Genomic DNA, 72,089 nt, shown 5'->3' with positions numbered 1-72,089 from the left:
TAATTAATTTCAAATAATATAATAGCTTTTAGTCGTATTTGGTGATCAAATCTTAACAGTTTTAAATATTCTCCTGACGAAGGAAGGGATCTTCCGAAACCGGTAGAGTGAAAATAAAACTATCGTGGTCAAAAACAAATTTATGTGTTTTTATTATAAATCTTAACAGTCAGGTCTTTCTACGTAAATCCCTACCCTCTCTATTACCTTCAGCTGCACAATTGACTTAATCTCACTTACTCCAGACGGTTTGGAGCAGTTGGGACTCTTGTTCAGTAGATATTTAGATTAAAAAAAATTATTAAGTTTTATGCATTACACGTTCCTCTACAATAACGGATACCCTTTTCAATGAATGGGATGATATGGAGAAATACGTCTAAAGTTTCTCATGCGATTAAGTTGAGTTGGGAACTTGGGAGCTTTAGGACATTCTACTCCGATGGCTCGATCTCCAGCAGTAGAATTAAGTTCAATACCTACTTCAAAATATATCGGATTAATTGATTCATCTTTCTACTGTCTTCGATCTCCAATTCCGATTCAAAAAGTTTGATATCGAAGTTCTAGAGAGTTTCATTGTTCTGTTTGTATTCTCCATTCATATAGCATTCAGTTTCAGGTTCATTGTTTGTTTCTTGATCAGCATCTACACTGTGCCCCGATTTTTTTATAAATATTGAATTAAACCATAAACAGATTGTTTGGAACGTCATAGTAAACTTCCAAACGAAAGGCCGAAGTTGGAACTTATCGCGATGAGGACGGAGCTCAAAATTATAATTTGTTGCAAGTAGAGCGAAATGAAGGCGGCGTTATATTTTTTCCCAGAAAAGATCTTTTTTTAAACGTTATTTCAACTTTTTGCGCCCTCAGGCGACCTTAGCGGTAAAGTTGAAGTGTACCATAATACAAACAAATTTAAACAATCATTTTAAATCTGATTTTCCTTAAAGAGATCTCTAATTCATCGGTGTTTTAAATGTGCAATAAATTTCTTTTAATGGTTGTAAAAATAAATTCCATTTGGATTTTTAGTATTTGAAGCATGCTTTAATATTTATTAGTTAGAATATTTTAATTAGGCAAAAAAGCTTCCTATAATATATTTTTTTCTTTATTCATAAAAATATATTTAGGTACAGGTTTTTTACATGCTTTTCGACTACCACACTAGACACATGTCCGTATTATGGTAGTCGATAATATGGTATTAAACTGTACAATAAAATCTCACTCTCATTCAAAACTCACAACAGTACCTATTTTGATATTTAAAACTCAAATAAAAAACTGGATACAAAACATAGGGAGATCAGAAATAGTTTATATACTTACACCATATACAGACTGAAATTGATACCTCTCAACTGAACAAAAAAGAACACAAAGTAAAATGTTAATAGTCGTTTCAGAAAAAATACTATTTTTTAATAATCACTATTATTTAATATATTTATACTATCCATACTGCTAAATTTTAATAATATGTAAATGAAATCATTAGCACGGGAGATTCCAGCGAGGATATCATTATATCTCTTTTGTTACAAAAAAATAAGATAGTAAAACCCTTATTATTATTTTAAACAATTGAAAATTAAAATTTCACAAATAACCCAACTTTTTAATCATGCATTATATCAGTCTGCCCAAATACGACGTTACCAGCTCTTTTGCAGCCTTTTTAAAAGCATTTTTTCTAGTAAGAATTTAAATATGTGCTTGTACAGTCTTTGTTTAATTGTAATTAGAACGTAACTTAGCGGTTGGGGAGTGTTTTTTATTAGTAAGACTGTTATTCTTTACTTAATTGTACAACAATAAACTAATGTTATATACAGTCTTGTGATATCACTCTGATATTTCCTTGTAATAAAACATTGGTTTCGTGTTTCACATTTGCATACAATTTCCTGGAGCAATGCGTGTACATTACTGTACGTGAACATAAATATTATCATACTATGTCAGCATCTACACTATTTAGATCTCGACCAAGGGTTCCCAAACTGTGAGTACTTTGAGCGACCCCTTTGTGATTATCCATCTCTGTGATAAGAACTGTTAAATACCAATTAATCCCCAAGTAAATATAAATATAAAAAGTATATTTGGAATAATTTGATGAGAATGGTTGATACTTTGTTTATTTGATATTGCTTAGAAGAAACAATCAGAAATAATTGATTCAATTATTGACGGCCGGCATAGTCCAGTGGTAACGCATTGGACTGCCATTCCGAAGGTCGCGGGTTCGAACCCGGCGTGCGCAAATAAATTTTATTTGATTAATTTGTGTTATTTCACAATTAATTAATTAAAATAATTTATAGTATATTTGCGGCACGTTCCAGAGTGGAAGATACTACCAGTATCGCCCTGGTGTTAGACCACCATTCAGAATTGAAACGTTGCTCCAAATGGCTTTAGCCGTGTTTAGTGACTAGATCTGAATAGCCAGGTACTTCCCCACCTTCCTCTTTCCCTTCCCCACTTACCTTCAGCCTCACAACATCCCCCAATTGGGGATGCCATAGTCTCACTGGCTCCAGACGGGAGCAGTTGGGACTCTTGTGAGGTATTCACTATAAAAAAAATTAATGAATTGAGGAATTAAAATTTAAAAAAAATAAGTCATTCTTATTTTCGATAGTTTTTTACTTTGATAAAAAAAATTTTATAAAAGAAAACATTTCATTTTTAATCCCATGCTTTTGTGACGGGTCTATTTGAGAGTGTGAGTAAATAATATGTTACGACTCACTAGAATTGAGGAAGCTCTGTTCCAGACAAAGCAACATCCCAATCAGTGAATTTCCCCGCCAGCTGATTATTCCGGGCAAATGAAGCAATGCTCCCGACTGGGTTGGCTGTGCCATTCCCCAAATTGTCCGGGAAGTTTGATGGAGTATTGCGGCGCGCGCTCGCCCGAAACCAACCACCGCCCTCCCTCGCACCGGAACCCCGTTTAACTAACCGGAAAGAGTCGTTACTCCGGCTCCTTCTGCTCTTTCTGCTACCCTGATCCTGAGGAAGACGAATTACTCCAGACGGTTAATGTTATCTGACAAAACTAACCGATTAATGTTTACAGAGATAATTATATTATTGTTCTGAATTCTGTTACGAGTGATGATTCTTGGGATTGAGTGAACTCTGAGTATTAGGATTGAATTCAACCGGTCGGTTGCTGAGTTGACATCGCGTTTGGGTCCCACCCAGGCGTAGTGTGTTCAACTCTTCAGCTGGCTAAGTCCTCCATCACAACACAAGGAACATTTTCCGTTTAGTGTGGTGGTAGTAGGAGATTTTCAAATATTGTCGTATTTATTCGTAACCCAGAAACGTTTGTACGAACTATTTCTTTTGCCACTCGATTTATTTTCGACATATCCAAGTTTTGCAAAACATCTCGAGTAAAACGTTTATTTGAACTTTTTCAAAAATTCCGTATTACAGTTTTCATTGGTAGAAAGCTGATAAAATAAAATTTTCTTTACAAACGCCGGGCTGCCATAAATTAAATATGTATATCACATATTTACATACCAGCGTATTTGAAATTGAATTGCCCATATATCTAACGTGTTTTTAACTCATTTTAAATGGTTTTTATTCAATATGTTTCTAATCAAAGTGTAAATTCTCTTCCACGTGTCTTTTACATTATCAAATATAGTGTAAGTGGCAGTCTACATAAAATGTTTTATCGAAGTAAATAAAGCAATAATCGAGATTATTCTTTTTGATATAAACAGTGAACGTATCTTTCCAAAACAATAGCAGTAATATGTATTTGTATCTGTTATTATTAAGTAGGCCAAAAACAATATACAGAAATAGAAAATATTCAATGTTGGCCCAAATAAGTGCTAAGTAACTATAATTGTAAAATAACTAATACGAAGAGTTCAAATGTGTATGATTTTTTTATATCCTAAAAATAAGGAATAAACGGAAAAATATAGGTGAATTCACTAGCCATATAGAACTATAATCAGTTTGTATGTTTTATACTAAAATTAAGAATATTTTTTATGTCCGATACTACACAATTCTTCAACATACTTTGTTGCCTTGTTTTAAAAAATAAATATATTGTCTTGAAATATATAAATCACATCTTTTTGTTTTAAGCATTAGTAATCATTTTACTATAAAACAAAGGAAATTATAGTGTTTACAAGTAGGTATAGTTTGTTCGATTCTTCCCGTCGCTGTCCGACATTGTACGATAATGTTCTTAATTTGAAATGTGATTCTTGGGAAACATTGACGATTATTGAAGTGTAAATTTAGCTTGTCATATAGAATTGACCTATTCGCTAATTATTAATTTATGCGGCATTCATTAGTTATAAAAATAAAACAAACCCAAAAAAACGTACTTGATAAATGATCATGCTTATATTGTTAACTACAGAGCACACTTTAATGGATTCATGAAATTTTTTTACCGTTCTAGAAAATAATGTGATTTTTTCGTTTTATTATATACTGGCGGGCATTTTGTTACGTTATGAGCATCAGAAATTACAATTAAAACAAAATACGCAGTCGTAGATTATAGCGTTCAAACAAAAAGTTGCGAGAGAAACAAGGCAAACACGGTTTTTTCATATATTTTTTGAGGCGGAATAAATTTTAATAATATTTGTACTTTGAGTGATAAGTTAAAAGGCGAGTTTCAACACTAAGCTAAATGTTTTTTCTCATTTTTTACCTTTGCACTTTGAAACCAAGAACTATTATTATTTATGATTAAATGTGACGTTTTACTAATTAAATTTAAAACGACGCCGATCTCTGAATTCCAGAATGAAGATTAAAAATGTAAAGAATTTTCTTTACCCTCTTTACCTCCGGAACCAATTCTCTTCATTATCTTTACCTCATGAACCAATTCTCTCCATCCTCTTTAGCTTGTGCATCAATTTTCTGTATTCTCTTTACCCCGTGAACCAATTTTCTTCATCCTCTTTATTTCGTTAACCAATTCTTTTCACCCTCTTTATCTTGTGAACCAATTCTTTAACAAGACATTTTCAGGAGTCCTTTTCTTGCACTAATTTTGCCTCTGCTTTCCCAAATATCAGCCGAGGCAAAAAATTTCACGTCTTTTCTTCCCATTTGCAAGTAACTTCTGTTTTTCAGGTACGAAAAAACAAATCATGAGGTGAAGACAATCAACTTGTTAAACACAAGGGCCATATTATGCTTAAAAAATGAATCAAAATCAATTAAGCTTTATTAAATAGCATTTTTCTTTCACCTGAATACTTTAAAATATGGCACCAGGACCATTGACTTTATAGAAAAAAAAACATTTCACACCTTTTTTCTCTGGCAAAAACTTTACCTCTTCTGGATTTACAGTTAAACCTGAAAAATACCGCAGTTAAATCTAGGACACGATTTAAGCTTGTTTGTTTTGCTGTCGGCCGAGATTGTACAAAAAAATGAATCACCTGTTTTTTCAAAAACATTTCTTTCATTTCCAATTAACGGACTGTGGAAATTAGTGCGGGATTTTCACAGCTGGCTTTCTTCCTGGGGGCAAATTTTAACTGAAAAACTTTTCATGAAGAGTTATCGCCCGAGCTTGGCGCATTACTCCGCCAGCTTTGTTGAATCCAAGACAGGAAACCAATTAATGCGCTGTTTTATCATAAATGCAAAACGCAATGGTGTTAATATTCCAAGATGCAAATTCTTTAACACATTAAAACTAACTGTAGGTACTATCACCTTAACCAGAAACCAGGATGTTATTCATGATAGTACACATTTCCACCATTTAACTAGTTCTAAATTTCCGCAAGCCTATCTATCTATCTTCTATTCATATTTCTATTTATGTAAGACAAAAGTGTTTGTGCCAAGCGATGTGGATTTGATGTTTATACAAAATATTCGTTTTACCCTAAGATGAAATTATTCATACTTGACATTTGAAGCAAGAGTGAGCTGCTCCAAATGGATGCGCCGAGAAGGGTCGATGTAACTCGCTTCTGAAGGAGAAGCTGCACACATTTGCGGCAAAGGGTCAAAGCAATCCATGTGGTGACTAACCACCGACAGTACATTTGTTTTTCCCTTTTATAAATGCTTAGTAAAATACTTGAGGTGAACAATTTTCTCTCTGAAAAAAGGCAACTTCAGAAATCAAAAGCGTTATAATAATCCTAGGAATCATCATGGGTGATATCCGAAGGGCCGGTCCGTTTCTGGGAAGGCCCGAATAAAATAAATTTATTTCATACACTTTGTGTTGCTCTTATGTATGCTTATTTTTTTATTTGAGAATTGGGGGCGGCCAAAGTGGCATTGTACGCAAATGTGTACAAAGCTATTGACCCTTCGGCACCGGTGCACGGTAGGGAAACTTTGGTCACTTCTACGATTCGTTATTGTATTCAATAACTGTTTGTGGAATGATATGCTTACTTCTGTGTATTACTCTCAACATCCCTTACAACATCCTTTTTCACCCTTTCGTTCCATCAAAATGATCTTACAAAGTTTTATCGTTGTACCTAAATAGTGTTATTTTTCATGTTAAATTATCATTGATAAGGTGTTTAAATAGTAATATACGAAAGAAAATAGTAAAAATAAACTTGTTTAACCTTCAAAAGTCCATAGGTATCCATATAAATAAAATTTAGTTTCCAACCAATTATTTAGAACTTTGTAATTATTCAAAAAGATAGCTTCTAGAATATGGGAAAAAAATAGTGGCAAGATGATATTGTTAATTCTGAATTTGAAATACGAGATCAATAAAAATGACTTGTAATCATTTGATTATATGGTAGAGTGGTTAATGACGTTGTCCCGGTAAGAAAAAGCTCCAGGGTTCTATTCCCAGTAGTGAACGGAATATTTTTATTTATTTTTGTGTGTCTTGTTGTGTTTCATGTTTCTTTTGGATTTATTAGTATTATCTTCTTCTTAAAAGTAATATAAGACATTGTATTCAACACTGAGTGCATGTAAAGCCCTGAAAAAGTCATACAGTTCTAATATACATTTGTACATCTGTTTGCTAGGCGCTACGAGTTTTCAATACTTCTTGCTTGTTAAGAAATATCAATTTCCTTACATTCAGGTAGCTTTCAGACATTTCTTGATGACTGCTGAGAACAGAAGTTCGTATCAAGTTATATTTATTCAGAAAGTTTTGAATAACATGATGCAGGAACAGTTCGCTACTCACCACTGCAAGTAATCCAATTCCAAACTCCAGAAATTTATTTCTTAATGCTCTCAGGGATATTGGAAGGAAAGTGTATTATAATTTGATATTTTTGTAGTGTTCGTTTCATCTTTTTTTTGTATGTTTTTATTTATTTATAAAAAATTTTCATTTTTATATCTTGTAAAAACCTTTAGAAGAATTACTTGCATGCAGTAGCGGCTCATGACTTTCGGGTGTTCTATAGTGCTAATATTACAAAAAGGCATTATCGATGTTGTTGTGGCTGAATGTGATTTTTTTTTCGATGATTCGAATTTTTGTATGAAGATTTTCATACAAAAAATATAAAAATAGATTTTCACATACAAAAAAAAAAATTCATACGAAAAATAAAATTGTTTTCATACAAAGAATAGAATTTTTTTTTCGTTAATTTTAATTTTTGTATAAAGATTTTCATACAAAAAAATAGAAATAGAAAAAAAATAAAACATCGTTTTCAACCTACAATATTATCAATAATACCTGTAGGTAATACTAACACTGTAGAACACCGAAAATTCACGAGCTGCCACTGCTTGTATTTACAACTTATTTCAATGACATTTGGGCACACTAACTTCATCTAAAAATTATTCTTAATAGCATATAGACATAACCCACAAAAAGCTGCAAGGCTTTAAGCTTCTTTAACATCCGTCGATAGTTCATTGCATATCTCGAATCCTTTAAAAAGAGATTATTTTGGGTTCCCGAAAAATTTGTTTTCGGAAGTCAAAAATCTCCACAGCTTCTCGTGGGGTAGCCATGTACGAGTATTTCGAAATTATAATTTACATTCTAAAATATGTTTTTCGGTAGTATCTTATTTTTAAGCTAAAATATAAATAATAATTGAAAATTATACGCTGTCTCACGCTTAACATACCTATTTGTTTCTGCATATAAACTATCTTAGAATACCTACTACAATTTAATACTGCTCGCATGCCTTTATTTTGAATTACTTGTATTTTTTATGTGTGTTTGATTGCTCAAGAAAAGGATACTAGAGTAGTAATTTAAATGAGATGGTACGATTCTATTTTAAACTAAGTATTTAGATTATTTATTTTTGTTAAAGAAAGAAAAACATTCCCGGATTACGAATAACCTGACAATAGTTTAAAATCTCCTACTACCACTACAGTAAGCGGAAAATGTTGCTTGTATTGTGATGGAGGAATTAGCCAACCGAGGAATTGAACACGCTATGCCTGGGTCAGTCACCGACCGGTCAAATATAATTTATCTCTTATTCTTCTTTTAAAAAATACCCTAAGTAAATAATTCAAAGTTAAATTTGAGTTGATTGTCTATTATAATGTATGCCAAAGTATCTTATTTCCTCCACTTCCTCTATTTCTTCGTTGTCTATGATAATTTTAGTGAATCCGTTTAATTTTTTACCTAATATCATGTACCTATTTACTTTTTGTTACATTAAGTTTTAATTTTTTCACCTTTATCCACACAGATATTTGATTCAGGTCTTATAACAGGAAATAATAAAGTGTCATCTGAAAACAGTTTGAATAAACAATATGTTAAGTTACGGCACTATATTCTTAATATATAACATAAATAGCTAGGGCAACGCGAAAATTGCTGTCTAAATCCGCACTAAGGAGGTAATTTGATAATTGGTAATTTTTTTTAAGTAAGGTGGTATCGGCGGCGTAAATACGAACATTTTTCAAAGAAAAAGTATTATTTTTTAAAGTAGAATTTGGCGGATTACAGATTCAATGGCGTCGAATGATTTCCCCCGAGCATATTGGTTGGAGACAACATTCAGTCGACACTGCCTTCCTTCCCTTCCTTTACCCCCGGCCTTTAGGAACCCAACCCAACCAGATACAACACTGCTATTCAACACAATACTTCCTAAATGCTCCCCATATACTCTATTTAGAGGAGAAAACTTTTTCAAAGGAAAGTAATCTTGAATCTTTTATCCGAAATGCGAATTTGAGCGGCTTGGATTGGAGAATCGAGGGATGGAATTATTCTGTCAAATTTTCAGAAAAAATATAACCATTCATAGTATTTATCTAACTCTAAAATACGGCGAAACGCCCAGCGTTCCAGGTTCCGATCGTACCCTACACAAATTATCGTTTTTCAATTCAATTTCATTATGAATTTATTTTTACGCGATTTGGGGTAGCAACGAATCACAATTTATTTATTTATTTAACGCCCAGAGGGCTTTTACATGGTTGGTAGTATAATTTTAATTTGACAGATACTTCGAAACATAAAAAATAAGAATAAAATTACATTTGATAAAAGCTATGCAACAAGTCGTACAAACACAAGAAACAAAAACAGAAAATTACAACTATTTGTAGGTTTACATGATGTGTTTAGGAGTATTGTTGAAATAAATGTTTTAAATGATCCACAAAACTTGCCAAGTTGGTATTGAATATGTCAACATCACCCAAGTAATGATTTCCCATGGTGTGAAGTCGTTGTATCGGAGAGTGGGCAATGTAGTTACGCTTATGTGTGCTGCTGTAGAATATTGTATTTTGTCGTGTTGTTACTGTGGGTGTATGTATGTTTATAAGTTGTAGGAGTTCACAACAGTCGAATTTAAAGTTAAGTATTTTGAATAAGAACGTTAAATCGTTTATTTTATGTGAATAAATAATAATATTGAAGTTTTGACTAGTGATAACAACAGTACAAGTGGTGGGGTGCAGATCTGACGCTCGAATCAATACTACTGCAGAGAAAATAATTTTCGTTTTTAAACTTTTTTAGTATGTATATTATGATTTTTCTCCTAGTGATTTTGATTTGAAATATCTCGGAAATTGTTGTTAAAAGATTTAGATAGAAGGAAAAAGGCATTATCATAAATTAGCCTCCTTAAACTATGGCGTCATAAATCTAAGTAAGGAACATAACTATACTCTTCTTATATGGATCAAACACATCCCGAGTAAGGATGGAGTTAAAAAATAAATTTATAAACTAAAAAAATTTGTAATGAATTTAAACCGTGTATGAAAAAATACATTTTAATTTAATTTTATTTAAACTTTTATGTGAATACCGTACAGGTTTCATAATTGCTTCTAACCATCAGGAGCAAGTGAGTCTGCGACATCACCGATTGGGGTATATTGAAAAGGAAAGTGTAATGTTAAAATCTCTTCACCAAACACGGCTAAATTTAAGCAAACATTTCAAATTTAAATCGTGATCTTTCAACATGGCGGTACTGAGAAAATCTTCCGCTCTGGAACGTGCCGCAAATATATTATTTTTGATGAATTAATAGTGAAACAAAACAAATAAACTAAATTAAATTTACTTTCTCACGCCGGGATTTAAACCCGTAGTCCAGATTGTTATCCCTCAACCAAAGAGGTCATGGATTAAAAATTGTGAAAAGCCATTGCTACTTCCCAACAATTTAGATTTTAATTTATGTTCTATTTGAAGTTTTTAGCATATTTTGCAAGTGCTTATTTTAATCTTGTAAACGTTGTAACTTTAAAAGGCATCCTTTTTTAACAATATTTTATTTTCTATAAGTCCCAGCTTTGTTTTGCACATAATTTGCTCAAACATACCTAAAATGGATTTAAGTAACTAATTGCAGTTCAATCACAACTTAATCTCATTCAAATTATTTACGCCTTATAGTTAAAATCGATTTAGTAAACTTTGCTACAGATGGAACTGAATGAGTACTTTCGAATCAAAGGTAAATATTTGAACGAAGTTCTTGTTAATGGAAGAGAGAAGGAACACAGAATAATATTATTGTTGTATTTTTGATGACATTAAAATCTTATTATTCAGAATAATTTTATTTTCAAAAACAGTTCAAGGTGTAATCTTTTACCCTTTTCCCTTAGTAAAATATTTCATTGCGTAATGGAGTTCTATAAGTTTTGAGAAAAGTTTTTGAATTATTCCAAAATGCGAAGTTATACCGTTTAATTTAACAATTTTCGAGGATACAATGTTTGCAAATATAAACATGAAATATTTTGAAGTTCTTTTGTTTTAGTCCAAATATTTTATTTCTTCCTTATTCTATTCTGTTTATTAGTTTGAAAAAAAGCAATGAATGGTTTAAGGCCAAATTACACCTGCTGAGTGCTACTTATTGGAGAGTAGAGGTAGTCACACGTAGAAGAGATAATGAGCAAGTCAGTTCATTGAGATTAGTTTGGCGCAAAATTGTAGCTTAGACAGTATACGTCAGGTGTATACCACTTTTGAGTTCGTCGGCTGCAAGGCTTCTGCCAATGGTGCATCCCTCGTCATAATCTTCATCTACCGTCCTGGGTCGTGTGCACCGACTACTATTTTTTTAATGAATTCAAGTCTCTCCTAGAATGCACCTGCAACAAAAACTGTGAGGTTATTATTTTAGTAGATTTAAATATTCACTTTGAAATGAAAACTAATACCATATCCAAAAAAAACACCAAAATTTAGTGTGACTTTAGCTGCGAGCAGTGGGTGAGCTCGGCTACTCATGATGCAGGAGGTAGACTTAATGTTATAATTTATCGGGTCGTCTTCCCCCGAATAGCACACGTATTGGATTGGACGACATTGGATTGTCGGATCATCGTCTCGTCAAATCGATCCGTGTTTGCCTTCAATCCTCCAAAATTGGAGCTTAAATCCGTTTTCTCCGGAAATTTGGATTAAATTTGACTTTTAGACATTTTGAAAAAAATGCTCCTTTCACAGAGAAGGTCTTCCGCATTAGAAATTGCAGCAAATGGTTCGATGCTGAATGTCTCCAGAAGACGAGGGAAATGCGGAAATCGGAGTGGTTTTATTGACGAAATACGAATTAGTGGTTTGGATTGCCAAGCAAAATAGGTACAAGTAAGAAGGCACGCAGAAAAATTCTAACTTTTGGTGTGCGCAAATTAAGTCAGAAAAAGACCCTCGAAAACTGTAGCAAAATAAAAAGACTTTGTTTCGAAAGAGCAACATCAAGGTTTCCTTTCCAATTTCCAATTCCTTTCTTAAAACAGATAGTCTGGCAACATATTTTAGAAATAAAGTCAAATGAAGTCTTTCCCAAAAAAGCAGTGCGCTCAAGACCCCATAGCTACCTGGCTCTTATAACAATATCTTCTGGATATAGCGCCTGTAATTACCGGTATTATCCAGAATTCACTAGTAAATACACTTGTATCGGGCATACTTCTAAAATTAATTACTAATCCGATACTAAAGAGAAGAAAAATCTTGGCACTGACAATACGGATAATTACAGGCCAATATCTAACCTACCATTCCTATCAAAACTACTTGAGAAAATCGTTGCTTAACAATTGGTGGGTTACTTAAACTGCGCTGCTCTGTTTGCTAAAAATCAATCCGCTTATCGACGGTTTCATTCAACGGAAACTGTTCTTTTGCGCGTAATTTTAAAATCAGGTAAGTTGGGTTTGGTATCTGTTCTTGACATGAGTGCGGCATTTGCCAAGGTAGATCATCGTATTACTACATGTGCGTTAAATCGAATTTAGCGTTCGATGTGATATACTCCAATGGATGACGTCGTACCTATCTGGACGTGTAGCCTCAGTAACATTCAATAAATGTTCATCACCTGAAACTCCCATCGATTTTGGAGTTCCCCAGGGTTCTGTTCTGGATCCCATTCTATCATTCTCTATACAAATCGTCTTGAACAAATCGCTGGCTTTGAATCACAAGGCTACGCAGATGATCGTTTGATTTTCAATTTTTTGTTCCCGGGATGAAAAAAACGTCCTTAAAAATGAGGTGGTTAGCTTCATTAACACAGTTTCTTCTCATGTTGGATATCTGTCAATAAACTTTACACAGACAAATTTAAAAAAACTGTGAGTTCTGGTTTTTTTCATCTAAGGCAGATAAAATCAATCGGGAAATGCCTTCTCTCTGATGGAGCATAGTCACTCAAAAATTCGTTCGTCGTCTCACATATAATCTATTTTAATAGTGCGGTTAGTGTTTTAATGCTGCGGCGAGAATGATTTTTGATGAATCTTAGTATTGTCGAATAACCCCACTTCTAAGGATTCGCCTTCACTGGCTTCGATGCCCTGAAATAATAATTTAAGATCTGCTTTATGACTTTCAAAGCATTGCAAGGAATAAAGCCAGCATATATATCGGAACTATGTGTCCGACAAAACTTAAGCGATATACAGCTTACTCTAAGGTCAGCAAATCTAGATGTACGTAATCGTCTGATCGAACTTTGATAGCTCTTTTCGTGTAACTCGCCCGCTCATTTGGAATAAACTTCCCTCAGCTCTTACTAATATCCAGAGTTTGGCTGAATTTAAACAGGCTTTAAAACAAAATTATTTAAAAAATATTACCATTCAAAAATCATAACTTCTTTTCAATGTTTAATAATAAGCCATATTCTTAGGCTTCCGGTAATTGTTTGGTTTCGGTTTCTTCCTTATTGTTCCTTTTGAAGTTTAATGTTTGCTCGAAATTTTCTCGTTTCTGATCATAAACTGCCTCCTCTTTTATATTATGTTTTAGTTTTAATGTTCTTGTTTTGCACTACTGTTGTTTCTCTTATCATCGCTTTGTGTATACAGTACATTTTATGCCATGTTAGTTATTATTGTCCTTTGCTATAATAGCACTGTTATTGTTATTTTGGTTGTCTTGCCATCGCTCTGCATATACTGTACATTTTTTACTATATTTTTTGATCTGTAATAGGTAAGGCGCACTGTAGGAGTAATCTTGAGAACATTACAATTGGATGCTGAATTATTATTTTTAAGTTTGTGATAGTAAAACGCATTTGAAGTGAAATATCACGAAACTTCGCTATTTAAATTTTATGTTAGAATTATTACTATTTCTGTGCCGTTAATGTAGTTTCGTTATGGAGGAAAAATAGACAAACTAAGAGTTTTACAACAAACAGCAAAAGCTCCTAAAACATTCAAAATATAGATTATTTTTTTTCTTTCACTGCCTAACTCGGCTCGAACTGACCGAGTGGAGAGCGAGTGAAGCGCCTAGTTAAGAATGCAGACCGAGGGGGTACTTACTCGACCGAGTCATTGGGCCTTGCTTCTATCCTCTGTCTCTAACTATACTATCTCGGCCAAGCACCCGGAAGGTATAATTCAGGCATTAATGTTTACTATTTACAAGTTATAAATAATTCTGCAAAGTCCACCTCACTATAAAAATACGTAAAAAAATATACCTACCAAATATTTGTTGGAATATATTTAAATTAATCCTTATTTATGCATCCCGAATAGCATCGAGACATTTTTCCAGCAGCACCACAAACTCTGACGAAATAATGTCATAAACATCAATAGTGACAAAACGATCCATTGGAACAGCAAGGTTCCATTTACCACTTGTATGAAGCTGAGATATTCAGGTTCAAAGTTTGAATCCCGAATAAAATAGTGAAAGTTGACAATTGAAAAAGTGGATATGAAGAACGTGCTTATGGCAATTGAATTTTTTAATGTTTACGAACATTCTACGCCAATAAACGAAAAACACGTGGCATTTGTCAAAATAATTGCTAAAAAATACAGATACATCCTTGTTGCTCTGAATATTAGCTAAACTCAGAGCAACATGATCCCGACTGATTATTTTAACGTTTTATTTTTTACAAAATGCTATTTTTTTGCATAAAATGAAAGCTTTACGAAAATTCAATTAATAATAATACGGACATGTGTCTAGTGTGGTAGTCGAAAACCATGTAAAAAACTGTATAAAATTAAATTTTACGAATAAAGGAAAGAAAAAAAAAATCAAATTAATTACAAAAGGTACGTTCCACATATTCACCTTTTCAAACATGTTTTTTTTTCTCACGTTCACGCAATTGACAGATGAAACCTTCGTGACCCAAGGTAATGAGCTCGAAGTATCTACAACTCAAATGAAACCATGTTGCACTAAAAATATTTTTTCTATTGCAGATAGAACTCAGTTGCCCGTAAAATTTGCAAATGAAACTGTTGGGAAGTAAGAGCTTCATAGATGCATGCACAGATGGCAGTACATAGAGCTTGCGTGGAAGTCCGCAAGATGGAGCCAGTGGCCAGTAGTCGCCAGGGCCAGTGGGAAGGCTCCCAGAGAAACTTACTGTTTCAGATTCCAATTAGCCAGCTTCTAGTTAGGTCGACTATCAAGTCACCATTATAATACGTAGAGTATTAATAAATCCCTGATTAATCTAAAAGAACAATTTATTTATAAACTCCTTCCAAGACGAGTTAGAGACTTTGTTGGAAACTTTGTTGTTCTAAAAAATATATGTACAAAAAATAATTTTTAAAAAAGAATTAAGGTTATCGTATATTGCAATGAAACCTTTTTAATCTAAAAATAAATATAGGTATCTAGAAGTTTTTAATAGAACTTGGACAATGATATTTTAGAAAGGGTTTTGAAAAAAAAAATTGTGCAAAAGTTAATTATTATTGTCGCAATGTCAAATGGAACCTTCTTGTTTCCAAGACATTATCGATTAGTTGATATTATTTGTACCACTTTGAGGGGCACGCTGCAGTTGTAAGCTGCCCGCGCTCGGTGTGGTCTGCAAAATGAATACCTACCATCGACCATATTATATCGATGTCATCTCCAAGGCAGCCGCATAATGCATGGGACACGGTTCACCCACTAGTTCATAGTCTGTGCTTCTATTATGTTTAAAGCGGTATGGCTTATGAATGATGCTCATATTGAACAATTTCTAAATTTAATATTCGATAAAAGAATTATTATTTATATTACACCATTTTTATGAAAAGTCAGCCGAAAATACTTAAATCACCTAAAAAATATGACATATAATAATTGTATTTTTTAATGATTTATTTATTTAACTTATCTCTCTCTCTCCCCCCTGAATTGATCTCTTCCCCTCTTGAAACGATCATTTCCATATGAAATCGATATTATCCCCTATTGAATCAATATTTTCCCTTCTTGAATCTACTTTTTTCCCTCTTGAATCAATTTCTTCCCCTTAAGATTCAACTTATTCTCGTAAATCGATATCTTTCCACCTAGGATACACCTCTTCTCCTCTTTGATTAATTACTAATATCTATAATACTTTTTCCCCTCAAGAATCGTCCTTTTTCCTACTAGAATCGACTACATCAGCTCCAGTATTGACCTTTTCACCTCTGGTATCAGATTCCTCGCCTCTAGAATCTACCTTCTTTAACAGTTTTGCACTCCGTAGACGACATTAGCTGGAAAATGTCGTATAACAGTCAGCCATTAAGCCACTTCGCTTTATGTTTTCGATTTATTTAACAGAATATTACGTTTCAAATATTCCCTCGCGCACCGTTGGCGTTGTTTTTACGCGAGTTGTAGGACTTTCTGGGTTAATATCGAGTTACGACAACGTAAGTCTAGTTCAGTTTCGTAACTTTATCCCAAGCTTCAAGATTCCACCATTAAAACCTTATTAGCGCATATGTAAAGCTGCTTTTCCAGAAGTAAGTACGGCACGAGTAGGTGCACGTGTGAAAAAAACTATGCGTAGTTTTTCATAATTAGTTTTTATAGTTTGTCGTATTTGTAATGTCACATGAACTTTGCATTGGATAATAATCATTATTTTTGACTGAGCCCATCGAAGTCCTGATTAAGCTTTACAGTTTAGCATTTCGTCTGTTTATATAAAAATAAAGATAGTGGGCGTTTTAATGGTTTGGTAAAGATTATTTTTTCCGATGTAAAATTTTTGTGTTTATTTGGACTTTATTATTATTTTTGAAAATAATGGTACCTACCTGTCAGAAGAAAGTTTTTATGGACAAATTTTGTAATTCCTTAATTGAAAAAAAAGTTGGATACGTGTAAAATATCTAAATGGTTTAAACTAAATAGGTATGTATTTAAGTAACTTCTTACAAAACTAACGATTTTAAATGAAATTTTGGTTTTCACTTATTTAATAAGAGAATATTAGAAACATTCTAACAATTAATTAATTAATTAATTAATTTAATTCCTTGCCGAGTTCCATCAAGATGTGCCAAAACCTAAACTCGTATAAAATAAATGTCAAAAGCTGGGTAAAAAAGTATCTGGAAGTGAGAGAATTTTTTCTATAAGTTATACGAATATGATACCTATATATGATAATATGTTTCCATCTAAATTTAAAAAAAAAGTTTAACTTCTTTTATACTGTTTTTTTATTAAAATAACCAAATGTACTATATGATTTTTTTTTCTTTATTCTTATCTCTTTTTCATTTAAACCATAGATAATATAACCACCACTGTTTTGATTTTCACCTTATAATGCCCACGCACAGGCTTCGCCTTTGTGGGATTTTTTTGTTACTCCTTGTATTTTGTATAATTGTATATGTAACTGTATGTATCAAAAAAATTGACAATAAAAATAAAAAAAACAATAGTACACTTATTCACATAAGTGGGAGCTAATGTAAATAAAACACGAAGTTCTGATTCCAAACCTTATATTTGAAAACAAAGATATAGAAATCCTTTAGATAGATAAGTAATATGATGAAATCAAACAAAGATTGGTAAAATTATGAAGTAAGCTTTTACGAAAAGATTCGAAAATAATTATAGGCGATATATGAGGTGAGAACCAAATACTATAATCAGGTTAAGAGTTCGAAAAATTGAATGGTTCGTACGCACCACAGAAGCGTGTCCGTTATGCGTGCAAAATAAAGCGAGCAGTTACATCATTTGAGATTTTGATGGCCAGTTTTATCGTATTATCGTTCAAAATTATTATCGAGCATGCAAACTCGGCCATCCGGACAAACCGGCAATTGCCGAGCACTTAACGAAGTCCTGGGAAGACCCAAAACGCACCGTGCACGCCTAATTACGAAAGCAAATGAAATCCATAAAATAATCCATCCATATTAAAAGAGATGACCAGAATAAGCTTAATAATTTCTTGGAAATGTGTATTGATATTAAAACTAACCGAAAACCAATTGATTTAACTCGATTCCTCGGCTGGCTAAGTCCTCCATCACAACACAAGCAACATTTTCGGCTTCCTGTGGTGGTAGTAGGAGATTTTCAAACATTGTTGGGTTATTCGTGACCCGGGAATGTTTGTCTTTCTTTTTAATAAATAAAAATAAATAAACTTATTCATATACTAAAATACCAGCCCTAAAATAATTAACGCGCCTTAAACGTTATTACCACTACATATTTACCTTCAGGAGAAGCTTAATGCTAAATCACTATTTTTATTAATCTTTTATTTTATTTATTTTATTTTGTACATTATTTTTTACAATTTATGTTTTCCAGTAATGTAGGTGTACTGGACGGGAGTCCGCACAAGACTGTAGATTTAGGCGCCGGGTCCAAACCGTGTCTTCAACCGATGAGAATGCTCCTTTACGGCCGATGATGATGATTGTAGTTGATATTGTGATGAAATCTGCCTCCCGCACCCAGGCTTGGTGAATGGTGGGCACTGGGTGTGCTTTCGTCTCTGCTCGCTTCTGGTGTTGGCGGTTTTCCAAAGGAGGGCCGGCTGGTCTCGAAGAGGTAACACCAGAAGATCTTGGAGCAGAAGACTCGGCGAGGTGAGGCAGATGTTGGGCAGGAGTCACTTGTAGATAATAAAACGCTTGGTTTTGGTGGTAAAGATGAACTGATTTATTTTTAATTATGTGGCTGCTTATATTTAATTAGCCTGACTCGCGCCCGACATTGGGCTAGGAGCCCAAAAGTGGTGGGGGGTTGTACCCGCGCCAACAATGAGTTTATAGCCTCCGACAAACTGTTGCATATTCATTTTGTCGGCAGCAATGGTGATAGTGGTCGCTTAAATTTGCGAGTTAGAAAAGATTTTGAGCGCTTACATGAATGACAATTACATAGTTTAAAAGCATAATAGTTATGAGAATGTGTATCTTGACAACTAGATTTTTTGTTTGCCAAGATACGACAAAAAATAAGAAATGTTTGTAAAATAAATGTGTAAAAATGATCTCAAGCGATCAAATTTGTAAAACATGTTAAGTTAGTATTTTTCCGAGGTCCCCCGTAACATAGCGCTCAGAAAGAGATAAGATTCACTATGCTACGAGGTTCCTGGATTTTTGTACACGCAAAAAAGGTAAAAAATATTGTTCAAAAATGGGTTTACATATGGGTGAAAAAACAGCTTTTTTAATATCTCCTCAGCGGTAGTATATCGAAAATAGTGTTTATTTGACTACCGCCGAGGGGATGAACAAGTAAAATATACATATTTGCAATGTTTAAAAATTGATTTTTCTATGTAAATTTTACATAGAAAAAATGCTGGACATTGATCCACGCGGCAGGTAAGCCGGCGATGTGGTATCGAAGCCATTCGGAGTCAAAGTTTTCAAGCCGCTTGGGCCGAAAACTGGACAAAAATGACCAGTGGCGGGGAGTGGTGATTTTGCCAGTGGCGTGGAGTAGGGACATTTTATAAAAGTAAACAATTTTTATGAAATTAAATAATATGGTCAACTACGTCCGTTACACTCCCCCCGTTTAGCTATGCTGAACTAAAAAATAGGACGTTTGTTGGTACGGCGCAGTCCGCGGCGGCCAGTCCCTCTGGGATGGTGCTGGGCTGGTGGTACTGTTGAGGCTGCATCGGTAGGTGGGGCCGGCAAGATTACAGCGAGCTTCACAGCGGGGCGGACGTAAATTCCGGTGCTCGTCTGGATCCTGGCGGTCCTCACTTGGCCGTCTGCAGCAGGGGTGGCATCAAGGACTCGACCGCGTGGCCAGCTGTTGCGGGGCATAGCGGGGTCCATGATGATCACGAGGTCATCCTTCTTGATGGGGATGACTGGCTGTTGCCATTTTTGGCGAGCAGCCAGGGTGGGGAGATATTCGCGGAGCCACCGTCTCCAGAACATATCAGCAAGTTGTTGGCTGATACGCCACTGGCGACGGAGGCATACCTCCTCATCCTGCCTGTCGTATAGTGACAGATGAGGTCGGTTTCCGGCTCTTCCCAGTAAAAAGTGGTTGGGGGTGAGGGGCTCTTCGTCCCTGGGATCCACCGAGACGTGTGTGAGGGGGCGGTTGTTTACAGTCCACTCGGCCTCGGCAAACGCTGTCCTCAAGGTCTCTTCGCGTGGAGCTCGTTCCAGCAAGATGGCCTTCAGGGCGGTTTTTACAGAACGCACCAGGCGCTCCCAAGCTCCCCCCATATGAGGAGACATTGGAGGGATGAAGTTCCATTCGATCCCCTTTGTTGACAAATGATCCCTCATCCGGGTATCATTTTTGAGTGATTCGATGGCATCCTTCAGCTCGTTGTCGGCACCATGGAAGTTCGTACCATTGTCTGAGAACAGAGCTTTTGGTTGGCCTCGGCGCGCCGTCATGCGTTGTAAAGCCATGATGGCGGAGTCCGTGGTCAGTGAAGTTGTCAGCTCAAGGTGAATGGCACGAGTAGATAGGCATGTGAAGATTGCACCATATCTTTTCTCCCGATGTCTGCATACGGTGACTTCCATCGGCCCAAAGTAATCTAGTCCACAGTTTGTGAATGGAGGAACATGGTGGGCTAGCCTTGATGGCGGCAAGGGCCCCATAAGTGGGGGGGCTGGCTTGCTCCTGCGCATCTTGCAGGTGGGGCAGTTGTGGGCGATCATCCGAATATTTGTTCGCAGTCGCAGCACAAGGTAGCTGCCTCGCACCTCAGCCATGGTTCTCTCCGTACTTGGGTGATCGGCTTCCTGGTGATGATGTCTCACCAGAAGTCTTGTATAGGCGTGATCACCATCTAATATGATCGGTGTCCGCACTGCTTGAGGCACTTTACTGAGGGCTTGTAATCTGGAATTCATCCTCAGTAGGCCATCAGGTCCAAGGAAGGGGCTCAAGGCTTTGAGCCGGCTGTCACTTGGTAGTGGATCTCCTTTCTGGAGCGCATTTATGTCATGATAAAATGTCTCTTCTTGACATATTTTTGCCCATCGGGCCTCTGCTTCTTTGATTTCATCGCTTCTTAAATATTTATCAGGTTGTTCGTGATGTTTTCCACGACACCTTTTAATAAAACGGTGTATCCAGCAGGTAGTTCGAATAAGTCGACGCCATGAAGAGAATCTGTTGATTTCGGGCAGTGTCTCTGCCACAGTTGTTGTGGTGCCGACGTATTGAGGCCTCACTTCTAGGGTGCCATCATCAGGCTGAGGCAGTTTGCACCGTTCGCGCGGCCATTCTGCCTCGTCTGAGGTCAGGAAGGCTGGTCCACTGAACCATCGTCCAGAGTGCGAGAGGTCAGGAGTGTTGACGTCTCGGGTGCCGATGTCTGCCGGGTTCAGTTTGGTAGGGACCCATCTCCAATCTGCAATGCGGGTGAGCTCGTCGATCTCGCCGAGTCTGTTGGCCACAAAGGCGGAGTATGTGCGTGGATCTGTGCGCAGCCAGCACAACACTGTTGTCGAGTCTGTCCAGAACACTGTTCGCGCAATGTTGCTGCGACATTCTTTCTTCAGGGTTGCTGCCAGTCTGGCCGCCATGAGCGCTGATTGTAGCTCAAGGCGGGGTATTGATAGAGGTTTCAGAGGAGCCACTTTGCACTTGCTGGCCAAAAAGGTGGCTGTGGTGTTCCCATCAATCTCCTCGGTATGGTAGGCGACCGCACAGCATGCCTGCTCTGAGGCATCACAGAAGAGGTGGAGGGTGACGAAGCTCTCTTTGTTTTGTAAGCAGCGCCGAGGTATGGCAACTTTGCAGTCTTGCAGAAGTCCCAGCCAGTCCATCCACCTTTCGTTGTGTTCAGGTGTGATGATGTCGTCCCATCCGATGTTGGATCGCCAGACAGCTTGTAGTAGTATCTTCGATCGGACTGTGAGGCAAGCGACGAAGCCCACAGGGTCGAAGATTTTCATAACAATGCTGAGCAGCTGGCGTTTGGTAGGCCTGCTGATCAGTTCAGGATCGGCAGCATCGCGAAATGCATATAAAAATCGATCTGTGACAGGATCCCACAGAAGTCCGAGGATTCTCTCGGTATCTGCTTCTCCGCTGTTTATGGTGATGGCTGACCTGGCTCGGTCTATAAGCGGGATAGTAGCCATCACTGAAGTGTCGTTAGAGGCCCAGTTTGTTAGGTGGAATCCTCCAGTTGACAGTACTTTGGCAACAGTAGTGATGAGTGCTGTCGCTTCAGTTTTGGTATCGACCGCATCCAAATAGTCATCCATATAAAACTTTGTTTGGATGGCGGCTGCGGCAGCAGGGAATAGTGCAGAATTCTCCTGGGCCACTTTGTTTCGCACGTACTGGGCGCTGCTTGGTGAACAGGTAGCGCCAAACATCATTGATGACATCATGTAAGTACGTGGTTCTTGTTGAGGTGTTGGTCTCCATAAAAACAATTGTGACTGTTGATCTTCACTTTTGATTTTCACTTGTAAAAACATCTCCTTGATGTCGGCGGCGAGAGCTATTTTTCCCTCTCGAAACCGGAGTATATTTCCTAACAATGAAGTCAGCAGGTCAGGCCCAGTCAGCAACTGATCATTGAGGGAGGTCCCTCGGCAGCGGCTGGCAGCATCAAACACCACACGGATCTTGTTTGGTTTGTTTTGGTTCACTACGGCAAAATGTGGTAGGTACCATTTGCGGGCAGAGGGTTTTTCTACCTCTCGATCCGTAAGTTCACGTGCGTGGCCTTGTGTTATAAGTCCGTTGATTTTAGCTGCATAGGCGGTTGCCAAGTCCTTTTCCTTCGATAATTTTCTCTCCAGAGACCACAGTCGTTTTAATGCACATTGCCGATTGTCAGGCAGTGTGATATTATTCTCCTTCCACAGAAGGCCGGTTTCCCATCGGCCAGATGTCAGTTGATGGGTTGTATCTTCCATCAGCTGATTTGCACGTACTATGTGCGCAGTTACACGAGAGGCGGACGTGATCCCCAATGAGTCAATCGCAAAATTGTGTTTGATGAGATCACTCATGAGGTCGTCTTTGTGGCTCTCCTCGCGCAGGGCCAGTGTTGTAGCCTCAGCTTCGTGTTCAGGGGGCCCTCCGCCATGGGTGATCCACCCCAACGCCGTCCGTGACAATATTCGCGTAGAGTCACGAACGTCGCGCACTTCCCTCGAGACAATAAGGTGTACATTGTCTTGCCCGATGAGAAGTGTGGGGGTGATGTAGCGGCCGTGGACCCTCTGTTCAGGAAGGCTGAGCTGCTGGACGGTGTTGGCCTTGATGCCGTACTCATCAGAGATTCCGGCGCCGCGTAGAGTAATTGGCACGCGGCGGGACGTCAAGTCTGTTGAGCACATGTTTTTTGCTCCGTGTAGTCGTAGCTCACGGGTAGGTCCGGTTGTGCCGATTTTCTGTGCTGTGGTGGCATCAATAAGGGTGACAGTTGAGCCCTCGTCCAGAAGCGCAAAGGTTTTAATCTGTCGCTTGGGGCCCGACAATATGACCCCCACCACTTTTAACACGGCACTTTCGGTGTGGCGTCACATATTGTGAACGTTTGCCACTGTATTGTTATTTTCACGATAGTTCGGGTTGTGAAGAAGTCGGTGGTGGGGGTATCTGCACTCCCCCACTCCGCACCAGTCACTAACTTTGCAGAATTTGGTAAAATGTTTGCCATTGAGGCATACTCGGCACAATCCGGCACTTTTAACTGTCACAAAACGGGTTTTTATGTCTTTCGCGGCGAAAGTACGACATTCGCTAAGTTGGTGGCCATTTTCACCGCACTGAACACACCCGGCGCGGTTGTCGAACTCGCGAACTTCATCGTAACTGTTTTGCACTTTTTCCCCGCTTCGATTATTTTCTCGATTATTACCAGACAAAATTTGGGGCATTCGATTATTACCAGACAAAATTTGGGGCTTTCGATTATTTTTCGCGAACTGTTGTTTTTCACTAGAATTGTTGTTGTAAACATTGTTTTCCCGCGATAAAAACCGTTCTGACGCGGCAGACGTGTTTAAACTGTTGTCACAAGTGTCACTTTTGTTCGAATTGTTTTTTCGCGAAAACTTTTCTGACGCGGCAGACATATTTAAGAAACTTTCACAGGTATCACGTTTTTTAGCACCGTTTTTGCGCGAAAACTGTTCCGTTGTCGCGAGCGTGTGTTCACGGCGTGGGCGGGACCTCGCGGGGTCAACCAAACCGGACTTTGGGATGGCGTTCGCGACGGTTTTCAGGAAGGCGGCAAACTGGCAGATGGTAGCGGAGGCCTCGTAATGCCGCACTTCCATCAGCCACGCCAACCGCAAGGTGGGCGGCATCTTCCCCGCGATGTCACTGAGCAGCGCTGGATTCGTCAGATAGCCATCATTGTTGAGGGAGCGGAGTGATGCCACCAGGTTTTGAACTGTGCCAGAGAAGTCTGCGATGTCCTCCAGAGAGGCCTCAATTGTGAGGTGGGGCAGCTTCTTCACTTTGTCCAGCATCAGAGCAGCGAGTGAAGTAGTCCCTCCAAATCTCTGCTCCAGGACTGCCAGGATCTCCGGAACCTGGGCAGGGTCCATCAGAAGGGGGCCGACGGCTTCTCGGGCTTTCCCCTTGAGGGCCCGCTGTAGGCGGATCAAGTTTTCGCTGGAGGTCATCCGACATGTGGAGGTAGACTGGTTAAACTGAGCCCTCCAGGTGGGCCACTCCAGTGGATCTCCAGAGAATGGAGGCAGGTCCTTGGCCATAGATTGTCTGGCAATAAGGGCCGCCATTCGTGGATCGTCCTCGATTGTGGGACGGGGGCTGTCCTGAGCCCTTGAAGCTCTGATGGCTTCTGTCAGGGCGGAGGCCAGCTGAGCCATGGGACTGCCATCATGCTGAACCCAGGCTCTGGTATGTTGGGCCGTCTCATCCGCCGTAGGTTGGGGCGGGAATCTCGGCATGGAGCTGGTACTGGCTGTGGGCGGGCCATCTGGCCGTGCCGGCACGCCATACTCCTGTTCGCGCAGTGGTACGGGCGGCACATGTCCAGATGGTCCAGATGGTCCAGAGGGTCCAGGTGGTCCAGGCTGTGTCCATGGCACGTCCCACTGCTCCAGCAGTCCGGCAGGTGATCCTGGCGTCGGCGCTGGGTACCCCGGGTGGGGCAGAGGTACGGGCAGCACAGGGCCATGAGGTCCAGGCTGCACCAGTATTGGGCATCCCTGAATGGTCCAGGGTGCTGGTTGCGCAGGGCCTGCTGGCTCTTGCTGCGCTCGTGATGCGTACCTCTGGTCCACCAGAGGTACAGGTCCGGCTGGCACTTCAGGTACGGCTTGCCTCTGTTCTATCAGAGGGGCGGGCGGTACGGGGCCAGAGGGTCCAGGCTGCATCATGTTTGGCCACCCTGCATTGGGCCAGGGTGACGAGGGCGGGGGACCGGCTGGCCTTGGCTGCGCCGCTGCTGAGTACCTCTGGTCCACCAGAGGCACCGGGCTCGGTTGGCCGGGCTGCACCCATCCAGGGCTGTACCCTTGGAAGCGCCAGGGTCCTCCTTGGGCAGGATACCCTTCCAGGAGTACGGGTCCAGATCGGGCAGGCACTGCTGCTGCTGGTTCCTCGTACCTCTGGTCCACCAGAGGCACCGGGCTCGATTGGCCGGGCTGCGTCCATGATGGTGGTGACCTCTCCAGGAGCTTCGAAGGTCCAGGAGGGGCAGGGGCTGCTGCTGTTGGAGCTGATTGAAGAGCTGCTTTAAGTCTCTCAATGTGCTCGGTTTGACTGCGAAGCTGTTGTCGCAATGACTCCATCGCATCCTCTTGAGATGTGGAGGGCGGTGAGTCATGATGTGCAGGTGGTGCCATGTCAGGAGTAGTGCTGGGCGTGGGCATGGGGGTTACGTCAGGCGTGACGTGAACCGCAGCCGTGGCCTGAGACCCAGCGTCCAGGGCGTCTGCAGATGGTGTTGAGGATCCATCGTCTTGGATCCGGCTCGACCGTAAAGTTGGAGACATCCTGGTTGAAGGCGTGTGAGAATCCGGCTCGAAGGACCACTTGTACTGGACGGGAGTCCGCACAAGACTGTAGATTTAGGCGCCGGGTCCAAACCGTGTCTTCAACCGATGAGAATGCTCCTTTACGGCCGATGATGATGATTGTAGTTGATATTGTGATGAAATCTGCCTCCCGCACCCAGGCTTGGTGAATGGTGGGCACTGGGTGTGCTTTCGTCTCTGCTCGCTTCTGGTGTTGGCGGTTTTCCAAAGGAGGGCCGGCTGGTCTCGAAGAGGTAACACCAGAAGATCTTGGAGCAGAAGACTCGGCGAGGTGAGGCAGATGTTGGGCAGGAGTCACTTGTAGATAATAAAACGCTTGGTTTTGGTGGTAAAGATGAACTGATTTATTTTTAATTATGTGGCTGCTTATATTTAATTAGCCTGACTCACGCCCGACATTGGGCTAGGAGCCCAAAAGTGGTGGGGGGTTGTACCCGCGCCAACAATGAGTTTATAGCCTCCGACAAACTGTTGCATATTCATTTTGTCGGCAGCAATGGTGATAGTGGTCGCTTAAATTTGCGAGTTAGAAAAGATTTTGAGCGCTTACATGAATGACAATTACATAGTTTAAAAGCATAATAGTTATGAGAATGTGTATCTTGACAACTAGATTTTTTGTTTGCCAAGATACGACAAAAAATAAGAAATGTTTGTAAAATAAATGTGTAAAAATGATCTCAAGCGATCAAATTTGTAAAACATGTTAAGTTAGTATTTTTCCGAGGTCCCCCGTAACATAGCGCTCAGAAAGAGATAAGATTCACTATGCTACGAGGTTCCTGGATTTTTGTACACGCAAAAAAGGTAAAAAATATTGTTCAAAAATGGGTTTACATATGGGTGAAAAAACAGCTTTTTTAATATCTCCTCAGCGGTAGTATATCGAAAATAGTGTTTATTTGACTACCGCCGAGGGGATGAACAAGTAAAATATACATATTTGCAATGTTTAAAAATTGATTTTTCTATGTAAATTTTACATAGAAAAAATGCTGGACATTGATCCACGCGGCAGGTAAGCCGGCGATGTGGTATCGAAGCCATTCGGAGTCAAAGTTTTCAAGCCGCTTGGGCCGAAAACTGGACAAAAATGACCAGTGGCGGGGAGTGGTGATTTTGCCAGTGGCGTGGAGTAGGGACATTTTATAAAAGTAAACAATTTTTATGAAATTAAATAATATGGTCAACTACGTCCGTTACAGTAGGCCTCACTGGATGGCTTGCCCGTGCTGAGGCCTTCATTTTATAATAATATGAAAATCTAATCTACATATAACATTTAAAGAGAAAATAATAAATTTTAAAAGATAATAATAAATTTAAAATTAAAATTAAAAATACGAAATAAATAATAATACAATGAAAATAAATCTTGTGTGTTTGTGAGTGATGTGTGTTTATATTGGTTTTGTGTGTTACGTGTAGATTTTATTTTTATTTTATGCTATGAAATTTTGGTAATATTGTCTTTTTTGTTCTTTAATCCATTTTAGAATTTTGTGTGTGAATTTATTTTTACTTTCCTCAATTTTAATTTCAAGTTTTAAACTGTTGAAAGCTTTTATTGCATGGTATTGGTAGTGTCTTTGTCCAAAGCTTGAATTTACTGTCGGAGTTTTTATGTTTTCTTTGTACGCTTGTCTAACTGGTCTGTTAGTGCTATTTTGTGTATTTTGAAATTTATTTTTTTTGTCAAAAATGTAGTTTAGTAGTGTTTTAACGTATAATTGGCGTATATCTAGTACGTCACATCTGTTGAATATTTGGTCAGTATCAGTCAGTCTATGTTTTTTTAGTATTACCTTTAAGATTCTGTGCGGTTTCTATGTAATTGATAGCCAAGTTTGTTGCTCCTCCCCAAGCAATAATTCCATATTATATTATTGATTGGCAAAGTGCAAAATATATTGTTTTCAATTGGTAACGAATATATAACGAATAACGAATATGTACATTATTAATTATTATTATTAATATTACATTACAATATATACTTTATAACGAATTGGTGTACATTGCGAATACCAAAAAATATTTTTTAGATAAATTGAAGGTTTTCCTATCGTTTCGTTTGAGTAGAATACAAATAAAATTAAAAAATACTCAATTAAAAATATAAATGTCAACTACTAAAAAAATTTTTTTTTCAATAGAAATGTATGAACGCGTAGAGGAAACAACTTTAAAAAATACAGTATTATAGCTAAGTCTATCTGTGACAGTTTCATATGATTAACTTTTTTGCTTTCTTATACAATTATTTACATGATAAATAAAAACCAGTTTTCTACATGAAATCGAATGTTTCTAGACTACGTTTGTAAAGTGATTTTAATGCCTATTACCTAATATAAGGTATACCAACAATACCTACCTGGAATTCCCATGAATCCGGGCAATAGGGCTCTCGATACACTTGCACTGTTCGGGTGAAATTTCCTCCACAAAGAGATAAACGAGAGAATTTTGATATTTGCGTGTGAATAATACAACGACGTTACTAAGATGGCACCTTCTTGTTATACGACACGAATTCGACTGACTTGCGACAATTTACAGTGCAACATAAATCTTCATAGTTTCTCCAATGTGGGTAAGGCTGTTTTTAGGAAGGAGATGGATAGTATATGTTGGGAAAAATGGTAGGTATTACCCAAAAAACTATTTCAATACTAAACACCATTATTATAAGTTCCTGTTTAGGTTGTCAAAGGACGCTTAAAGCCGAAAATAATATTTTCGTAGTCAGGAAAAAAAAGCAAAGATTCTAGGTTTGTTATTTATCCAAGGAAAGACATATTTAATATGTGTTTGAGAACCAAGATTATTTTATTCTTATCAAAACACAATGTGGAATCTAGATAAAAGTTGGACATCTTTTTTTATTCCATCTAATATCCTGGAGATATCGCGAAACGGCCGGATATCCGGATATCCGAGTCCGGAGAGAGACCGGCCACTCCTGAAAGGAAAGTCCAAAGAGTAAATAATTCAGACTTAAAAATATCTGCCCGATATCTTCACAGCGCACGATCCTATCTTTTGTGTATTTTCCTACTAATACTATGACAAATAAACGAAACAAACTCGACAAAACGGAATTGGGCGTTACAGAGAGTGATTTATTTACCGAATCAATTTTAACTTTCAAAATGTATTTTGTTCACAATTATTATTTACAATATCGGATGAAATAGGATAGATTGCGGAAATTTGTTCTATTATTTATTCTGTCAAATTAATTCTGCACAATTTTTGACATTTCACTTTGCGTAAAAACGATTTCAATAGCTTCGTCCAACAAATGGTTTATTCGTACTTCCAATTAACTTTATTGGTACTCGAGGGAAACATTATTATAACGCTTATAAAGACAATATTTTAATTTATATCACAACGCAATAAGAATGCATTATAACAAAGTAGCAGACATAAACCCGCTGCCATGGTTTGGAAACTTCAACTGTTCTTTTTGAAAATAACAGATGGAGCCACATTTGTTTACAACAATACTAAACTGCACAGCGATTAATATAATAATATTATCAGATTAATGCAAAATGTTTTAACTATAAAGGGTCATTTGTGACGTTTCTAACAAAATTCGAATTATTTGGTGGCGGTGTTTTGTGCTTTCTAATTTGTATTTTATTGATATTGAGAAGAAAAAAAATGCTACAAAAAGTAGGTTTCGTATTTCAGTTTACATTTGCAGTTATAAGTTCGTTAAATCTTAGCAAATAAAATGATTTTATTACATAAAAAGTGAATTATACCATGAAATATAATTATACAAATTATGAGGTTAATTTAGAAAAGCTGTGTTAGTTCCATGTAATTTTGATGTTCAAAGTACATTTTTAAATGTTTTGAATTAGCGAATATATTGATCTTTAATATTAATAAACTTTAATATATATAATGAAGTATTGAGGATAAATTAAAACCTTAAGGGCCGGAATTCCGATATTTTACCGATTTATATCATATTTCCCTTGAACACTTTAAGTTTCTAAGTTCTTAAAAAAATATATGCTATTTTTCAAGATATTATCTGAATATGTGTAGGGCCGAAACGTTAATTACATAAAATTCCCTCGATAGAAAAAAATTGCAAAGTATGCTCCAAAAATTATTATTTACACATTTGTTTCTGTTATATTACAAGTTACAGGTATGAAAAAATTCAAATTGCTTCTTTAAATGCTACTTAAGATATTTTTAAAGAAATTTTTGCTGTATTTTTAATAAGTCATGTTTAATTAAATATTTTCACAACTGTCGCTTACGCTTATTGCTTTTAAATCACATTTATTATAGCGCGCTCGCTCCGACATGAAGATTAACCTATCTTTCATTGCAAAATTTCATTCGCCAACTCGAGGGCTTTGGGGGCAGACGTGTCGTTCAACGTTTTATGATATACAGACGTGCGATTACGTGCAAATATTTGAACCTATAAAGATAATTTAAAGCGTATATCAGTTCATAAATATTGTTTTTTCAAAGATGGGAAATAAGCGAAAGACGTCTCGTATTCCAAAGAAAACAATATATCTCCAAAGGGTTCAACGCATGATAGGTGAGAAGAAAAAAGTACAATATTTGATTTACAAGCTTATATTTATTATAAACGATAATTTATTATAAACATTTGTAATTCATATTTTTATTTATGTATTGTGTAGTAAAAAGTTATAAAAATTATTATTTTTTTTTTTCAGAATACGATAAACGATAATTTATTATAAAAAATAATTATTATTTTTATTTATGTATTGTGTAGTAAAACGTTATAAAAAATATTATTTTATTTTTTTCAGAATACGTACTTTGGGAAATAAAACTAATTCCAAAACATTATGAGTTAGTTAGCGCCCTTCGTGGTAGCAGGACGCGTCCTAACGCGTCCTACAACCGCTTTGTGTTTTTTTAGTATTTTCAAGGGAAATGAGGAAGTATCCCTTTGAAATTATTTTTAAAATCAATAAATCAACGTTTAAACTTAAATAAAAAAAACTTTATAATTATTAGAACTTTATAATATGTGATTTGAGTGCAGTGTTTTAAAAGTGAATAATCGGAAATTTGCTCAAAAATATTGGACATGCGAAACGAACGGCGATCGGTAAATGCACTCCAGATGTTTTCAACGTAATTCTCGGAAACTGGGGAAGTTTGGACCCTGGCAAGTTTTTTACTAAGCCCAGGGTAATTTATTATCCCAACTGTCGATTTTTATTGCGGGCAGAATGCACCACTTCAACAATTACCAGGAACAGGATTACATGGAGGTAAATGATGGACTTGCCGAACGTCACAGCGGTGCTGCCAGGGTCTCTTATCTATGTGAGGTGTCAGCGCTTTATTATTAGCAGCAGATACATACCTGGACGCTGTTGTTGGACGCGGTGGACTCTCTTGCTGCAGCAGCTGGTCCAGATCCTTCACCACCTAGGATTTTTGCTGTAGAGTCTCCATCTTCTATGTTCGTAGAACATCACAGCGGTGCTGCCAAGGTCTGGTATCTGTGAGAGGATAGTGTATCAGCGCTTTATTAGCAGCAGACACATACCTGGACGGATGACGAACCTCGTGCTGGCACTGTTGGTGGACGCGGTGGACTCTTTCGCTGCAGCAGCTGGCCCAGTTTCTTCACCACAAAGGATTCTTGCTGCAGAGTCTCCATCTTCTATCTTCATGTCACCTGTTCCTATACTTCATTTTACTTAACTTAACTTCACTCTATTTTTGTAAAATTTATATTTTTTGTAATACCTGCATCAACTGTAAAGCGCCCCTGAGGTGATATCTCACAAAAGCGGCGCTATACAAATTATCCAATAAATAATAATAATAATAATTGGAAATTACGGGGCAAGTTCTTATTAATTTAGTTTGCTTGTTGAGGATACTATATGATCGTGATTTATTTGTGAATTAACTTTCTACGTACACAAATACACACGTCACTTTACATTTGCTCCTTAGAGTAATATTACTCTAAGATCTGCTCTAATGATTCACAATGCAACGATGTCCGAAATATAATATAATATGTAATAATAATATATGGGCCATCTGTTTCAAATAACAATACTCGAACGTGGAATCCAGAAAAATAATGAAGTGCGAGCGAAAAAAGCTATTGAAAGTTCTGAAACTGTGGGGAATATAATTTAATAAAATAAAATACTTTTTTGTTTTAAAACCACGATATTTATTAATTTAAGAACCGATCGGTTTCGCTTTACTTAAGCATCATCAGGGTACAAATTAATACTAAACAAGAAGTACATAATGTAGAAATAAACGTAGTATAACAAAATATAGAGGGAGACAACATGATACAAATTTATTTTTTATTTTTTTTTTTTTTTTATTAATACCCCAAACTAGGCAAATGCCCGTATTATGGTGGTAATAAATAAGAAAATATAAAAAAAGAAATCATAAGAAAATATAAAAAACATATAAAATAAACTATAAACACAAAATACAATGTTGTTCAGATATCGTTATACAAATGGTAAAACAAAAACTAAAATAATAAATATATATGCGATAATATGGATAAAGTCGGAATGAATTCACTTAATGGTCTTTCTTCAGTCAGACAATAATTTCATTCAGGAAGCTTTCTGATTTCATTCTGCCACATTCTATGAGCCATACGGTTATTTTCTTTTGAAGAGGGCCTGTTTTAATCTCACTGCATTGCTGCTTGAACCCATTATACACCTTAGGAGCCAGAAATACATGGAAACGTTGTCCAAACGATGTGTTCATTTTTGGTACTATCATCCTTTGTTCTGATCTTAGTCTTGTTGTGTAGCTGTGATCAACAATACTATGAAGCTTGGGATTGTTTGTATAGTACATTATGAGTGCATGAATATAAATCTGTCTTACATCTAATAATTTTGTTTCCTTAAATAAGGGTGTCGATGGATACATAAAAGGTTTTTTATCCATCACTCTTATTACAGCTTTTTGTGCCTTGGCTAACGGATCTAGTATGGTCTTGGCTGCACCGCCCCAGCTTAGTATGCCATACCTGATAATTGAATGGCACAAAGCATAGTACACAATTTTAATGGTTTTCTTATCAACAATGTTGCGTATATCTTTCAAGAAGAAAATTAGTTTTCTTATTCGTTTGGCCGTATTTTCAATATGCGCTCTCCAGGTCAAAGAGTCATCTATTAAAATACCCAGATATTTGACTAATTGCACCTTTTCAAGGTCTTGACATGCGCATGGGTGAGATATTTGTGTTCCTGGGGTACAGGTGTCATTTAAATGTACTTTTATATTTATGTCACTGTTAGGTTTGCCTCTTTTGTTCATAGAAAAAAACATTGAATTTGTTTTTTTGGCATTTAATGTCAAGAGGTTGCATTCTAGCCATTTTGATACTTTTACTAGACCTGTTTCAGATTTTGATTTTATCTCCTCCCATGTCTCTCCTTTGAAAAGTAAAACTGTATCATCGGCAAATGATATTATTTTCCCATTTTCTAGGTCTATTTTGCATAGTTCGTTTATATACACAAGAAAAAGTATTGGTCCAAGGGTACTGCCCTGGGGTACTCCGAATAAATTTTTTTCCGTGTTGCTTAATTTTCCATCGTTCTTTACCAATTGAGTTCTTTCCGAGAGGTAGTCATCAAACCATGCGAGTGGGATGCCTCTCACACCCATCATTTCTAATTTCCTTAATAGTATTTTTTGTGAAATTGAGTCAAACGCTTTCTGTAAATCTAGAAAGATTCCCACACATTTTTTACCAGCATCTAAATTCTTCGCCAAATATTCGGTCATATCCGTTATGGCATGTTCAGTTGATTTTTTCTGTTGGAACCCAAATTGTTGTGGCGAGATTAATTTGTGCTTCTCGAAGAAATTCATTAACCTTACTTTGACAAGCTTTTCCAGGATTTTAGATAAAATGCTCAATAGAGAGATCGGCCTGTAATTACTAGGAGAAGACGGATCTCCTCCTTTAAATATAGGACAAACAATTGCTTTTTTGAGGCAATTTGGGAATACTCCAGTTTGCATGCTGAGATTACAAATGTGTGTTAGCGGTGTTATTATACCTTCTTTGCATTTCTTTATGACATTTGCAGTGATTCCATCTATTCCAGGTGCTGAGTTGTGTTTCAGTTCAGAGATGATCCTATTAATTTCTTCTTTGTTTGTTGGTAGAAGGAAAAGAGAATTTTGTTGGCTTCTTCCTGCTCTGTAGTTCAAAGTTAGCTGTCTTTCTGTTGTTTTCATCTTATTTAGGGACGTATTGGCAAGTGTCTGTCCTATTGTTGCAAAGTATTTGTTAAGAGTGTTAAGTCTATTTATATCAGGGTCGGCGTTATTTGTCGAGATTTGCTCCGTCTTGATTTGCGAGATGTCTGTGATTTTATTCGGGGCTATGTTAGCAATTTCTTTAATTACGTTCCAAATTTTCTTTGGGTTTTGTGAGTTATTTTCGATTTTCCTTTTGTAATATTCCTCTTTTACAGAGTGAATAGTTTTTTTACACATATTTCTATATCTAAGATAATTAAATTTCATGGTCTCGTCTTGTGGATGTGTTTTACATTGCATGTGCATCTTATCTCGTTTCTTAATACATTTTATTAAGCCTCTGTTAATCCATGGTTGTAATGCTTCGTTTGTTGTTTTTTTTTGTTTTTTGGTTTCATATTTTTTTATTGTATTTTGAAGAGTTTGAACAAAAATTTCCATTGCAAGATTTGCGTCTGATGATTTCAATATTGATGTCCAGTTTTGTTTCAACATGTCTTCATTAATTTTTTCAAAATTTAGGAGAGTTTCGATATTTTTTATTTTATTTTCTCTGACAATTTTCGTCTCTAAGGCCAATATTACGGGGAAATGATCTGTGATAGCTGTGTTGCAGACAATAGCATTGATTCGTTTACGAGATCTTACCATAATGTGGTCTAGGCAGGAATTTTCCCGTGTTGGTAGGAGAATTGCACTTTTTAGGCCTTTCTCCGCCATGAGTATATTGTAGTCTACAGTATTTGGATGGTTTTCGTTCAGCAAATCTATATTAATATCTCCCGTTACAATAACATTTTGAAAGTGATTTACTTCTGAGAGTACTGAATTTAAAGAATTTAAAAATGTCGACACTTTTCTGAAAGATGGTGAACGGTATAGGGCTACAATACTTATATCATTTTCTATTTTTATTAATAAGCAATTTCCTTCTTCAAAATTAGGCTCTTTAACAACGATTTTTAGTTTTTCCAAAACGTAAACGATAACTCCATCATTTTGATTATAATTACTTTCAGTGTGATATACTTTATAATTAGGAATTTCTTTTGGTTGGTATGTTTCTTTTAGCCAGCACTCTGTTAGAATAATCACATCAAAACTAACTTGAATCCTCTGAAGTAGTACAATAAAGTCATTGAAATTGCGGTTTAGACTTCGGATATTTAAAGTTAGCAATTTCAGAGAAAGTTTTTTTTCTGTGAATACTTTACCACACTGTTCTGGACTTTCAAATGACATAGAATTTCCATATTTCAATTTGGCTTCAATTTCCTCATTTAGATCTTCAAGTCCCTTATTATCCATAGTCAGTTCTTTGCTGGGCTCTCTCTTCCATTTTTTGCCGATAAGGGCACTGTCTACTATTTGCTTTATGCGAATAAACATCTTTGTAATATAAGCAACACAAACATCTTTGAAATATAACTTTGATATAACTTTTATATACATCTTTGAAATTGAAATACAACATAAACATCTTTGAAATATAAGCAACACAAAGACGGTCATAAAATACATTAACATAAGTGCACAAGTAATGGAAAAACCGCTAGATAATTATGTAGACTAATGTGTTATACGAATAAATCGGGAGAAACAAAACATCAACTGGCAAGGTGGTAAGGAGGTAAGGAGAACTGGGAATTTTTTATGGGTTTATTGGAAACAGACTTAATATTGGACTACTTGATATGTCTAATTGATTATTAAGTATCTGACTTTTGGTTTTTACAGCTTTTTTTAATTTCTAGTGCCTCTAAATTGTTTAGTCTGTTACCATGCCCGTTTTTATGTAAGATGTTAGCACCGGTGCTATGACAGAATGTATGATCTTTATCGATCAAATGATTTGCGAATTCAGAAAAACCGTTATTATTGAGGTTTTATTGATGTTTTGTTCAGTGATGTTATTTTTTATGTCAGAAGGAGGCCCTGAAGAAAATAATTTCTCTCAGAGCCTGTGTCATCTTTGAGAATGCTGTATAGAGGGTCTTTTTTGAGAAGGAGGGAGTGAACCTGTCCTGAATGTCAACTGTACAATTTCTACCCAGAATTAACTTTATTGTACGTTTTTTGACTAACCGTACCTTGGTGTTCTATTTTCAATAAACTCTTTAATATGTTTCAGATGTGAAATCTATACTCCGCTACAGAATGTTTTGCCCAAGTCTTGTAAAGATGCAAAGGCACGGAGGTAATAATAAAATCATTTGAGCCCTTTACTGTTGTTTAAAAGGTCACTTGAAGTGCAGTTATAATCAATGATTTTATTTTTTTCTAGCTTCCACGAATAATCTGAAAAGGCATTATCTAAGGATTATACTCTTAAGGAGAATATAGAAAATGTAGAAAGGTGAAACGGATTTAAGATTTTCGATGAAATTATTGTGTTGTGAAATATTTATTTTGTTATTTATTACTTTATTTTTTTTTACAGTTTTACCGTACGCGGTCTTGTTGTAGAGTGGTATATCTAACTGTCATGGAAAGTTTTTTTCTGAGCTTTAAGAGAAAGGTTTCTTAAAGATACTGGAGTTATTCTAGGGCTATGTTAGATTTTTAACATCGATCACCGTAATGCTTGCCTTCCTGAATAAATCTAATTTTATTTAATCATTTACGGCCAAGATATTTTTGACAGTATTCCAATCATTTAGCTTTGCTTCTAGGGTTGTGCCCCAGTATTGCTTTTTGGAGACTGTAAACGGATCTCTCGGCATTTAATGAAACTGCAGCAGAACAAAGGCTGTTGCTATATTGACGTTCATGGTATGTTTTGCTCAGATTGACGATAAGGTTTCCAGATCCGCATTTCGCTCGAAGCATGTTTAGGGTAATAAGTTTATAGTTTAGGGTTCTTTCACCGTATTTATGGGAACATTTCGGAACCACCAATCCTTCATTTTGAGTGAATCTTGTGTTTGTGATTAAATCATATTTGACAATTTAAACAAATAATATTTAGAGAAGTTAAAAATAAAATTGAAAGTTCACTGAAAGCTTAAACTATTAAAAGTAGTAATTTCATAAAAATGTAAATAAATAGAGCCCCTTTCACATTTTAGAATGTAATTTTATGTTGCTTACATGTTTTATTACTCTTTATAATTATTGAATTGTTTAAATGAATAAATAAATAATTACAAAAAAGACTTCTGATTTGTAAGTCCTCAGGAAGCACTTAGGATCTTTCTATCTATCTTTATAATATAATAAATTTGATGAGCATAAAAATGTAAACGTGTATATAATTTATATAAATGTACAAAAGTAGATATTACACGTGTATAAATATTATGTTGCGCATATTATACAAGATGTCGGGGGTAAAGTGCACAAACTTCGGGAGGTGATTCTAATTGATAGTACAAGTAAAAAAGAAATAAAACTTTTTTTGAAATTCCAACGTTTTAAGATAGTTTTCGAGTAAAAAAGTTTAATTTTTTGTATAGAAAAAAAAACAATTTCTTCTACGGAAAATAAATTTTTGTGGAAAAAATTTGGAAATTTGAATAATTTCCATTTCTTTTTTACTTCTTCTAGCATTTAGAATAACCTCCTGAAGTTTGAGCACTTTACCCCCGGACACCCTATAAAGATAACCATATAAGAAAAACCTTATTGATGTAAAAATATATTTTTTGATTTTATAAAAGTTATAAATTACTTTTATAAAAGTGATAATAGTATTTTAGTAAAGTAAAGTAATTTGTATACCTATACAAATAACTTTCGTAAATGTTTTTTGTAAAATTAAAAAAAAAAAAAAATTAATTAAATCCGTAATAAAACCCATATTTTGAGAACCATCTTCATTTCGACTTCGTTCTAATTTGCTCGGTGCTAACTAAAAATGGGTCTGTTTTTCTAAAATTGCAATAGATGTCGGTAATTTAATTTCGTTATTTAAATTATTAAATAATCCCCAAAATTATTCCTAATACGAATTCAGACACCTCTGTCGGATTCTTTTAACACTAAATATTGTTTATTTTGTGGGTGTTGCCCAAATCTAAATTCTTTACGCGGAAAGCTGGCCCTTAAATAACCGAACAATATTTTAAAATCTCCCACTACCACCACATTGAGCGGAAAATATTGCTTGTGTTGTGATGGAGGACTTAGACAGCCGAGGAATTAAATACACTATGCCGCGCCGGGTGGGCCTCAAACGCAATGTCAACTCAGCCACCGACCGGTCGAATATAAATGTATTAAAATCTTTTTGTAAAATTTCTCACAATTATATAAGTAGGTATATTATAATCTTCCTAAACCATCAAATATAAAGTTAATAGCTGACAGCTAAAATCCATCAATATGTATGAAAGAACACCAAGGCACAACTCTTAAAAAGCGCTAGTGTAGCATTTTGCCATCAGGTATAGGAATTGTCAGAAGTTGTAGGAATTATATTATTAATGTTACAGAGCTATTTGCTACAAGACACAGACGGCTATGTTGTAGACAGATCTTACAGTTTATAGATTTATCATATCTTACATAACACAGTAATTGGTTTGCCCCTCCATTTTCAGAGCCGAGGTGGGCTAGCTGTTACGTTTCAAGCAACAGAAACCATGATAAAGAGAAGGTTAACCTCCGTGCTGTACCATTCACTCGTTATTGATTATGAGGGTGACCGGATAAATCATCACATTAATAATTCATCGCATCTTTAAAAAGTCATGGAAAGTGACGAAACAACACTTTATTAACTGGGTTAAGTACGTTAGGTTAGGTTAAAAAAAAAATTTCATCGTTTCTAATGACTTTATATCACTTTTTAAAAGTGTGTTGAATTGTCACTGTGTTGAGTTATCATGGAACCATTATGAGAGTTTTAAGTCTAAATAAAGTCAAAGTGTTTTTTGTGAAGAAGTCTTTATTTATGAAAAATACAATAACTTGGTTTATTTAACCAAGTAATTTGTTTCAGAAAAAATATAAAATAGAATAAAGGAACAGTGAGATGGTGCGTGTGTTGGTGCTGGTCGGTCTTTATAAATTAAATAATATTATTGGTTATGAACAAAGTTCTTGTTTTATTTCATTAAATATGTCAAACCACAAAGTTTCTGCTTTCAACGACAACAAAAAATAAGAATAAACTTTGTGTATTTCAAGAACCATTCACAACTAACACTAACTAAGTTAAACTTTATCAAACGGTTGAGGTTGTACAATACAAATAATAATTGACGCACGTTTGTAAAAGAGTACGCGAGTGTTATTAAAGGGTTCCTCTGCTGAAGTCCAAAGAAAGTATTTATTACATGTGGGGTTTATAGAAATATTAGTTTTATGTATAATACGACAGTCGTAAAAATAACCTAAGGTCCTTTTACGCCCTCGGTATCATCATTAGATTTGGAGTTATTGAGTTTCTATTCAGTATTTAGAGACCTCATCATAAAGTTTTATTCCTCTAGAAGAGTTTGGAGTAGGCACTCAGCCCTACCCGCTTCAACCCTCAGGCGAGGGGCGGGGGTTGGAGGCACTTGGAAGAAAATAAAATCGCCAAATAACACAGCAAACCTTTTCGCCCCACAATACAATTCTCGTCGTTATACCATCCATCTAAAGTTCCATCGTGACCTCCTTGAAGTTGCAAAACCTACAAAAAGCTAGTTGAGGGTGATATTGAATGGGACGATAAAATAGTTATACGAAGAATAAACACAAGCAAGAGGTCAAAGGCTCTTTTGTGGTGATACTCATTAATGGAGGACGAATAAGATGGAAAATAGGTAGTAAATAAATGGAAAATAAGAAAAAATGGCTGAAGTTCAGTTGATCAATAGAAAAAAAGGGAAAACAGATGAAGAGGCTATGTGGTGAGCCGAGACAACGATATATCGCAGGAAACGGACTCCAGGAATCGTTTTTGTAAATCAGTGGGTTCCCGACAAGATTTGGGATAATAGGGGATGGAATTTATGATTATGAGACTGATAAACATCTTTCAATTTTCAAGTAAAATTTAATTGTGCGTTAATTGCAGTATCTTAATGGAGTTGGTCAGCGACTAATTCTATAAGTTCTCGTGGGTATGCTGATGTTATCTCTGCTGTTATTGCTGTGTTAAATAATATATTGTATCATTCGGAGGTATATCCTCACTGCATACTTCTTCGGGACCTGGCATTATTTTTAGCAAAAATATTTAGCGAATTTCCGAAGACGCCTGCTGATACCGAAATATTGGCGGCTACAACAATATCAATAATGTCATTTTTGTAATAATAGTACTCCAGTACACCCAAAAGTAGTCACGAGCCGCCACTGGATATAGTATATCGAAAGTTGTTATACGGCCATACATCCTCTCTGCATACTTAATTTATCAATAAGGAATAACATGAAATACTACTTTGGGGAATCAAGTGTCAGAGAGATCAACTGGCAGATGGATCAACTATCCGGGGGATTGGCTATCCGGGGGAACAAATGTCGGGGTCGGGTCACCATATTTTTGTACCGCTAAGCGTTTGTACCGCTAAGCTGTGCGTTGGAAGATCACGACCGGTTGCCGCTGTAAAATGCCTTTTTTCTTATTTGATATCAAAGTCACTAAGTCACTAATGTGAATTCGTGGGTAATAAGAATCAATATATACAAATAAATTATCCACCAGTTAAACGTGAGTATAATCTAGCCAAGTGTTTCCTTCTCTTAACTAAAATGAGACATTGTGCGCTGTTTTCCTTTAATATTCCTCTTCGTATGGGCGATCTTGTCAGAAAAATCTTACCAAATAATGGTATTCTTAAGCGCATAACGAGCACTAACACTAGTACTTATATGCATTAAATAAATAAATAAGAGCAATAGCGACATTATAAATGCTTAGATAAATTTAGGTACATTCTAACACGGTTTTGGGGAACTCAAAAATTTGTTAGAAGTTGGATTTTTAATATGCATCCATTAATTTAATTTAAATAATTAATTTAAACTAAATCGACCTGATGTGGCGTCCGTGAAGATCTAATAAAATGCAATATTTTAAATATTGAAGACAATATAAGTGATTTCTAAACGAAAATCTGAAACAGAAAAATCAGAAAATGAAACGGTCACATCTGGGACTCGAACCCAGGACCCTTGTCTTTCCGGGACAGTGCTCTACCAACTGAGCTAATGGGACCCTATTCCCCTCGGTCACTTTTAACTGTATCATACTTCGAATAAGAACTACTAACATTGTCTTCATTTTTTCACCGCACATTTTTATTGGCAACTATCTTTATGTATGATCGCAAGATTCAACCCGAACTAAATGCAATCCAGACAGCGTCTTTTTAGATAAACCTATCTTATTATTATTTTTTTATTGAACAAGTTGAAAAAATAAGTTGTAAAAAAGCTTGCGACAGTTGAGAGCGGACACAAATGGAAAAAGCTTTTATTCAGCATTAAACAGAGAGCTGTTAATAATGAATTTAATATTGTACCTATCTTTAAATCTGTTCTCAAATGCCCATGCAACCATATTATCTCCTGTAGATTTAAAGCAAATAATTACAACACAAGGGTATTTTACTCAACATGCAAGGCAATATTTGTACGAATCGTTAATATAACAAGTATAGCGCAGTCTCGTTTGTGGAGCAACTGAATTTGGTCACTGGGCTCCACGTAACTGCTAATGCAAAGCCGTATTGTATAATATTGTACGTGAAGTAGACGACTTTAATATGGAAGTACGGAAAATATTTGTTTGTATATTGTGCAAATTGTATATTTCGCTAAGAGTTCCTTGAACTCATACAAGTCTGATAGAATGCCTGGAACTACTTCAAAGAATCCAATTAAGAGTATACCTATCAGACTAACTAGACAAAACCCCACATTAAACATACATCAATGCAACACTAAATCATACAGTGAATTCGAGACATAAATATAAACGGCTATCATTTAAACGGTCAGCATAACATTGAAGTTTTAGTTAGCTCATAGTCAGTTGAGTAGTAACTTGTGGTCAGCAAGTAGAACGAGATTCGTCAGTAAAGAATTTCAAACTCTAACCTAACTTAACCCAACCGAACCAAATCTAACCCAGCCTAATCTAACGTAAAAAAATCACGTATTGGGCCAGATATTTTTCACTGCCGACAAAGCTACAGAAGAATGATGTCCAATTATAACTTATTATTTAAATTGCAAACCATTTAATAACTTCTCAAAAATAGTTACTGTTCGAAGAGTGGTCATTGGTAAGGTTTGTAAAGCTGGTACGGTTTACTGGGTAGGTTCGAAGCAATGTTCCTATAGGAATGCGTACTGAAGGAAGATATAATATTCCGGAAAGAGACAAAAGTTTCCGAGGGGAGGCCAGGACACTTAAAGAAATTGCCAATGGTGTAATGATGGAGAGATGATATACTATTTAAAAAAAAGATTTAGATACATGATTATTTAAACTAAAGTTTGCTTCTACAAAATTAAGTTGTTTTGAATTTATTACAGACAATTTTCACGGTTTTTAAAATAATTTTACAATCAAAATAAAAGTTAATTAGCATTGTATCATTGGCAATACATACTATTTTTTTTTTTTTTTTATATTTACTCCACATAGGAGGCCCTGAAGAAAATAATTTCCCTCGGGGCCTATGTCATCTTTGGGGATGCTGTGTGGAGGGTCTTTTTTTGGAGAGGAAGGAGTGAACATGGGTCTTGAAGAGTCCCATGTTGTAGGAGGGAGGAAACACAGAGGCCGGCAGTTCGTTCCACAGCCGAGCTGTTGAACTTAAGAACGAATCGTAGAAGCGACCCGTTCTCATGTGACAAGTGTCAACTGTGTACAAATGTTGGGCGCGCGTTTGGCGTGTATCCCGACTACGCACCGGTGCCGAAGGAATCAATGACGCTAGTTCCTCAGAGCATCTTCCATTGTAATACCGATAGAACAAGGACAGCATACCTACTTGACGCCTGTGCTCTAAAGATTGCAGTCCGTTTGTTAAGATTGGGGAATCTATCAAACGGACCGCCCGTTTCTGCACAGAGTCAAGGGTTATTTTCAGGTATTTTGGGGCTCCAGACCAGAGATGGCTGCCAAATTCGACAGTAGGGCGCACTTGCGATTTGTACAGGGTGAGCAGTTGTGTACTATTAAAGTATCTGCGGGCCCTGTACAGTACGCCCAGCTTCTGAGAGGCCAACTTTACTCTGGATTCGATGGAGCCCCCGTACCTGAGCTGGTCACTTATAGTTACACCAAGCATATCAATGGAAGGCCTGTTCGGAAGATTGCTTCCGTTGAAGGAGACTAGATTATCATTTGGATCCCTTTTAGACGTAATCAGACAGGATTGGGTCTTTGAAACATTAAATTCGACGAGATTATTTTTACCCCAGGAGGAAATACTCTCGAGATAACCGTCCATTCTCTGCTTCAAAGCCCTCCGAGCCGTTGGAGTTTGTGTGCCCTTTGGGGGCTTGTCAGACAAAAAGCTATCATGAACTGTACTGTCATCCGCGTAACAATGAATCGGTGCACATGTCAAAAGGTCATTGATGTGCAACAAAAACAAAGTCGGAGACAGAACCGATCCCTGTGGGACGCCAGCATTTATGGAGTGCGAGGAAGAGGTGAAACCGTCAGCAACCGCCTGAATCGACCTATCCCTTAAAAAGTCAGCAATCCACGTACACAGGGATGCGGGAAGTCCGTAAGAATGCAATTTGTTGACAAGTCCTCGGTGCCAGACCCGGTCAAAGGCCTTGGATATGTCTAGTGCGACCGTTTGGGTCTCACCGTGACGTTCCAGGCACCGCCCCCAAACATGCGTCACATACGCGAGAAGATCACCGCACGAGCGGTTCTGCCGGAATCCGTATTGACGGTCGTTGATAATTTTGTTCTTCTCGAGGTATGTGAGCAGTTTGTCGTTTATCACACGTTCCATCACTTTGGACAGAACTGATGTGATCGCTATGGGGCGGTAGTTGGCCGGGTTGGAGCGGTCACCTTTCTTGGGAATAGGGTGAATGACCGCTTTTTTCCAACCAGAGGGCACAGTGCCACACTTCAGGGACATTTTGAAGAGCTTTGTCAAAACTGGAACTATTTCCGCAGCACACCTCTGCAATACCAGGGCAGGTATTCCATCAGGTCCACTAGCTTTGTTAACATCGAGCCCCCGTATGACGTGGAGTACATCCCGATGCCGGATCCTCAGCTTTTTCATATAGAAGCCGCAGTGAGGAACCGACGGCGGAACAGCACCCCCGTCTTCGAGGGTCGAGTTTTCCGCAAACATTTTCCCTAATAAGTTAGCCTTTTCGGTGGCGGTGTTTGCTAGTGAGCCGTCAGGTCTGGTAAGAGGTGGCAAACTGGGTTTGCAAAAATTTCGACCTATTGAGCCCGCAAGCGACCAGAATGCTCTGCTGCCATGCGGGCAGGCAGCCAGCTTTTTGCTGATCTGCAGGTCGTGTTCGAATTTTGACCTATTGATGATTCTCTTGCATTCCTTTGCCGATTTGTTGTATGCTGATCTATTGACTGGTTTAAAAAATCGGTGAGGTTTGATCTGCCTTGGTTTAATTTGTATTGTGTCCAATGGCTTGCGGAAGTGCATTAAGTGCATTGCGTGATAATTTGTAGCAAAGCTAAATTGCTACAAATTATCTAAGACTTGTTTGGCTAAACATTGTTTTAGCGAAAGAGATTATGTCTTTTGGATTTAGTATTACGAGCATTTTGGACATTGTCAAATAGGGTGCTGTGTGTTCAGTCGCCTACTGTCCAATACACAGATTTCTTCGATGTTTGTACAGGGTGCGGCAGAGAGGACGGACGGTTTTAAAAAAATCATAAAATCGTTAATTTTTACTCAAAAAAAAATTATTGATGGAATCAGGTTCGCGAGGAAATAGCATTTGAGACAAGTGTGGAAAATCACATCAGGCATGTGGTGGCCGACATCGTTGATACAGTGCTGGAGGCGTTCTTGGAAGTTCGCGTAGACTCTCTCCAACATTGCTCTATATCATAGGGGTGAAAGCGGAGATCCATATGCAAAATTCGCCTTACCGAACGATGTCTGAGGCGAAGCGCAGCAGCATGTTTCCGGGCAGATCAAGTCGGACTGCGAAGAAAGGCTTGTCGAACGCGTTCAACATTTTCAGGAGTTTGAACTGTTCGCGGAGCTCCTCTTGGTCTTCTCTTGATCAGTTCACGACGCCTGCGAAGTGATTCAACCCAACGAAGGATGGTGTTTCGAGAGGAAACAGCTCTATTGCGATGAATGTTGAGGTGGCGACGAAACTCACGCTGTACGACGGTGATTGACTCATTATTTCGGACGAAACAATCAAAGGCGAAAACGCGGTACTCCACCGTCCACGGCTCCATGACGACAACTGGTAAAACAATGCTAGGAACTAACGAGTCAAGTGGCACCCCTCCACCCCACCTCTCTCGTAGACGGAGGGGGAGAGTACTACCCATCTCGAAAACGTCCGTCCTCTCTGCCGCACCCTGTATTAAGGATAACTTTGTACATAGAGGTGATGAAAATAATTATATTTTACCTCAATTGCATTTTAAGTACTCCAGTAGTCAAAGTATTCGTAGATAATTTAATACATCGACTTCGATTAGATAATCCGTCGAGGATTGCTCTTCTTGCATAATTTATGAGTTGTATGGTGTCTCGCATTAACCTGAGCAATCTAACTTAGTGCCACTTAGTTATTAACCACAAGTGAAATTGTATCATGATTACGTCCTATAATATTCAATCTTGGTTGTTCATAAATGAATGAGAATTGGTTATCATTTATCTTATCTACTTAAAAACGTGTATGGATTTTTTTTTATATTTGCTGTTTTACTCTATATTACTATTAACATAACGTTTATTCGAACATTAGTGGGAAAAGTAGAGTTGATATATATTATTAGAGAATTCAACACTCTTTAGAACCTTACAATGCTTGTAAATTCTTAGTTACTTATTTACAATGTCGCTGAGAAGGCGAAATGTATTATACTTCATGATAATGTTGTACTGCTCAACAAGGTGTGAAGTTCACGTGATTCATCGCAAAATTGTATTTTTTTCAGAATTTTGACATTCTCGCCATTATCCGGGAATTCGAAAATTATAGTTTTTATTCTAACTTAGTCATTTTGACAAAATGACTAAGTTAGTTAAACTTATTTTATATTGCTTTTAATATGGTATATTTGTTACTTCACTAAATATTGACGACGTACTACTATTGGGACGTACAAAAACATTACAGACAGACGAAGTGCAAAACGATCGAATTAAAACAGGACTTCGCAACGCTAATAAAACGAAAATAATTTAAAATCAAAAATGATTTAAGATTTTCACGGCCAAAAGTATTTTTGTTATTTGTTTTTGGGGTGTTATGCTGTGTTGCTCATCCGGGTGGCCGAGTGGCGTGACTCGGCAATTGCCGAGCATTTGATTGACACCGGGCATTACTTTGGATTTGTTCCTGGGGAGACCCAAAACCTATAGAGCACGGCTAATTACGGAGGCCATTGAAATTCACAAAAATCCCGTTAATATTAATAGACGATGGAGCTAAGCTCAGTAGTTCTTGGTATCCGGTAATTGACGGCTACACCAGAGCTAAACGAAGAAAACCACTTTAAAAATTATACTTTAATGTTACCTCAGAGGGTTGGAGCTGGCAACACGGTATCACATCCTCATACATAAGCTCACATTTCACCACAACCTCAAATAACACATCTGCCCTGATGATGGACACTGCAATGCAACAAAAAAAAAATCAAAAATGTTAAATCAATTTAACCACTTCAACATAATAAAATATCGAAGGTAAATTGATTGATATAATATAAAAGAAGCAGAATACGTATAAAAGCCAATAAATTTACCTTCGGTATTTTATAATGTTGAAGTGGTTAAATATAAAAAGCAGAATATATATAAATATAGGTTGGGGTACCAACTATACGTTTTTTTTGTACAATTTTTAACATTTCATAGTGCAATCCAGTAATTTTTGCCTCACTGGGTTATATGGCTATATGGTGGTTATATATATAGGCTTCATGGACATATATAAATATGGTTGTTATATATATAGTATATATACGCTTCATGCGCATATATAAATATACAGGCTTCATGCGTAAGGTTGACAGAATTTTAAATAAATTTTAAGTTATTACAATTTTATTATCCATGTAAGTCTCGAAACAATATCGACAGTAGATCAATTCAATTTGGTTTCTGATATCTATGATTAAGTCATAAATAAAATTGAGAAAAAAGCTGTATTGCTTTCACGTAGACATACTATGAAATATTATGATTTTCTTTCACGTAGAAAATTAAAATGAAATTGGAGAGAAAGCTTGTTTTTGTTTTGTTGTTGTTTATTCAAATTTATCCAAACAATAAACTTCACAAAAAAATAACAAGGAGCTTTTTGTTTTCGTTTAAGTAGAATATTTTTTTGTAAAAATTTAATACGAACCCTTCTAAGGAACATAATTAAATTAACTTTGGAAAAACACAAACTTTTTTCTGGAAAGGTTGCTGAGAGGAGATAAGTTTTCAAGGAAAAACAAACTGAGTCTACAAGACGGCAACTATGTGGAAATTAAGTGCGGGTCATAGTAAATAAGAAGAAATGGTTCTTTGTTATGTCAAAAATACTGTTATAGTTAAATTGGTACGTGATAACGTGCCCCTAACGTAGCGGGTTGAATATATTAATGTTTGGAAGAATTGGAATGTGCAGGGTGCCGCAAAGCACACAGTGAAAAACAGACAGCGCAGTTTTTAAGGGCTATTACAAAAAATCACGAAACTTACAGAAATTGGGTTCAAGTTTTCGGCCACGTTTTGGCACAACTCGACGGGTATAGAGAGGATTTCCTCTCAAACTTGACCCTTGAGTTCTTCCAAGGTGTGAGCGAGGCCGATGTTTAATAAATGTTTCCTTCAGGTAGCCCCACAGGGAAAAATTACAAATTGAAGCCCGGGTGTTGTCCGGGCCAAACCATAGTAACGACTGAAAATGTAACGACCCTCTCTACACAATGAGACTCCTCGCAGGTTCCTACTCTCGTACCAGCCCTTCAAAACTGCTTTATCTGTTTAGATGCACCCTGTACATGAGGAGGAAGCTACGCATTTCCTCTTGTTCGATCGTAAACTATTCGTAATAAGCATAAACAATTTAATACGTAAATTTCATAGATCAGAGAACGGATGGACTTGAACTATGGCAAATCATTCGCCCCATTACGCATAGTTAATGAGTTGATGTCAGATACGTTCCGATACGTATCGAAAAATAACTGCTTCCAGTTTTATAATACATAAATAATATAATAAATACATATATACTCGTAGACTCTTACTTTTTCTAGATAATTACATTACTTATGTTTACACCGAAAAATGCCGATTTTGAGTTAGTGATGAATAATTTTTGCTCTGATCCCGTTTCAATAGCAAAACACCTCGAATATTTTCTACTTTGGCAGGGAAAACGCAATTTAAAAAAGGCAATTTGTTGTAATAGTCTTAATTTTTTTTTGTTCATCAAAATATAAGATTATCACAAGCATGCCATGAACAACTGATACTTTTAATGATGAAATTACATAAAAATTGGGCAAATGTTGGTTTGTATATTTGCTTGCGCCATTTGAATTATGATAAATTTTAGTTGAAGAAAATTCAAATTCCATTTTTAGGAATCTGTGTTTTTTGTCTGACTAAAAAAACAGGCAATCAATACGGTATTTTATTTCCAGTCTAGTTTTATTTGGCAGTCTGAAATAACTTTCTTTTATAGTAAATATGAAACAATGAACATTGAAAACATGGAACAAAGAACATTTTTATATTTATTTTGTATTTTTTCAAATAAACAAAATTGTTTTGTGATTACTGGCAAAAATTATAAAAACCAAAAAAAATAAAAAATGTTTGTCACCCAATTTCTCATATTTTCTTCAAAATCTACGCGATGAAAAGGAACCAACTCCAAAGTTTATTCAAATTTAAATAAATTTCTTAAGAGGGGGGTACCAAAAAAAAAAGTTTATCAAAATGAGATAAGACTAAAAAATAAATTCCTTTCGTATTAAAAATGATCTTAGCGTTTTGTTAGTCCTGCTAGATAAGTTTGAAGAAGGTATCCAGGAAACATATTTTTATTACTTTAAATCCTAATTTTTCTATGCTTTGAATGTGTTAATCCGTTCTTACTTGTAATTTTAGAAAATGATAAGTTTATTATGTTTTCTATAGAGTCCTAATTTTAATACTACTAATTGCTTAACCAATACTGCTTCATATTTTTAATACAATGTATTTTATTAATTTTGTCTAGTTTTTGTTTACTTATCAATACAAAACGCTTCAAGCGATTTAACACTTAATAATATTATACTAAACATGGTCACCGCCCAATTTTTTTTAGTAAAATATATGAATTGTTTTAAAGAATACAATCCATTGTAATTTTTGCTAAATTTTGCAACCGTATTATTGCGACAACTTCAACACGGAATTACAATGGCATATAATCTCCAGTTCACCGCATACACTCGGGTAACAATATAAGGATGTTGTTGACGGTTCCATGATAACTCAACACAGTGACAATTCAACACACATTTAAAAAGTGATATAAAGTCATTAAAAACGATGAAATTTTTTTTAAACCTAACCTAACCTAACCTATATAACCCAGTTAATAATTTTTTGTTTCATCACATTCCGTGGCTTTATATAACTTTTTAAAGATGTGATGAATTATCATTTTGATGATTTATCCCAACAGCTGCGTGGAGTGCCAGATCAGGAAAGACTAGTTTGGGGAGACCATTTGACCTCTCCAACTGGTCTATCGACCCATCGCCTTGCGCCGCGGTGAGAGGGATATATTCATTCGTCCGTCACTCCAGGGTTCAAGGTCCAAACGTCAAAAGTCATTCCCTATGATTCCCACATTCATTTTTACATTATAGAGAAACTTAAATTGACAATTTATTTAGACAAGATTTCCTGAGGATTCGCGGTAAAATCGATAACTTTACAATATCTGATCTATCTAGAACATGTAGTTTGTTTGTTTTATTTGTAATGATTTATAAAACGCCGTTATTTTTAGGTGAGTTTAAGATCATATCGATCACATGTGCATAATATTTTCCCGGGTAATGCTGACAATGTGTTAAAAGTGAATATTCGGATATTTTGCTCAAAGTATACGACATTCGAAACGAACGTGGATCGGTAAATGCAACCCAGATGTTTTCAACAGAATTCTCGGAAACTCTAAAGGGCCTAGCAAGTGTTAAAAAGCTAAGCCCAGGGTAATTTATTATCCCGACCGTCACCTTTTATTGTGGGCAGAATGCATTGCTTCAATAATCACCAGGATGGACTCGCCGAACGTCTATGTGAGGTGTCAGCGCTTTATTAGCAGCAGACACATACCTGGACGGATGAAGAACCTCTTGCTGGCACTGTTAGTGAACGCGGTGGACTCTCTCGCTGCAGCAGCTGGTCATGTTTCTTTACCACCTAGGATTCTTTCTGCAGAGTCTCCATCTTCTTTCTTCGTCTCACCTGTTCCTGTGCTTCATTTTACTTAATTTAACTTTATTTTTGTAATATTTATATGTTTTGTAATACCTGCATCAAGTGTAGAGCGCCCCTGAGGTGATATCTCACAAAAGCGGCGCTATACAAATTTTCCAATAAATAAATGTATTACAAAAACAATATATTCAAAAAAATGTATACAAGATTTTACATCAACAATTTAATCTCGATAGGTAGGTATTATAATTACAGTAAAATATTAGGTAATAAATATTAATTTTAAATTCTGTAGCGGTTTTGAGAGGATATAATTAGTTTTTATTAGAGTCTTATGCTAATAAACCAAATCGAGACTTTTATCAAAAATGATAAAAGGTTTTTTTGGTTTGGAACCCCAGGGAAATCAACGGCGCCGCGGGGTTAGGCCTAAATCACTTTAAAAAGCATTATTTCGACTCGGAATACGTTGTTCAAACTGATGTTTTATCACACTTATATCGAGCATATTTTAGCTTTAGACCTTTTATAGTCTTTTTTTTCATATGAAATATGAGCGTCGATGAGGAAATTTCAAACCAAATTTTAAAATATGTTGCTTGAAAGTAAGTCCATACACAATTTATATGTATTAAGAATTCATTTTGGTGACGTATATCAATTCATTTATTGATAAATTTCACACATAAATATTTGAGTGTTACTTAGGTAAAGAATCAAAACATAGCAGAAACAAGTTTTCATATATTTTTATTTGAATTTCACATTTAATTAATTAATTGATTAATGCAAATCTTGAAAGCAGATATTAACCCACTTCCCGCCACCAGATTGAGCAAAAACGTGGAAGATCGACTCATTGTCGAAAACAATCCATTATATCTACTTTTGGTGGCAATCACATACACACACAAGGAAATTTTACTAAAATGTAATGACATCACTGCATATAATTTAATATAGGAAAGATATGTCCTACCTTCAGTCCCCGAGAGCGAAAATACAATCCTCAGTCAGAGATAGTCCCCGGTAAGGAAGGTTCAATCCACAGTCAAACAAAAAAAAACTTTGAAATCGGCTACTAGGTCGAAAATTGAAAATAGATGCTACTATATGGATCTATTCAATGAGTGAATTCAGTGAGTTTAATTTCAACTCAATTGATTCATTGGAATGAATGCTTCTGCCATGGAAAAACGTATTTTATGTGTTACATATTTTTCAATAACACGATGAAAAAATGTGAAAGCTGTTTCAATAAACCAAACGAAAGAAAAAAAAACCCATAGTGTCTTATGGATTCTTTCTTCCATAAAAAGCATGGTTGGTCTAATTCACACAACATAATCCTTGGCATAAAAACTATCTGATGTATGAAATCATAAAAGCACACTATATATACGTCGGGAAAAACGCTCCCCTTCTTCAAAGAAAGGCGCCCTGCCCTTTGTTTCCCAAAAAATAAGTAGTGGCCATTATCATTTCGATGTCAGTTTTATAGGCCACAAACTATGGTACCCGGCTTCGCCAGTGCTTTGTTTTCTTCTCAATATTTTGTTCTAACAATGTAGAACGAGTTCAGCACAAATTTCTTAGGTTCATAAATTTAAAGCTCAAAATTTCAATTGAATCGATTATTTGTCTCAATTTGATGAATAAATTGTATCTTATAACGCTGTCTGACAGAAAAATTATGTCAGACCTGGTTGTATTACGCAGATACAGTAATAACAGTGACTACTAGGAACACAAGACAAAATGTAACATTCTTCTGCAATACATACACAACCAAATATCAGATACACCTATTAACCAATAGTGTGTATGATCTGGGCAATGAGTTTGGGGTTTGGATTGATTTATTTACTGACTCCATAAACAGAATTAAGCGTAATCTATATCAACACTTTATTGAATCCTACAAATAATAGTAGCGTTGGGTGATTTATCTTAGATGTATTATTGTTCTAGTTTTTTTTATTTTATTTTATGTTACTGTTTTAATAATATTATTCCATCAGTTATTTAATGCTTTAAAAACAATGTGTATAATTTTCACTAGGTATATTGTATTTTTAAAAACCATATAAAAGCCTAGCTTAGCGTAAAACCAAATAAAATAAAGAACCTTTACATATTGTGATATCGTATTCTTCAACACTGGACCATGTCAAAAATATTAATTCCGGTTGTGGGTCTGTTTGAGATTGTAACTCTTATTCAATAAATCGGATTTATTTCCAATTGTGGTGTTAATAGTGCCCAAATATAATGGAATATAACAGAAAATTATTTTATCTATCATTTTTAAAATTGGAACTGATGGGAAAAGAATTCAGACAAGTGATTTTCCTACCAACCTATAATCTATTTTTTTTTACTATAAAATTATTTCAATTCTTAGTTTGAAATGTGTATTTCTTTTGTTAAATTTTTTTCTTGGGGTAAATCTTGACAAGTAATTTTTTGTGATTTTTCAAGCGTCTGCTTTTTTACTAACTTTACGGGTCTGCGCTAGTAATGTTCTATTTTAAACACCCCGTTGTTTCATTTAAGCAATTCTTTGTTTGACCTAATTTGAGCAGTTCCATCATTACGAAATTAACTTTGTAATCACTTTTTGATCTTCTGGTACCTACCCTTAAGTTGGCTATCATCAAGGTATTCTCTTCCTTTAACATCAGCAGATTTGCTTTCCACCCTGCGCACGATAACTTCGTCTATTACAATCCATCAATCGCCATGAATTATTTAACATTTTGTTATTATTATATGTGTAGCAATTCATGACGTATCTGTAATTTTAGGTATGAGACAACCACCAACAACCTTACGATTTTTTACTATTCGCAGATTCATACATAACATATTTACCGAAATCCAAAATTGTTAAGAGCACTTTTAAACAGTTTGTTGTTTTCAATTCAAACTTAAAAAGATCTACGGTCCAACATCGGATTGATAGGCGTAACAACCGATGATTTTATACTTATTAGTTGTTAGCCAGAAGAAAACGATAATGCAATCAATTAGAAACCGACTTACGCTGGCAACACTGAAAGTATTTTCTATGAATTGAAATTCCTAAACGTCAGACGCCTACGTTAAAAATACTGATACATTGACAATGCCGAATCGAAAAAATAACTTCTCCAATAATTGCAGTAATAACTATGATAAACATCGGCTGCACAAAATATATCTACCAAAAAGCGAGTTAATTCGTTCATGACGTCATAACTAATAACTTTTATTTCTCGAAGCCGGAACGGAATCAATTTATCGCGTCTTAGATGAATTAATTAAGTTTATGGGTCGCGTATATGTTTTCTTTCAATTCTAAGAGCTTAGTTAGTTCACCTCTATTAATTATTAAACCAGTTATTTTACATTACGAACCACATTATCAAAAAAATATGCATATTGTCAGCTTATAATCCTTGAAGGCCGCGCTAAAAGCAGCGGCTTTTGGATACCGATTGTCGGATTAATATTTTGACCGTGCTCGCAAATATCGTTAACTGACCATGGATTTCGTCAATATCGTACTGACGTAGAACTTTACCAATCGTTCTTGCTGGACGTCCATATCTTGGGATGTGCTTGAGATTTTAGTGAGTTTTCAGACTAACAAACATATTACTTCGTTTTATAGCATAGACGAGAAAGCCATCACTTTTTCAATCAAGATTTTTTCCTGTTGGATTTTTATTCCGATTGTATCTTTTGGCTTGTGGGACATATCTCAGCACCATCCTACAAGTGCTACGATCCATCAAGTTTTATGTCACTCTAAATGGCCATCTCTCGTCACATAAAACATTTATAGAGAAAATAATGGTGGTGTACAAGAATGATGAATTGATCATTCAATATAATTTTTAATAGATTTACCCTTTTTAATAGATTTACCCTAGATTTCTTTTGTTTTTTATTTTATTTTATTGGCTTTGCATGGATAATGCAAAAATAGATTGTATACAAAAAGAACACTTCATTTTCTTCAAAAATAGCAAACTTATTTTGTGGAACCATTTTAAATTTAAAAAAAAACTTTTGTTAAAGCCACATTAACAGTCTTACTTAATAAACATGGTGAAAATTTTATTAATTTTATGAACGGCCGTGTATGGAAAAACCTACAAATTGAAACATAACATAAAAACTGACAGTTTACATCCATTAAATAGTTTATAGAAAGATATACATTCTGAATACATTAAAAGAGGGTTTTTTAATCTCGTATAATATAATATTTAATATTTGGCTAATTTATATAGCGCCGTTTTCGTGAGAAATCACCTCAAGGGCGCTGAAAAGCTGTATAAGCTTATAATAATAATTTCTCGTCAAATTTCGGAATATTTCGAGGTGTACCTAATTATTAATTGCCTTATAATTTCTTTCTTTGAAGTTGCAGCAAAAACAAATGTCATTTTTGAAATCAGATAAAATTACCTTTACAGATTTTTGTATTTGAAGTTTGAATATTTTAATTACAAGTGAGAAAAAAATAACCACAAATATTTTTATTCGAATCGTAGAGAAATTGTAAAATGAATGAAAAAAAAAAACATTACTTTTATTTAAGGAATCTCGTCACTTATTTTATAGTTCACACAATTATTATGCTATCCGAAAAGTTGGCTAAAGAAGGAGGTAGGGCAACACGGCAAAATACGAGTAGGTACAGTGAAATTATATCAACTCTGGTGTTGACAGCAATGCTGTTCTTTGATGGCAGTTAATGTCTTAGAAGTTTTGATTTACTTAATAATAGGAAAATTCAATTTCTAACTACAAAAGTGTGGTTATGATTTGAAATTTTCACGACCAGCTTTATATATTATATGTTTTTGGGATATTATGTCGTGTTGTGCAACCTCTTTATTTAGGCAACGTTTCGATTAGCATTACAGTGTCCATCATAAGGGTAGATATGTGACGATAATGAACACTGTAATGGTTATAATTTCTACCTATTTCAAAAGCTTAGAATTTCGTTACGAATAAAATATATAAAAAATATTTCTACCGGATATAGACGACTAAATCGTTTGTGTAAATTGGTTAATGATTGCCCGCTTTAGAAAATTTTGTACTTGAATGGGTTTAGTTGAGTTGAGTAGCGCCCTTTGTGGCAGCTGGACGCGTCATGCCGTCTCCAACCGCTTTGTGTTTTTTTAGTATTTTCAAGGGAAACGAGGCAACATCCCTTTGAAGTTATTTTAAAAATCAGTGAATCAACATTTTAAATTAACTTACCAATTAGTAATCAGAACTTAATAGTAATGTGACTAGAGTGCAGTGTTTCAAAAATGAATAATCGAAAATTGTGCTAAAAACATTCTAAATTCGCTTTCTGAACTTGGGACGAGAATCGGTAACTGTTGTACGCCAGATGTTTTCAATGTTATTCTTGGAAACAGTGAAAGCCCTAACAAGTGCCCAAGGTGATTTATTATTCCGTCCGCCGCCTTTTCTTTCGGAACAATGCACCACTAACATAATCACCAGAAACAAGTGTACAAGGAGATGGACTTTCCGAGCGTCACAAGGTTTGTTATCTATGTGAGGATACTGTGACAGCGCTTAATTAGCAGCAGACACATACCTGGACGGATGACGAACCTCGTGCTGGCACTGTTGGTGGCGCGGTGCACTCTTTCGCTGCAGTAGCTGGTCCAGTTTCCTCACCACCTGGGATTCTTGCTGCAGAGTCTCCATCCTCTACCTTCGTCGAATGTCACAGCGGTGCTGCCAAGGTCTGGAATCCATGAGAGGACATTGTGTCAGCGCTCTATTAGCAGCAGACACATACCTGGAAGGATGACGAACCTCGTGCTGGCACTGTTGGTGGACGCGGTGGACTCTCTCGCTGCAGCAGCTGGTCCAGTTTCCTCACCACCTAGGATTCTTGCAGCAGACTCTCCATCTCCGTGTCACCTGTTTCTGTACTTCATTTTATTTAACTTAATTTCAATTTGTAATTTTTATATTATTTTTTTTTGTAATATCTGCATTAACTGTACAGCGATAAAAATCATCCAATAAATAAATAAATAAATAAATAAATAAATTTAATTATTTATTGTTTACAAAACAATAAATAGTTGAATAATATTTAATTAATTATGTACCTATTATGTATCAAGTTCATAGATTATATTACTTCGAATTTTTTTTTTTTTCAAATCGATAAAAAATGTAGACGGATATACAAATACAAGCATTGCCATTTGTAAATTGTGCTTGGCCACAATAATGACAGTGATCGTCCACTTTGGTGAAAATCGTTAATAAAACAACCCGATTTTTTTAATACATTTGCTCCACACTCGTGACCACTCGATGCCACCTTTGGGGATGCTATGTGAGGGATATTTTAAAGGAAATAAAGGAAAGGAATTTCTGCGAAGGAGACAGGTATGAGGGGTGGGTAAGAGTCTGGGGATCAGTGTGTCCAGGAGTGACGTACGTATTAATACATTTCTCCCACTGCGGTGCGAGGAAGTGGATCGATAGGGTCCTGCTGTATACAGTAAACTTAAGTTAATATTTTGATAAAATAAGAAATACTTATCTACCAATTGATAATATTCAACGCGCATCATGGAATCTAATTTCACTTTGACAACATCGTCTCTGTTTGTCGATTCACATTGAAGTAATTTAGATATCTGTTAAGTTATCGGTGACATATTTTTACATGGTGAGAAAAGGACTATCAAGTGGTAGAAGGTAATCATTAGTTGCGGGCAATCACACTCTATCATTTTTTAAGGATAAACTAATGTTTATAAAACTAGGTTTTTCATGCATGGCACAAATAATAAAAAATTATCATAAGCAATAAGCACAGTATAGTTTACTCTATTTACGACTTTTAAAAACATTATCCAGTTTTGTTATATTTTTACGTCATAAATAAAGGCCTCTCTTAAGTATATTCTTGGCTGAAGAAAGATCAAAATAATTAGTCTAAAGCCTTTGAAAACAAATTATCCGTGCGTTAATTTCAGAAGCTCAAAACAATGTGTCAAAGATACCCTTTCCCCATTGAAAGGTCACGCGGGATACATTCGCAAACAAAGATTCAGGAGCCGCACTAAAAGCCTTAATTACTCTCCCATCGAGCCTCCTAAGGACTCGCTACAAAGGACATCCTGTGGATGCAACCCATTCAGACCTTAATCGGAGGAATTAATCAGGCTTTAAACAAAGCACCCAACCGCAAGGCTTTTACAGGGTAATGCTGACTACCTACCATGGCTGTTGAGCTTTCTTAAGGGTAAGTATAATACCAATGCTATTGACTAAACTACCAACAAATTGCTGCAAACATCGCGCTTCTAGTGTATTCAAGAATCGGTACAAGCGTTACTCAATTATAATATTCTGTTTACGTGCTTGAGTTTATTTTACTCCTCCAAAGTTTATTTAACACAAAATCGTTATTATTCCGAATGTCTCCGTGGAATAGCAGAATGATCCTGGTAATCTAAAAAGAAATCAAACGAAGGGTACAAAACATGCTGTTCATTTCATCCCTCGAGCCTGTTAGGGCCGAATATGACTCGGCGTTCAAGATATATAAGAATATTTTTGAAACTTTTTTCTATCACACGGAAATCGTGATTTTTCGACGATAGAAAAAAAATATTAATTCTCGTTTTGTCTCAAATTTTAACACTGGATGCAATGAATTAATAAACAAGCTCAAATTAAGATTTTTTTTTTCATTTAAACAAATTATTTACTTAAATAATCTACAAAATTATTTATGGCCATACGTAAATTGAATTTCTAGGAAAAAATGAAAACCTGCCGCACAAACACACACGAGACGAAGAAAAAAATTAAATAAAACTAATAAGTGTCAAAAGTGGTTGAAAAAAAAGTAAAAAGTGGCGAATTTAAGAGAAGAAGAAAACATAAACAAATTTAAACATTAGAAGAAAACACGTGATTGAGCTATTAAAAATAGTTTTTTTAATAAAAAATTTGAAAAATTTTATCAATACATAGAAAATTACGTAATTGTAAAAAGCATTCACTTTGTGGCTCATCATAATTTAAAATAAAAACACATAAATTTTTTTTTGAATTTTTTAATATTCTCCTTACGAAGGAGGGGTTCTTCTGAAACCGGTAGAGTGAAAATAAAACTATAGTGGTCAAAAACAAATTTATGTGTTTTTATTGTAAAACATAGATAATTATTTACATTACCACAAATAAATACAACCATCCAAATTGAAAAATTCACAATTAGCGACATTAACATAACATTTTTTTAATGTATGAACAAAATAAAAATTAAGTTACAACAATTTTCCAAAACAACTGGAATCTTTTTTAGAAATAACGAGTTCTTTTTAATTTTCTACTTTTATGGAGTAAAAAATGAAAATCATGTTCGGTATTAAAATATATTTTTTTTACCCAAATATTTATTTAAAACATATATTTTTACCTGAAAGATAATTTAATTTCTTTCTAAACCGATTTTTTTTTGTTCTACGATTAATAAAAAAAAAACACATAATATTTCAAAGCCTGACTAGAAGATTAAGAGAAGGTCTGAAACTTTCGTACTGTAGTTTGAAAACTGGGATAGGTTTTAAAAAAATTACAATTTTGTACAATTATATATTAATCACATCCGGAGAGTAAGAATAATTAAGAATCTCTTCAAATTATTGGTAATCCGGTTGTAACGGTATTGCAGGCTTTTAAAGAATTAATTTATAGGTTTCCTGATAAATTTTTTCGTAAAATACAAATATATTATTACAATGTCTGAACACTTGTTAATATGGTTCATAAACGTATGTATATAGAATTTACATAAATTTATGTATGTAGAATTTACATAAATTTTATCAGGAAACGGCCTGAAAACCTATTTTTAACCGGATTACTAATAATTTGAAAATAATTTTAATTATACTCATATTTCTCCGTGTGGAGCTGTTGGGATTCGTGTGCGGTATTCACATAAAAACCCGAAATCTTTCATAGTCTTATTTTGAACGTTCACAGCAATCATTTGTGGTTTTATGTCTTAGCTCCTGAGGGATTCCATTTCCACAGAACTTTCTTAAATATCCATGTCTCACTTTCCAAAATATCCGCGAATAAAAGTCCGCCACGTGCCGACACTGCCGACTCGGCCGAGTGCGCCGTAAATTAAATGGGCCGATTGTGAATTCGATTAAATCTAATGGCCCACGGAAATTCGATAGCCTTTAAAATCTACATTTTAGATGTCTTCAAATTTTCCGTGATTTAAAGTTCTATTCAATTGGTTTACCTTTCCTGGATCTCACAATGCATGGAACAAAATGAATATTACTAATTCATTAATAATCTCTTCATATTATTGGTAATTCGTTTAAAAACGGAATTGCATGCTGTTTCCTGATAGACTTTTAGTTAATTCGTGATTCAAATGTTCATTCACCTGCATTTGCCTTGATAATATATAATGACGAAATGCGAAAATATAAAATTTTGAGACGTGTTCCGACAACGTGATATACTTTGGTATTTTACTAAAAGTTTATCAGGAAACCTGTCAAATCATTTGTTAGGGGTTTGAAATCCCGTTTTTAACCGGATTACGAATTATTTGAAGAGGTTCTTAATAAATTAGTAATTCTAATTTTTCTCTGCGTAAACTGTTGCGGATAATGTTATAATTAGGGTATGTTGTGACTCTGAAAGGAGTGGGGAAGGGAAGGAGATGGGGAAGAGAAAGTTTATAAAGTGTCTGGTTATTCCGATCTGGTCATCACACATGGTAAAGCCTTTTGAATTAACGTTTCAATATTGAAAGAATCTACCACCGCAAAACCGCAAAAGTACCGCAAACATACTATAACATTTTCTAAAAGAGAAACAATATTTACACATCTAAAAAGCAAAGTACACATCTGCTCCGATGGTGGACACTGTAACGCTGTTCGAAACGTAAAATAAAGAAAGAGGAAGTGTAACACGTCATAATAACCAGTAAATCAATCACGGTAATCAAAAAATAATATTTCGGACAGCATTACAGTGTCCATCATCAGGGCAGATGTGAAACGTAGGCTAAAGAAGGAAACACCTTAATAATAAATTACGATAATACTTTTGGCAGTGAAGATCTCGTATTATAATTGATCAAAAAAAATTTTAGACGTTCTTTTAGAAATTTGTTAAAAATCTTAATTTTAGTTTATTTAATCGACACGGTTTGACGCACTTTATTTATTTCTCATTATCGCCACATGGGAGTTTTAATAATGGCGGATCCAAATAAAGCAAACCACGGTTCCATTGAGATCTGCTCCAACTTGGAACTTGCTTATTACTGACTTCGAGTCTCATAAATATTTTCCACATTCAATTAAGGACGGAAGGAGAGAACAGCTTGAATTTATGGTTGCTCAAGGTAATAACGTGAAAAATTATAGAATGGTAGGTAGTTTTAAGAAAAAAGTGAATACCGCAAGTGTTGCCTGGCGACAAGAGAGAGTAAGTGTAAATATGGTATCATAAATCTGGGGATCTTCCGAGACCGAAGCCAAAGAATTCGGTGTTTGAACGACATGTTTCAATTGTAAATAGAGAAATCTTATTATAGCTTTACTAAGAGCATCTCATACTACTATACATCTTTTTATTTATTTTATAGTTTGTAGTACGTAAGTATCTGTTAAAATTATTGGAAAAAATGGTTATTGATCGTACCGTAAAATACTTGGGACATATTACCACAGGAGACACAGGTATGCGAACTAACGTCAAAAAATATCGTTCAACGCAATTTGCTTACAACTGTATACGTTATATCGTATTATATCGTTATATCATTATATTATATATATTATATCATTATACGTAAAAACTGTGGGTAGATTACACTGAATCCCAATAACATATGCTAAAACTCACCAACAGTAATGCGTTTTGCAAACTGTTATGCCTACCGAGATATATTACTGCTCTACGGAAATATTTCTTGAGGGACTTTTTCACTTACTATTTCAGAGCATTTCTCCGTCACTGCGTGGGAAGTTTATGGTGCAGACTACGCAAATCCAACACTACAATCGTCACAGCCATGGTTGCCTAAGTGGAATCCTTCATGGTGGCTTCTGGAGACGGGAGTCAAATTTCGATCATAAATTAAAATTGTAAAATTACTCTTTACATATTTTTGTTGTTTGTTTTTGGGGTGTTATGCCGTGTTGCGCTAACTCCTTCTTTAGCCGACGTTTCGGACAGCGTTGCAGTGTCCATCATCAGGGCAGATCCGGTAGATCCGAAGATGTGTTTTGTCATAGCGCAACACGGCATAACACCCCAAAAACAAACAACAAAAATGCTTTTGGCCGTGAGAATCTAAAAACTTACCTACTCTTTACATATTTTATGTTTTGTTATTTTGCTTAACTCTGAATTATAGAATGTATTGCAATGCACTACCTATTTTTAGTGTGAATACTGCATAAGAGTCCCAACTGCTCGCAACCGTCTGGAGCCGATGAGACTATGGTATCCCCAATTGGGGTGTATTTTGAGGCTGAAGGTGGTCGGGAGTCGGGGGGAAGGAGATGGAATGATGAAGGTGTGGAAATACCTGTTCTATCTGGTTACCAACAAGGCCAAAATCATTTCAAGCAACGCTTCAATTCCGAATTGTGGTCTTAAAAAGGGTGATACTGATAGTAACTTACACTCTGGAACGTGCCACAAATACGCTGTAAAGTATTTTAAATAACTAAATTGTGAAATAAATGTCCAAGTATGGAGTGAATACAAATCTAACTCAGGCAATTGCGTCTCTGTATGAAGGAAGCGTTGCATGTGTTAGGGTAAACGGTGGTTTTACTGGGTGGTTTGATATCACAAAGGGTGTTAAACAAGGCTGCGTAATGTCACCGTGGTTATTCAATCTATACATGGATAATTGTATGCAAGAATTGAAAGAGGTGGGATTGGGCGCGAATTTGAATAATTTGAAAGTATGTTGCCTGTTGTATGCTGATGATGCGGTGCTGATTGCTAATAGTATAGATGATCTACAGTCTCTCGTGTCTAGGATGAACGAAGTATGCATGAAGAATGAGTTAATGATGAATGTTAGTAAGTCTAAAGTAATGGTGTTTGAAAGAGAGAGTACGAAAACAGTGTGCAATATAATTGTGAATGGGGAATACTTGGAGCAGGTGGATGAGTTTGTGTATTTAGGAAGTATGTTTACGAGAGATGGGAAGGCTGACAGAGATATTGAAAGAAGGGTAAATGCAGGTAATTCCGTTAATGAAGGACTGAACGCAGTTGACGCTAACAAAAAATTGTCCAAAGAAGCAAAGTTAGCAGTCCACAACGGAGTGCTGGTACCTACCTTGATGTATGGAAGTGAGGCATGGAACTGGCAAAGAAAGGATGAAAGTAGATTGAATGCTGTTGAAATGAGATCCCTGAGGCGTATGTGTGGTAAAACCATGTTTGATCGTGTGAGGAATGTGGAGATCCGCAAAGAGTGCAAGGCTGATGTAAGCGTAATGAGTAAGATTAAGAAAGGGACGCTTAGATGGTTTGGGCATGTAGAGCGAATGAGCGAAGATAGGAGTGTAAGGAGGATATATGATGGAAATTCGAATGGTAGCAGAAGTCGGGGACGCCCGAGGAAGACATGGCACGATCAAGTGAATCAGATACTCGAGTCGGGCCATGTCAAGAGTCAGAATAATAGAAGAGTATGTATGAGACGATGTATGAATGTGAATGAGGCAAGAAGTGTGTGCCAAGACCGAGTTGTTTGGCGGTCCGTCCTCTCTGCCTACCCCTGCGGGGAAACGGCGTGATGGTTAGTTAGTTAGTTAGTTAGTGAAATAAATCATATCAAATTTACTTGCGCACCCCAGATTTTGATCCCGCGACCTATGGTTTGCTAGTCGAGAGCCTTACCCCTCGACCACGGAGGCCGTTAAGCCCCTTTAAACCGTCCAAAGTCAGTAGGACTATGGCATCTTGTCAGGTATGGTATGTTGTGAGGATGAGGATGAGTCGGGAGGGGAAGGATATAGTTAAATTAAGGTTGGAAAGTACCTGACTATTTAGATCTGGACACCAAAAGCGGTTTAAGCTATTTAAGCTATATTTCGATTCTGAATGGGAGTCTTCTAAGAAGAAATATGATGTTATCGGATTGCACAGCTAACCGGTGCTTGAAGAAATCTCCATTGCGTCAACTGTACAATCCGAGGAATTGTTGATCATCAAATTTCTGGCCACAAAAACTACAATCGTTACTATTTAAAAATTTTACGAACATACTTGTTTGTTTTACTTGTTGTAAGTTTTTCATTAACTTTTTTATCTTGATATAAAAAAGTTGTAACGTTTTATAACTGTAACCCTGCAAGATTTCAAAGATAATTTTTCATGGAGTCATTGAAAAAAAACTTTTTTCTTTTAATTTTCCCTGAATATTTGAAATTTTTCTGTTTTAAAAATTGTGTATGTACCTCACATTTTCCGTATTTTACAGATCTTTTCCTGCCGCAATGTATCACTTTTGAGACTCCAGCGACCGTTAAGAATTTACAAAGCCCATACGGTTTCAGTAATGTTGACGATTGAAATGGCGTAAGTTTCATTGTGAAAAATCATCTACAACGCCTATACCATTTTAGTCGCGGTGGCGACTGTAAAAGAGTAGCTTTCTTTTATGCAAAATCATTTACAAAGCCTTTAGTTATGGTGACCACTTATGTAATATAGTGTGTAAGATAGAGTAGCTTAGTAATTTAGCGTCAAGTTTCTTGCACGTTAAAACGGAGGTCTTACCCGCGACTACACTATTTAAAAAAAAAATTATATGATTAATACCGAATATTATTCAATATTTTGTCACTTGGCGGGATCTCATACGCTTTTAGGCGTATTAGTTCAATTGCCAATAAGAAGTCATGGCTGCATCATGTATTTTGTTGGGAAATCAACGAATTCACGTAAACAATGTTTCATTTAAGCTACGCAAAATTCCTGTCAATTAAATTTATTCCATAGAAGTAAAACCCTATACGCTTATTCATAGTAATATGAACAATTTTCCGTAAAGCTAAATTTTTACTTTCATAATTATACATTTACAACAATTTGAATTGATTTATTTTTGGAAAAACTTAATAGTAAAACCTAAATTTGTAATACTTAATCATTGAAAACAAAGAGTAAACCCCCGGCAAGGCCGAGATTCTGGTTTGGTTTACTAGACGCAACTTCTAATTTTTGTTTGAGTGCCGCTAATATTGTTTACAATGATTGAACATTTGAATTAACTTACATTCAACACGAATTTTCCCCTTGTTAATCTGATAAATCTTTTTTTCCCGCGAAATGGCGGAAACACGAATTGAACAAAGGTATTTTAATTTGTATGTTAATTCCGTTGTCTTTATTGACCCCGGGTTACTCTTTAATAAGAGAAGCTTTTATGGGCGTGTTTAAAAAGCGTTAAAACTTCAGCAATAATGCCGACCAGCTGTTGTGCTCTTACTTTCAACCACTGACTCTCAAACCCGCTTTAAATAATTCCTCCAATATATTATATTATTCTTTGTCACTTCCAGAAACTGTACTCTCATTATTTATCGACATCAATATCTTCTTCTTATTTTAAACTAGTCGGGTAGGGGAGCCATCGCATCGACAATGCGCCTCCAGGAGGTCTAGCACGGACGTTCGATAAAACCTTATGTCAAAACGATATTGAAAAAATCGGTCTTTTATGGTCAGATAGCAAGATTCCGTAAACAAATGCCGCTACTTACTGTATAAATTTTTGCAAGGCACGTCTTTTCATGGCACGCTGATGCACAATGTGCCCCAATCTGAAAGCATTCCGCTTGTCTCAGTTTTTATATGTTGTCACATAAATATTTGTGACAAGAGAAGTTCTTGCTTAATTGCTTAATTGGGTTTATTTTGTCTATGGGTATTTTTTCGAACTTTGGCAATATTTTGAAGGAAGGAAGTAGAGTTTTGTTTATGGTCACTTCCTCCCCGGTCAGCCAAGGCTGCTGACCGGTGGAGCCAGTCACTCTCCTTCAAAGGGGCTTCAATCTGAGTTAATCATGTGAATAGGAGTTATTATTTCTTTAAAAAAAGGCGCGGGGTGTTTATCCTTTCACGAATAGTTCGTGTTGATTATTATTTCTAGTGGGGATTATGGAATCCCGCTTTTCATCCAGTGTTGGCCGTTGGTCATATTTGTATACTCGTGTTTCGGAACTGAAACCGTAAATGGATCGGTCCTAGCTATGGCTAGTAGTTGATGGCTGAGTTTTCCCGCGTCGCGAAGGAACGGATTGCTGTTCCCGAAGTCTGTAAGACAAGCCTGGTCGGCTACCACGTGCTGCAGGCCTGATGCCCCTGCAGGCGTCCATTGAGGGAGTTGCTGTCCTCCCGCTGCCACTAAGAAAACGGATTGCTGTCTTGGCTCCGTTGAAGAGTCTGGTCGACTACCACGTGCTGCAGGCCTGATGCCCCTGCAGGCGTCCATTGAAGGAGATGCGTCCTCCTGCTTCCACTAAGAGAAGGATGTCCTGGCCTCCGTCCCGGGTCCGTCCCCCGCTGCCGAGAGCAAGTTTTCGTTCGCCATTCGTTGTCGTTCTTTCGTTTCACGTTAAGTTAGTTTAGTTTAATTCAAGAGTCCATCGGGTATGTGCCTATATTTATTTCTATGATTACATGTTTATCATCTGTACTCCTTTGTAGTTGCTTTTGATGTTTCAATATATTTTCCATTAAGAACTCACTCTTTTATTTATGATCACTTAACTTACTTGACAGGAAATTATTCCCACAATCTTGAGATGAGATCTCAGCTCTACCGTTTCCTTTTAAACATTGGAATGTACCTACCTAAAATTGCATACGTTACAATGTGTACTGGAACCAAGTTATATTGAAATACAAATAACTATTTCTTGTGAATTGGTTTGGCTGTGAGAAACAGGAAGTAACTATAAGCTACACCCCTTTGTACGTTCTGTATACCAGTACAATACATGTAATTAAAATGTGAATTTTGATTTGAATCGTCTTTTTTATGATGGTTTGGATAGAACACCTCACGGTGTTTTACTTAAATCATTACCCAGGTTGAGGGCTGATGTGTGCCGGTGCTTACGATTTACAGTCTTTTCTTGTACAGGCAAAGACTTCCCGTACAAAGCTCTGAGAACTGAAAGAAATCATATATCCGATCCATAGACTTACTTATTTCATCTTTGATTCGATCAATTGATTCCATTCCTGCATCGATAAAAGTTCTTAGTTATGACTAATAATCTAGTAAACTCCCTTTTTAGTGTCCAAAAGTACATATGTACTGCCAATGCACATTAAATTTAATATGTCAACTCACTCCTTCACTACCACTCCTCTCAAAATTGCATTTAGTCATCTTTAGCCATGGAACATATTTGCTTTTTCATTATCAAGATCTGGTAACAGTATGTAAGCGTGGGAGCAATACACTGATTCTCACTCTGTTAAATTGAACTTTGTCTTCTTAATTTCTCCGTCTTGCCGGCCATGGTTTGTAAATTTGACACTAAGGTTTCTTTTTAAATTGGTCACCGTATTTCAAAGAGTGTTCCGATTGGCGAAGATACACTAGGGGGTATTTCACCACCCTCTTGATAGTTTATGCACAAGATAACGCATATTTATAAACAAATACTCCCAATGGGTAGAAATTTCGGCTAACTTATCGAATGTATAGACTATTTATTGGTTCGAATACCGAATAATTATGGGAGCCTCCTTTGTGCAAAAGCATTCTGTGCAAAAGAGGGCGGTCTGTCTGATTGACAATCCATTGTTAACAGACCGATTGCCATCTCTAAAGCACTGACGCAGTGTGATCATACCGAGTCTGTTCTACAAGTATTTTAATGAAGCCTGTTCTAAGGAGCTAGCAGGATTGATCTACGATGTACCAGTATACGTGCGTGAAACTCGACGTACACGAGCGGAACGCCCGTTCACAGTTGATGGTGGCTTCATGAGAATGGGCCGCTTTTTTGGTTTTTGTGTAAGACGGCTCGTATATGGAACGAGCTGCCGGTATCTGTTTTTCCCACTTCATGTAATCTGGGCCTCTTCAAGACCCGCATTAATAAATCTCATATTCCCCTACCCTAACCGGGTAGCGATATAGCTCTGATACCTACCTTTACAACGTACAGACAGGGGCGCAGTTGTGGGATGTCACATACAAATTAAGAAAAAAATCAATTTAATACCATGAAATTACTATGGAGCGGGCTTTTTACTTTGGGAAGCACTGACTTATGTGAATGAAATCTCTTTCTTTACAAACGTTTGTTTTACAGAATTTTTAGAATTCGTTGAGGTTTTCCAAAACAAGGTAGTTACGTACACATGAATCCTTTGTTAATTCATACCTACCAACTATTTTATTTCCTCAGGCAGGTTGGTCGGGTACATAGCTATAATGTGGGCTGTTTGAACATAAGTCCATCCAGTGGAAATTAAAAGTAGCGAGAATACATTTGTCGGATAATCTCGATATTATACAATAGTTGAGAAACACAGCATTTATAAAATAATTAAAATTTTATTTATAAGTAATTGCATTTTTTTGTTGAAAAATAATTAGAGAGACCACTTACCTTTCGAATGAACACCGTTAGCTAACTTTAAAAAATATTAGTCATTCAGATTTAGATCTGTTAATTTTTAAGTAAAAAAAATACATATTTCAACTAATATTCATAATTTTATTAAAGATAATCTTAGTACCTGCCTAATTTATTGGATGTCTGATATGATTTTTACAATACAGATCCAATTTTTAAATTTAAAAGTTCATTGAACATGAATAATTTTACGTTTAATTTTCAGTGGGATGGCTCATTTTACCGTTGGACCTACATTATTTAAGACGGATGAATTAATTAATATTAAATTTGACCATTTATTTGTTATTTGATGCACATTCCCTTACCCGATTTCCATATCCATTTTTCAAAATATCTTAATATTCTAATTTTTCAAAACGTCGAGACCTTATTTGGTGTAGTACTCGATTCAAAACTCACTTTCACAGCAAATTTTGAATATGTGCCAAAGAAGGTATCAAAAAAGGTCAATTTTCTTAGACAATTAAGAAATAAACTAAATGGAAACACTACATAGCTCATTTATAAAACTATAGTTGCTCCACATTTAGATTATTGCTCTACTATGTTATATTTGGCCAATGAAGGAAATTTAGAACAGAAATTTAGGAAATTTAGAAACAAAATAGATGTTATACAGAATAGAGCTACGAGATGTATACTGGCAAATACGCAAGCATTAATCAAATAAGAGAGTAGCTAAATTGGATTCCAATAAAAAAGAGACTGTTATTTAATGTGTTAATTTTTGTGCATAAAGTCATGAACAACCAAATGCAAAAATATTTTAATGATGAAATTGTTTTTAATAGAGATCTTCATAATTACAAAACCAGAAATGTAAATAGAATTAAATTGCCACATATGAAGAAATCAAAATCACAGAACTGCCTAATGTACAGAGGACTAAGGATGTATGATGAAATGCCTGAAAGCCTGAAGAATGAATGTATTTAAAAATAAATGTTATGTTTATTGTAAAAATATTTAAAGTTTCACAATGAAATATTATCTCGTTTATATTCAAATTTTGTATAAACTCAATAAATAATAAATAAATAAATAATAAATTTACATACATACAGATCGTAATCTTCAATTAGATAATTTTAAATCATAAAAAAATATTGAAATGAAGACTTACTAAAAGTGGCAGATTTTTTATGCATAAATTTATTGCATACACTTGTTTTTCTATATTTGATCTGCCGTCATAATTAATTCCTCGGCCAGCCCTTACACATTGTAATTACTGCTAAACAATTCTTTTCTCATGTGATGACAGAACACAGAATAAGTAAAAGTTTCTCCAAAATAGAGCATTCAGAATAATTGTTTTCAAAAGTAACTAAACTTGAACGCGATGATATTTATACATAAAATAATAAATAACCTAATACTAAAATATATTTAAAAAAAAAATATATATACAGGCCATTCACAGGCATAATACAAGAACGTGCAATGAAATTAGGCTCCCGAAAAAGGACAAAGCCAATAAACATAATAGTTTACGAATATATAGGAATATAATATTATATTGTGCTACCGGAAATCATAAAGTCTACAGCAATTGATAGATTAAAGCTGGATTGTGGGAGCCATATTCATCAAAAGAAAATATTAAAAGTGTAATAATGTTTGAATGTAATGAAAAAACTTGGATATACAAATGGCTAAAATAAAATTAATGAATCAAATAAAATAGCAATTTCCCTGAAAACCCTAAACTAAGCTTACCTTACGTAGTTACATCACTCATCGCTGTTCTCAGATGTTTGTTAAATTATTCTCCTTAATACAAAACCATAATTTCCCGTTTATTACAATACCAAGAATACCTACTCTCAGATTGTGTTACATTGTTGCAAATTTTCAAGAGCTCATGAAAATTGTTTCACTGTTTGCCGTTAAAAATAAAACAACAAAATATTTTTATAACTTTAATAATAGAGATTTCAGGTCCCTTTTTACTTGAATCGGCTCCGGGGAGCAGAAGGTAGAGACAGTATATATGGCGGAATAGGTATATAATCCTGGTACTAGGCCTATTTCGCTACCTTCATCCATTACCGCAATAATTTTGGGGCAAGTGGCGATCACCCACAAATCTACGGGGGCTAATCGCATCAGCAATATATGACCCCAGAGGGCGCAGGCAGTTCCGGTGAACGGGCGGTAAGGTATTAGAAGGCGAACACTGAAGTATTGTAGGTCCTACCGAGAGGTAGAGCCTGCAGGGTGTGTGGCTTGCTACATACCACGGAGGCTTCGAGGCTTCAGGGCTGCTCGAAATCGAAACCCTTTGTTGTTATTTGAATACACTCGTATTGGTATTTGTGTAATATACGACATTGGTAACGTGTTCCTTTTCCATTTAAATATGTTTCACCTTTTGAAGTATAAAACTAAACTAAAGGAAAGCAGTTGGTTTTGACATGTGGATTTTGGCGTCAAAACATAGATAAAGGGAGAAATAGAGGAGGCAAACAGGAGGGCTTGAAAAAGTTGAGAGATTAGTCGGATTTTAGAGAAAATTTTTGATCCATTTTTTTTAATTCCAAATTATTAACTAATTATCAGAACTAATGTCAGACAATAATACTAAAGCATACGTATAGAGAGAAATTACAACGTAGAAAATATAAATAGAATAACAATATTATAAATGCATTATATATATATAATGCATGAGAATGCTATAAGTCTTTTTAAGTGCGTTTTCTATTTTATATATATATATATATATATATATATATTTCATAGTTTTCCAGCATATATATAAAATAGACAACGCACTTAAAAAGGCTTATAGCATTCTCAAACATACTCATAGGAATTAACATCACGTAGACGTATTCAAATAAATCAATTACAACACTTTACACCTTCTTCATGCATTTTTTTTTTTTTACTTTATTTATTTTCATTTCTTTACATATATTATACATAATAATAGACAGTTAATAATAACATAATATATATTACCAAATTGTGTACACAAGAAATAAAAACCCACTAAGGCACTGCCTGAGTGTGGGTAATATAAAACCATTACTATATTTCAAGTACCTAAGTATAAATAATATTATTATAATTGTAATTTTCTTGATCACTCTTTTCTTGAATCACTTGTAATTGTTTTCCATCTGTACTTTTTATATTATATGTATATTGTCATTGCTCACCATTTATATATGCTCTCCTTTCACTGCCATCTATATTTCTTATTTGT

The 72,089-nt window shown here is 35.9% G+C and overlaps 1 protein-coding gene and 1 long non-coding RNA gene across 3 annotated transcripts; one reads left to right on the top strand and one right to left on the bottom strand.

Annotated features, from left to right (window-relative positions):
* Positions 1–19,809: 19,809 nt before the first annotated feature.
* On the bottom strand, positions 19,810–26,196 carry LOC149426102 (uncharacterized). Its single transcript, XM_089635263.1, has 2 exons — positions 24,387–26,196; positions 19,810–23,549 (listed from the first exon to the last, which is right to left on the bottom strand). Exons 1-2 carry the CDS (start codon positions 26,194–26,196, stop codon positions 19,810–19,812), a joined length of 5,550 nt encoding a protein of 1,849 aa, XP_089491389.1.
* A 10,481-nt stretch (positions 26,197–36,677) lies between these two features.
* On the top strand, positions 36,678–37,377 carry LOC149426101 (uncharacterized). 2 transcript variants are annotated; one of them, XR_016302628.1, is made up of 3 exons: positions 36,678–36,745; positions 36,833–36,904; positions 37,221–37,377. It is a non-coding gene; the product is annotated as an uncharacterized LOC149426101 (long non-coding RNA). The 2 variants fall into 2 exon arrangements; XR_016302630.1 differs by lacking the exon at positions 37,221–37,377 and adding an exon at positions 36,989–37,161.
* The last annotated feature ends 34,712 nt before the right edge of the window (positions 37,378–72,089 follow it).

The sequence above is a fragment of the Hesperophylax consimilis genome, chromosome 1 (assembly GCF_061612785.1).
Source record: "Hesperophylax consimilis isolate HC1 chromosome 1, BYU_Hcon_1.0, whole genome shotgun sequence".
Taxonomy (NCBI): Eukaryota; Metazoa; Arthropoda; class Insecta; order Trichoptera; family Limnephilidae; genus Hesperophylax; species Hesperophylax consimilis.
The sequence above is the reverse complement of the archived record's forward strand: the minus strand, read 5'-3'. Positions and strand labels throughout refer to the sequence as shown.

Excerpts from the sequence above, each read along its gene's own strand:
- LOC149426102 (XM_089635263.1), bottom strand. The coding sequence starts at position 26,196 with ATGTCTCCAACTTTACGGTCGAGCCGGATCCAAGACGATGGATCCTCA. Across the intron at positions 23,550-24,386 it reads CGCGAGGTCCCGCCCACGCC|ACTTGACGTCCCGCCGCGTG; the intron begins GTGAACACACGC and ends TGTGCTCAACAG.